This window comes from Miscanthus floridulus, chromosome 5 (genome assembly GCF_019320115.1).
Source record: "Miscanthus floridulus cultivar M001 chromosome 5, ASM1932011v1, whole genome shotgun sequence".
NCBI lineage: Eukaryota > Viridiplantae > Streptophyta > Magnoliopsida > Poales > Poaceae > Miscanthus > Miscanthus floridulus.
This window is the reverse complement of record NC_089584.1, coordinates 138655441-138726723: the sequence shown is the minus strand read 5'-3', so window position 1 is coordinate 138726723 and position 71283 is coordinate 138655441. Positions and strand designations below refer to the sequence as shown.

The 71283-nt window shown below is 50.1% G+C and overlaps 3 protein-coding genes and 1 pseudogene across 3 annotated transcripts; 2 read left to right on the top strand and 2 right to left on the bottom strand.

The window, feature by feature from the left end:
- Window positions 1–20195: 20195 nt before the first annotated feature.
- LOC136453825 (B3 domain-containing protein Os01g0905400-like) lies at window positions 20196–22914 on the top strand (annotated as a pseudogene).
- Window positions 22915–26013: 3099 nt separating this feature from the next.
- Window positions 26014–28558, bottom strand: LOC136453824 (exocyst complex component EXO70A1-like). The gene is made up of 2 exons (XM_066454381.1): window positions 27540–28558; window positions 26014–27425 (listed from the first exon to the last, which is right to left on the bottom strand). The coding sequence occupies exons 1-2, from the start codon at window positions 28190–28192 to the stop codon at window positions 26312–26314; spliced, it is 1767 nt and encodes a 588-aa protein (XP_066310478.1). The 5' UTR covers window positions 28193–28558; the 3' UTR covers window positions 26014–26311.
- A 20642-nt stretch (window positions 28559–49200) lies between these two features.
- On the top strand, window positions 49201–51216 carry LOC136450949 (probable receptor-like protein kinase At1g11050). Its single transcript, XM_066451644.1, has one exon. The coding sequence runs from the start codon at window positions 49208–49210 to the stop codon at window positions 51137–51139; it is 1932 nt and encodes a 643-aa protein (XP_066307741.1). The 5' UTR covers window positions 49201–49207; the 3' UTR covers window positions 51140–51216.
- Window positions 51217–51580: 364 nt separating this feature from the next.
- LOC136450950 (MADS-box transcription factor 2-like) lies at window positions 51581–54021 on the bottom strand. Its single transcript, XM_066451645.1, has 7 exons — window positions 53705–54021; window positions 53145–53211; window positions 52959–53020; window positions 52706–52805; window positions 52577–52606; window positions 52440–52484; window positions 51581–51854 (listed from the first exon to the last, which is right to left on the bottom strand). Exons 1-7 carry the CDS (start codon window positions 53890–53892, stop codon window positions 51711–51713), a joined length of 636 nt encoding a protein of 211 aa, XP_066307742.1. The 5' UTR covers window positions 53893–54021; the 3' UTR covers window positions 51581–51710.
- Between the last annotated feature and the right edge of the window lie 17262 nt (window positions 54022–71283).

Here is a 71283-nt window from a genome sequence, read left to right as displayed (position 1 = left end):
CCCGGCCCCTTCCTCCCTCTCCACCGGATCTAGGCTACCTCACGGCGTCCCTCTCTCCCACGGCTCCTCAACAGCGCGCGGCTCCACCTAGGAGGGCGAGATCCAGTGGAGGACGGAGCCATCAGCGCAGGAGCTACGGACCTTCAAGCTGCGGGGATGCCGGATCCGGTGGCAGTGAGTCCAAATCCGGTGGCGGGGAGACCGGATCCGGTGGTCGTAAGGCCTGATCTGGTGGCGGGGAGACCAGACCCGGCGGCGAGCGACTACAGCGGCGGTGCCCCGTGGATGGACTCGCTGGGAAATAGGTTTCTATATTCACTGTCTAGATTGGCACAATGTTCCCTAAATCTCATCCGAACTCTCAACGTTGAGACTTGATAGTACAATAGCTGTGTTTGGTTGGTGTGTTCTAGTTATGCTTGTCAGAAACTGCTTAGTCGTTGTATAACTCAAATATTTTGTGCCAATTTCTGAATCACTCCATCTGATTTGTCACTTTCGGTTCTTTCCGCAATTGTCATGTGCATTCACAACAAGGTCTGAGAATTGACCCATCTGATGGTGGTAGTGGCTTTTCACTCTGCCTGAAACAATTTGATCTATCTGAAGATTGCAGATACAAAGGAGTGAAATCAGAGAGGTTGATGCCATACAAGGACATCATGCAGCACCGTTGAGAGTTCACAAGTTTCACGGCGTATTCGAAAAACTATTCGAAAACCAAAACAAATTGCAATTGAAAATAGAAACAAAAAAAAAGAAAAAAAACCTTTAGTCCCGGTCGGTAATACACCAACCGGGACTAAAGGGGCGGCCCACGTGGCCAGGCCGGCAAGCCTCTTTAGCCCCAGTTGGTATTATCAACTGGGACTAAAGATGGACCTTTTGTCCCGGGCAAGAAACCGGGACTAAAGGAGGAGCCCTTTAGTCCCGAATTCGTGCTCCCAGTTGGAAAACCGAGACTGAAGGGGTTTCTCAGCTGGGAGTATAGCTTGTTTCTGTACTAGTGTATACTTACCATATATATATGAATTAAAGGATAAGTTTTTTTTTTTCTAGATATAGATTTCTCGAAACAAACAGTATGCGCTGATCCTATACTTACCCTGTACGCGTGTACCCTAGTAGAGTCTTACATATAGTCTATAGACATCAAAGGGTCGAGAGACATGCCTCTGAAGGCTATCTCTAATCAAACTAACCCTAGTCGACCCTAGCGATTAACGTCATTCGACGCAACTACGCCGCCACTGCCACCGCTACCGCCACCGTTCGGGAGCCGATAATATAAGCACAGATCGAGATGGCGATGTACAATGACATCCCGGACCAGCGCTATCGCTTCATCAACCTCGTAGGCGACGCCTTCTTGGTCGGCGCAGGTCGCGGCTCTGCCTTGCTCTTCATCAGGGGGTTCCGCAGTTCGTCGGACGCCTCGCTGCCGCCATCCGTGCTGCCTGCACGAACGCGCCTCGCGTGTCCATGGCCGTGCTCTGCGCCTTCGAGAGTGCCATATCCCTCTCGCGCCGGAGGCAGGGAGGATCACTGGAACTCCATCGTCGCCGGCACGGCTTCCTTTGGCCTACGGAGCCACATTTTTTGCGGGTCTTGCGGGCGCGGCACAGCCAGCTCCTTCTGTCCGGCCACGAGTTGCGAATGAAGGGCGGGTTGCCAGCGCTGGTGCCCATCATGCGTATCATCGCCCCATGCCGAGAGGTTCATGGGGATCCAGTCGCCAGCGGCTCCGTGGAGTAGAGGTAACAAATGTTTTTTCCCCTTCGTTTTGCTATTGTTCCTTGAATCAAAGCTTTATAGTTCTCTTATATGTTGAATTTGTATTTCGCTATTTATTATGAACAAAGATTTGAGTCGGTCCCTCCTTTCTTCTTTTGATTCACCATCCAACTTAAATGTGTACACACAAAGTGTTAAATGTTTCTACTTGGTTGAGTACATCTCTCTATCCAATATTTTTTTGGGTTTATTTAGGTGTCTTTTGGTGGCACACTGGCACTGTTCATGATAATTAAATTATGTGCATGCATTGGTTCAGATGCATCCAATCTGTGTTTAAAAGTACAATGTGCCAAGTTAGATCAACTATACTTGTGCATTTACGGACTTGCGAGCATATTCAGATGTGGCTTTGTGAGCACTGAGCAGGCCTCCAGGCGCAAAAAGATATATCAGCATCCCCCTCGCCCAACAAGAACTTTATAGAATCAATAGTGGCTTGCTTTTTGTCATAAATAACATATATTTTTTTGTATTACATGTTGATATTTGGTGCTCGTAAGTTTGCTTCAATGCTGATTTGTTGTTTTATGACAATGCTGATTCGTTACATTTACCTCAAGGATATATTCATCAACGCACTTAAATCATCATTCCAAAAAAATGCACATAATCATTTAGAACTTAAATAGTTGTGTACCAATGCATAAAAGGAGTTCCATTTATGCCAATTGAACATATTGCTAAAATTTTTCCTCCTAAATTCATATTTGAATTTTTAGTAACCCTTGATATTGAGAAATTTTACTATGGTTGAAGGAATTTGGACCATTAGTGAAGGACGTTTGGATGGCTGAAAAACAAAGGTACTAAGGGGGAAAGCACCGGGCACCAGGTGTGTACTAAATTGGTGGGACCAGCACACAAAAAATATTCTTATTATTTTTTAGATTTTTATGTAATTAAGGGTAAAATGGTAAATTTATATTAGAACGATAATATTTTGAGAAGTATAGTTCTGATGGATTATTAGAGTAATATAGTTAGATGGATATCTTCTTCTCGTCACCACACCAACCCTGGGCTCTCTGTTCTTCATTCCAGCTCTACCCCTCCCCGCTCATGGCGACAGCTACGGCCACACCCACCCCATATTTTTTGCCACTCATGGCAACAGCTTCGGCAAGCACGCAGCTACAGCGGCGTGCGAGGGTGAGGACAAGAGCGAGGGCGAGGGCGGCGGCAGTGGCGGTTGTAGCAGAGAAGGTGAAATTGTGTCATCGCCGGCTCCAGGTGAATGCTGCTTCCCATCTGCATTTGATCGGTGTGTCGCTATGTGTCGAATCGTGAGTGTTGTATAGGAGTTTCGAACTTTAGCTGGTGGGTGCGATTATAACACGAGGAGGCAAATTGAGTAGGAAGGTGAAACTATAATGCCATGAATGTGTCTGTCGGCAGGTGAATTTGACTAGGTGTAGCACACACTCAAAATATTGTCTAGAGCTTCAGGACCTACCTTTTTTTCTTCTAGGAATTTGTTGGAATACACACAAAACATTGAATGTGCCTCCTGCAGTGCAATGATAATGACCTGCTGATAGCAGTGAATGTAGTTCTTAGCCTGTTTGTTTACATATGAAGGTTTATCTACGCCCTGTTCACTTGAGCTTATTCAGAACTACTTTTCAGCCATGGAACTAGTCGATACTTCCTTAGGGTATTCCCTGGAAATAGAAATAGCTGCATTATGCACAATTTGAAATTCTCCGCCTAAGCAAGATAGCGGCAGAACCCTACTGGTAAAGAAGCAGGTACAACTAACAGGATCATGTAATGTTTAAGCTTCTGCAACATTTTAGCTATTGAGTGGTGCTAGATGCAACACATTTAGCGGGTATAACGAGGTAAACTCATCTATCTTAACACATGTTAAAACTGGTAATGTTTCCCCAGTGTACAACAACCAAAGATGGTATTGCTCAATGTCATGCACGGTGCACACAATTACAAATCTACAGCCCAGTTGGAAATAACGTTTCAGGAGCTAAGTCATCTTCTTCCTTTCCTCTCTGTTTGTTTTAGATCGGATCGGCAACGCAGCCATGGCGGCGAGCCATCCCATAAATCACAGTTTATAAGATTGATTAATAATAGGTGATATCACGAAAAACAGGGGCAGATATGTAAGAAAGGATTTGGGGATCTATACCCTAAGCAATACAAGAACAGGGGCAGATTTGAACCTCGGTATAGGGAGGGTCGGACGTGTACGAGTCCCTGCTCCCGGTGACAGAGCACGACCCGCCGGAGTTCCACGACCCACCTCGGGGGATGAGGCTATCCTTGCCTTGGTCGTCAGCGTCGGCGGAGCGCAGCGGAGACGAGTGCCGGGACAGGGACCGGCGATTTGAGGTGGAATCGGAAACGACATCAACGTTGTGGCCGGAGGTCGGGGCAGACGAGCGACTTTTGACCGCCATGACCGTCAAAACGTGGCGGACCTACCGTGAACGCGTGTCAAGAGGGGTGGTGGTGAGTAGCGGCTTAGCATGTATATTCACATTTTCCAGGGCGTAGCAATATGTGGCAGAACCGCCTAATCTAATGTCTCCCAGGAGTGCTTTTCTTCTATTAGACACTAAATACTCAGGGGAGAACACTAAATTACTCGGTTCCGTCAGGCACACCCCAGGGGAGAACCCGAAAATCCACATTTTTGTCATCAGGATCACAAATGAAAGAATAAAGCTTACATCATTCTTGACCATTTTTTACAGCACTTTTAATACAACATCAGAGTAATAGTTATTGTATAACAGCGGAATGTAATCATCTTATTAGAGTTATGGACAATTTAATTGAACAGCGGAATATAATCATGTGATCAGAATTACAGTGGAAATAATTATCTAATCATGACATGATGAAGCATTGATAAATGACTAGGACAACATATTATAAAACTTTCATTTATAAAAACATTTAGTAACAGTTATGAAGAAAAAACTATGATCGTAGCTTACAGGAAATCCTCTCTGAGCCCACCAGAAGGAATTCACACACAAAGGTCAACTTTAGCATCCACCTGTCAACTGCAATAGGGGGAATAAAACCCTTAGTACTTAATTATACTCAGCAAGACTTACCTGACAGGAGGAAAGAAAAGACTTCAAGGATATGCAAGGCTATCTGCCTTGTGGGTTTATTATATTTATAGGAAGCATTACTAAGTGTGTGTCCTTATATTCGATTTTTACTAATAGTCGCATTGGTTTATTAACTAATCATTCTTTGTAAGCACCTGTGCTACTTTCAAGTAGGTGGTAAGCAATCAGATTTTCTTTTTCCATCTTTCATCTTTCATCTTTTAGTTTTTACTACGATGCTAAACCGTAGACAAGTCATACCGGATTGCTGGCGATTCGCGAATCAATGTCCCCAGCTGGGTACCCCTAAAACACACGTCCCGCTTGTACCCCGGGCACAAGCAGGACCAACCCATCACCCTCCTATCCTGGGGTCCTAGGTCCTCATCCAAACTAGGACTCCAAGCCCCCACCCCTGAGTCCCGGACTCAGTGCGGTGCAAGGACCTCCTCCACAAAAAAGAAACCCTGACAATCGGTCCGGAAAGAGCCGGAACCCATGACAAGAGAGCAACAAGTCTTCCAAGCGCCCATACACAAGTATGTGCTCGGGATAATAAGTCTGTGACTTACCTAGAGTCTTATGCAATGGCCGGTCCTTAACCGACACAGACAGGGAAAGCAGTGTAACTAAGCTATGCCCCGCGTCCACGGCGACACAACACCCACCAATACCCAAACCATATCCCTACCCGGTCACTATTTTCCTTTCCACCATTTATATTTTTCAAGTGATAATAATTCCGTAATATATTTTCTATCTCTCGCGAGTGACAGACAATCACTTGACTTCTACCGGAGTCCTCTAGCATAGCAATCTACATGATCCTATCATACTAGTAAGACTCATAGGATAAAGATATATATGCAAGTGGGTTTCATTCAACTCCTTAAAACTTAATGCACAAATATAATTTAAGCTGCAGAAAAGTAGAGGTTATGCACTGGGGCTTGCCTGGGTAAGATATATATTAAAAAGTTAATATCTGCATCTTCAGATCATCCACCATCAACTGGATAGAAAGCCCATTGCATCATCTCCTAGAGAGAATAACATTATACCATCTTTGGATTCTCAATCATCATTCAATTGATCCGTTGACCCATCATCGTACCTATATGATATGTGTCGATAAAAGATGCTCGGCAGTCCACCGAGAGGTATCCCACAATGGTAGATTTGTCATAGAGGTGAGCGAGATTAGGAGCGAGATGGTAATACAAGCACCAAGACACAAGATTTAGACAGGTTCAGCCATCAGTATGACGTAATACCTACATCATGTGTTCTGATGTATTACATTGAGATGTATGGATCATTGTGTAGATGTATGTATCTTGTCCGCTAGGGGACCCCTGCCTCTCCTTATATACTCTGTAGGGGCAGGGTTACAAGGAAAGTAGCCTATTTGGTACTATACAATATCTTACGGTGCACGCCGAGCAGCGCCGTGCACGCCTTAATCTTGTGGGTTAGGCCACCTCTGATGGTGTGGCCCATGTCTTGTCTTGTGGATACCGGGGGCCATACCCCCACAGCTAGTCCCCGAGTCTAACAGTAGGTGACGTAGTCACATGGAGCCAGGGTCAGAAAGTAGAAGACCAGCTGAGTAGGCAGCCAGTCCTCAGGCGTAGCCACGAGATGAGAAAAAGCACATTCACCGCAAGGTGAAGTGTGCCCACTTAGTCCCGAGACTGCTGGAAGATGAAGAATGAATCTTGTAGCAGGATCAAAGGAAAAGAAGTCTGAAAGCTTGCCGATGTCGTCTGACATGCGCATATCAAGACCCCAGACGTGTTGCCTAAGATCAGCACCCTGATCTGAACAGCATAGAGTAGCTTGATAGCACATCGATGAGACGTAGCAAGATTCAACTAGCAAGGGAGTCCCCAGTGTTGTTGGCGCTGTCCGAGCACCGATGAGCGAGGAGTCCCCAGCATCGCTGGCGATGACCGAGCACCGAAGAGCGAGGAGTCCCCGGTGTCGCTGGTGATGTCCGAGCACCAAGGAGCGAGGAGTCCCTAGCATCGCTGGTGATGATCGAGCACCGAGGAACGAGGAGTCCCCGGCATCGCTGGCGATATCCAAGCATCGAGGAGCGAGGAGTCCCCGGTGTCACTGGCGATGTCCGAGCACCGAGGAGCGAGGAGTCCTCGGCGTTGGTGATGTCCGAGCACCGAGGAGCGAGGAGTCCCCGGCGTCGTTGGTGATGTTCAAGCACCGAGGAGCGAGGAGTCTCCGGCGTCGTTGGCGATGTTCAAGCACCGAGGAGCGAGGAGTCCCTGGCGTCACTGGTGATGACCGAGCACCGAGGAGTCCCCGGCGTTGCTGGCGATGACCGAGCACCAAGGAGTCCCCGACATCGCTGGCGATGACCAAGCGTCGAGGAGTGAGGAGTCCCTGGCGTCGCTGGTGATGACCAAGCACCGAGGAGCGAGGATTCCCCGATGTCGCTGGCGATGACCAAGCACTGAGGAGCGAGGAGTCCCCGACGTCGCTGGCGATGACCGAGCACCGAGGAGCGAGGAGTCCCCGACATCGCTGGCGATGTCCGAGCACCGAGGACTGCGGAGTCCCCGTCGTCGCTGGCGATGACCAAGCACCGAGGAGTGAGGAGTCCCCGACATCGCTGGCGATGTCCGAGCATCGAGGAGCGAGGAGTCCCCAAGTCGCTGGCGGCGTCCGAGCAACGAAGAGTCCCCGGCGTTGCTGGCGATGTCCGAGCACCGAGGAGTCCCTAGCGAAGCTAGCGATGTCCGAGCACCGAGGAGTCCCTGGCGAAGCTAGAGAGGTCCGAGCACCGAGGAGTCCCCAGTGTAGCTAGCGATATCCGAGCACCAAGGAGCGAGGAGTCCCCGACGTCGCTATCGACGACCGAGAACCGAGGAGCGAGGAGTCCCCAGCGTCGTTGGCAATGTCCGAGCACCAAGGAGTCCCCGACGTAGCTAACGATGTCCTGGCACCGAGGAGTCTCCGACATAGCTGGCGATGTCCATGCGGTAAAGTGTGCCCACTTAGTCCTCGAGCACAAAGAATCCGAGCACCGAGGAGTAACCGGCGTAGCCGACGATGAAGCACGAGTGATGAATAGTCTGGTCAACTGATCGGCGGCGAAGTGAGCATTGAGTAGAAGCGACCGACGAACAGTTCAATCAACTGATCGGCGACGAATTCCATGAACCGAGCGGTCCGACCAATTGATCGGTGGAGAAGCCCGAGCACCAGGTGATTCGATCACCTGAACGATGATCCTGCAATACAAACATGTAGAATAGGTAGTACATGATATAAAGATATATGAACTCTGGAGAAAAAATAGCGTATGTAGCTTGGCGATTAGTTGGAGTAAAGATGTATTTAATATAAATCGCCCGAACAGTTAATGTGTTGCTGAGTCTCTAGCCCTAGCTAGCCTGTTAACCATAACGCGGAGCGCGGAGCCCGTGCACGTGTAGGAGGAACAAGCGTCACTAAGGAGCCGTTGTCGACCACCCATAAGGCAAAGGGTAGACACTCATGCACGTATAGGGAGGAGCCAAAGACAGGGCCGTCTCTAGAGGCGTCCGAGCATCAATAGGACTGTTCGGGGGTTCAGAAAATCGTTTGGAGAGCAAACATGGAGAAAACAGTTCGGAGAAACATTGCGATGATATATGGAGACTGGAGAATATTTAGAAAAATATTAAAGCGTGACTTAGCTTTAGACATAAAGTCTGGTTGGCGACGTATGGCCCTATCTAGTCGGCGAGAGGATGGACGTCTTCAACCTGGTTGATGAATTTGCCCCTTAGGGCATCTTGGACGCTGGCGGCGACGTTGGCAAACCCGAAAGGTAGGGCCGTAACCCCTAGAGTTTCCTAAGCAGTCTCTAATAGATCTGATCGATGGATGCGATCATATCGTCATTGTTGATCTGCCTCCTCTGGTAGCGAGGAAGCGGGCGGCGAGTTGTTGATGAAGGCGGCCTCAGAGGTGGTTCTGAGGTTGGATCTGTTGTCGCAGGGGCTGGCGTAGCCAACAATGAATCGTCGTCGTAGACCGGCATGGATCTCCATGAGATTGATGACGAGAACACGCTGTTGATTTGAGGTCCATCTGGCTCACCATGGATCAAGCGCACACCCCTACCTAACGCGTCAACTATCGACAGAAGATGCTCGGTAGCGCACACCCCACGGCCGGCGATTCGGCGCGGCCCAGGTGACGGCAGTCTAGCAGCGTGGCCTGGCAAGGCGCGACAAAGGCGCGGGCGGCCTAGCAGGGCGCAGCAACGATGGCAAGCCGGCCCAGCAAGCCGCGCGTGGGCAACAGGCCGGCCCAAGAGGCGTGGCCCAGCCTCAGCGTGCCATTTTGCAGAAAAGACCCCACATTATTAACCAATCAACCTACGATCTAGTTCACTATTCAAACGAGTCACGTATTTCACACTGAGAACCCCGTACAAACTTTCCACTTGGATTCTTACCCTTCGCACCTTTTCTCCTTCCTCCCAAAATAGAGCACCACGCCGGCCAAGGGAGTAGCTCACCGGTGGCGTGCTGTCGCGAGGCGGCGCGCGGAAACACCAACGGCTCCGGCCGCACGCGGTCATCGACGACAAGAACCGAGGCGCGGTCGGGCGCGACCATGGCGTGCTGCAGCAGCAGCAGGTCACGGTGGTGGCTCAAGCAGGGACCATGGCATGGCAGTGGCCTCGCTGCACCGGAGGTGGCGCACGGCGGCCCACTACGCGCGACGCGACGTCCGCGAAGGAGGCGTGGGCGAATGGCTGGCAATGTGCGGCCTTGGCAGGTGCTGCGGGACGGCGGCACCAGAGCTGGAGCGGTGCACGACAGAGATGAGGCCATGACGGGGCGCTGCGGACGAGAGGCACGCGGACCGAGCGGAGCTCCACGGCAGCATCAGTAGGCGACCAGCGTGGACAATCAGCGGGGAGCGCCGGTGCAGAAGGGCGGCGGTGGCTGAGGAGCAGGCCAAGGCGACGGCGCTCCTGGGCTCGGTGGCACGGCTAGCTCCAAGATGGCGTGGGACACCGGCGGCTCCGACGTGGTACACGGCAGGGGCGCAACGTGGGACCCGAGCATAATAGGAGGAGCCACGGTGGGCTCGGGCGCGCTGCGTGTGTAGAGACAACGAGGGCACCGTAGTGACTCGCGCGCACACGAAGGAGGCGAGGCCGGCGATGGAGGCTCAGGCAGTAGCGGGCTGACCACGGCAGGGCGCTCCAGTGCTTCGGGCAGCGTGGTCAGCAGCAATGCTCATTGCACTTGTGTGTGCTATGGCCGGGCGGCATCGGTGCGAGACAAGCAGAGGAAGCGGGGAGCACTGATGGCATGCGGTCCAGCGCGGGACCAAGGAAGCTTTGCACACGCGAGAGAGCGAGGAAGGAAACAGAGCTTAGGCGTCGGTGCACACGCGAAGGCGCAGGGAGGGAAGAGGAGTGAGCACCAGTGCATGCGGTCGGTGGCAAAGAAAAAGCAGAGCGAGAGCAGCAACTCGCCATCCTCAAGAAGCAAGTTAGGCAGCAACAACGGCACGGAGTGGCCTGGTCTGCTCGGTATGGTCACATCGGTGAAATTGACACGAGTTGAGTTGGAAGTAGGACCATGTGCTTCTAACGCCTCTGCGCAGTGAAGGTGAAGCACCGCTTCAGCTGTTACTTCTATTCGCCCTGAGTGCATTGGAGCGATGTGCCAAGGTCTCCAGAAGCGGGAGAGCTAGTACTAGTGCCAAGAACCATGAGAAGATGTGATGGTTGTTGACGTTGCAAGCCAAAGCCGCAGCTTGCAAAATTTTACTACCAGGAATGACGAGCCAGGTGGATAGATGGGAGATGGGGTGATAATGACATGAGTGCAGTGCAGTTATATATCATATACGGACACGTACTACACTAGTGCAGGTACACCTAGTATGACAGTACGTCTCATGAGACCCAATCAAGTGAAGTCAAGAAAATTAAATGAATAATGTGCTTCTGTCTTATCACATTGTGTGTTTATGCGTCGTCCGATCCGATTAACTTCCACCAATAATTATTTCACGCAAAAGTTCATACTTCGCACTAACCCATAGAGATAAAATATTTAAGCGCTATTTAATTACTTTGCCCAATATAGTTTGTCAAAAATGGTATTTTAAACATAAGCTCAAATATTTTAAAGTTTAAAATCCGAGAGACTCATTTCGGAAATTTTTCTTAGGCCTAAATCTCAGTGCTAAACGAGCTCGTAACACCAGGGGTGTTACAAAATGGGCCAGGCATCCTTGCATCTACATGGGTCGGGCATCCTTTTTGGTCCAACGGACGGTTTCCTCCCCCCGGGACGATTTCTTGAACCATAGAAACGACTCGTCAAGAAGAGTTCAATAAATTGAAGAGACCAAGCTGCTGCAATGAAGGTAGGAGAACATGGCAAGCTATTGTACCAACAATGTGTAGAAAATGTTCTTTGAACTATCCGTATACTAAAACTGCAAGAATGTAGACACAAGGAAATTAAATTAAACTAGGCATGGCTTCTAAGGCTTCAATGGCTTGGCCTCCACCTTTTGGAGCTCCTCAATCTTCCCAGCCATGGCGACCACCTTCTTTCCGAGGTCCATGATCTGCTTAGCCATGGAGGCCGCCTTCTTTTCGAGCTCCTCGATACGTAGGTCCTGAAGGATTGGGGAATGTCCGAGCTGTGGAAGATAAAGTTCATTAATTAGATGTCCTCTATCGGGTGCAACGACATCGCGGTGATGTGCCGGTGATCTCGACCAGCATCTCGTGCGGGAGAACTAGTGGCTTCCACATCGCCTCCATGCTCCTTGTCAGCACCATGGCACTTGGTGCGCAGCAGAACGATGATGCTGCCGCCTACTCGATATTCGTCTTGTTATTTTTGGTGGCTAGGTTTGAAGAAGGCACCTGGCGATTTTAGATCTATAGCATCAATGGCAGAGCTTCGGAAGGAAAGAAATAATGTGGATGAAATCACGGCGGCAGCGGTTCATATGCAGTAGAAATCGTCCCGGGGAGGAAGGAAATTGTGCGTTGGACCAAAAAGGATGCTCGGCCCATGTAGACGTAAGGATGCCCGGCCCATGTCTACGCCCTGGAAAATGTGACTATATACGCTAAGCCTCTACTCACCACCACCCCTCTCAAGCGCGTTCACCGCAGGTCCGTCGTGTTTTGACGGTCAAGGCGGTCAACAGTCGCTCGTTCGCCCCGACCTCCGACGACAACATTGATGTCGTTTCTGATTCCACCTCGAATCGTCGATCCCTATTGAAAGCTTTAGTTTGGTTTTTGTGAATTGATGAAACCCTAAGTGCTAACCTAGTTTATCTAAGTGATTATGAGATAGGTAGCACACTCCAAGTGGTGAAGCAATGGTGAAGATCATAATGATGGTGTGACCATGGTGATGATCAAGTGCTTGGACTTGAAAAAGAACAAAGAGAAAAACAAAAAGCTCAAGGCAAAGGTGAAACTTGATAGAAGCTTTTTGATTTAGTGATCGAGACACTTAGCGAGTGTGATCGCATTTAGAATTGATAGCTGTATTAAGAGGGGTGAAACTCGTATCAAAATGCGGTTATCAAAGTGTCACTAGATGCTCTAACTTATTACATATGCATTTAGATTATAGTGAGTGCTAACACCCTTGAAAATGTTTGTGAAAATATGCTAACATATATGCACAAGATGATACACTTGGTGGTTGGCATATTTGAGCAAGGGTGAAGGAGTTGGAGTTGAAAATGAGTTAGTCACGCTGGTCATAGGGTGACCGGACGCGTCTGGAATTAGGACCAGATGCATCTGGTATTGTACCCTAGCTCGGGCAAGTGTTGTAGAGGTGACTAGAAACGTTCGGTATTGGGACCAAACGCGTCCGATATTTGACCCCGAGGTGAGTGACTAAGTCAGAGACGATCGGACTCTGACGTGCGTTCGATTAGTGGTGATCTGACGCGTCCGGTCATGCTCTGAACCTCTCGGTGCAGTTTTTTACCTCAACCAGACTCTGAGTGAAACATTTGACCTGACGTTGAGCGTCATGTCCGGTTAGAGGGAGTAGCACGCGAGGAGCTGAGCGACCTAATGCTGGGAGCGTCCGGTCGGTGCATAGCAGCTTTGGATGCTCCCTAGACTTGACCTGACGCAGCCTCACCTGCGTCCGTTTGATTTCTAATAGCGTGTCCGATCCTCTGTGTTAGCACGCGATAGAGAGAGTTGTTGGGCGCCAACGACTACTTCGTTTGAAGGGGACACGTGGCTCTCACGGGGCAACCAGACGCTGCGTTCGGTCGCCACACCGGATGTGTCCGGTCAGTGCGCAGACTGCCCAATAATTAAGCCAACGACTCTATTGTTTGAGGGTGTCTATATATATTGTTTGGCCAGTTAAAGCTCACTCTCTTGGCCATTTGTATTGATATAGCAACCTTATGAATTTAGTCAAAGCTCTTTCACTCATCTCCATCATTTATTCCTCATCTTTGCGAGATTGGGAGTGAATCCAAGTGCATTGCTTGAGTGATTGCATCTAGAGACACTTGGTGTTTATGTTTCGCTGTGGGGTTCGCTTATTACTCTTGGTGGTTGTAGCCACCTAGATGGCTTAGAGCAGCGAGGATCGTCGAGCGGAGGTTGGTGATTGTCTCCGGCTTCGATCGTGGTGATTGTGAGGGGTTCTTGACCTTTCCCCGGCGGAGAGTCAAAAGGTACTTTAGTGGATTGCTCGTGGCTTGTGTGATCCTCATCTTGTGTTGGTTGTGTGGCACCTGGTTGCGGGTTTGGCATGTGATGCCAATTAGCACGTGAACCTCCAAGAGAGTGAATCGCCACAACGAGGACTAGCTTGTCAGCAAGCAAGTGAACCTCGGTAAATAATCTTGTGTCATCATTCTCCCGATGTTTTCTTGGCATTCATTGTGATTGATTGGCTCCATCTTATGATTGGCTCATTTCTCTACACGTCGGTATAAACACCACTACCTTACTCTTGTATTTACATTCCTAGTGTGTAAGCTAAGCTTTTTAGTGTAATTAGTTTTGAGAGCTACCTTGCGTTAGGTCTAGTGGCTAGTGAGGCTCTTTAGTTAGTCTTTGAGAGCTCACTTAGTGGTAGTGACCTAGCTTTGTGTGGATGGAGACTATAGTGACTATAATTGTGGTAGGTGGCTTGTATTTTCGGTAGGCTAGCGCAACTCTCGCTTTGCCGTTTATTTGTCTAACATCTTTGATAAGTGTTGTTGTAGAAAATTTCAATAGGCTATTCACCTCCTCTAGCCATTAGGACCTTTCACCTGTCCCAGCACTCGTCTCCGTTGTGCTCCACCGACGCTAACGACCAAGGCAAGGACAACCTCGTCCCCCGAGGCAGGTCGCGCAACTCCGGCGGGCCACGCTCTGTCACCGGGAGTAGGGAATTGTACACGTCCGACCCTCCCTGCACGGAGGTTCAAATCTGCCCCTGTTCTCGTACTGCTTAGGGTATAGATCACCAAATCCTTTCTTACATATCAGCCCCTGTTTTTCGTGGTATCACCTATTATTAATCAATCTTATAAACTGTGATTTGTGGGATGGCTCGCCGCCATGGCTGCTTGCTGATCTGATCTAAAACAAACAGAGAGGAAAGAAAGAAGATGACTTAGCTCCTAAAACATTATTTCCAACTAGGCTATAGTTTTGTAATTGTGTGCACTGTGCCATGACATTGAGCAGTACGTCTTTGGAGTGGCAGTTTAAGGAGTAGTCAACTTTCTTTGCCGGTCCTCTTTTCCTTCCTTGGGATCCTCTCCTTCCTTTCGTGCTAGCCTGCAGGGTTGTTGGAGTTCCAGTTGGAGACGGTATTGTTTGCACATCGTTGTCCGTAGCCTTTTCGTGCTACAGTTGTTCCTCTAGATTGTTTGCAAAGTAATTTTCCTTCTGAGTATCATCAAGACAAATGTTATATAGACCTAGACTTTTACAATATGAAATAAGTTATTCCAATTAAAAGATGGCTAATATGCAGTTGTAGTACATACCGTCATAGGAATTTGGTATGAGTCTAAGCATTTGATGGTGCTGGCAGAAAGGAGCAGACTCGTGCATACTTTCCAACTGAACATGTTCATTTGTACCTATAAGTGAAAGTAGTGTGTCATATAGCAATTATGGTGTCCGTCGAGCAATTTGGAATTCACGAGAATTCTAGGACAATCTGAAATGCTAGCCTATTTGTTCTCTATCCCATGCCAGCATATATTTGAGTACATACACCCCAGATGAATGACTATAACAAAACATAAAACTAAGTAATTAGAGTAGAACATTAATATAGAACGGAAAAGAGTACCCATCTTTTTAACTATTTTCTAGTCATATAAGTTCATTGTTTTTTTCAATTATAACCAAGCCATCCTCAACGAAAGAGTCTAGGCATGATTGTATGCCTTCAGCCTAGTGGATGGCGAGATACATATTAAGTTTCCTTGAACTATAGATGAATAAGTGGCACGTGTTACGCAGAGGATTTGTACTTAGCAAGGTATTTTCTTGGCCTTTGTCTCACATTGCTGGGTCGGAGGCTAAAGAATTAATGATATGAACCTTTGTGTTTTTGAAATTCAGCACTAGGAGAGTCCAATGGTTGTTTTTAATATTCATTGACACAAAAACCTAGAACAAATAAGTAGATGCATTTAGTTTGATCTCTGAGTAGCTAGGAATTGTAACCATTATAGTATAATATTATGTACCAAATGTCTTCGTATACATTTGTCAGCAATTAGCTTCTTGAATATCATGCGTTGGTTATGCTAAGGACCTACAATTATTCATAGCCTGCTTCTGGGCTTGGAAAGTTGTTATGAATGATGCTAAATCAGTCTCCACATTACTGAAATCAGCATATGCATTTATGGCCTACATAGGTTTGAGTTAGTACATAGTAGGCGTTTGTATGTTTGTATTATCAACACGGATCTAAAATGATATTTACCTCATCTAATATAATTTTTTCTTGGGCAATAGGGCATAGATGTTTTGCTTTAAGAAAATTGTCACCTATTTCTACCACCTTAGCATCGTCGTAACTCATTCATACAAAGGTTGCAGCGTCTCTGTCGAGTTGACTTAATTTGTAATCGGTGTGAATAATAGGCTTCCTTGGTGTGATATTTGTAGAGGGTTGTCTTGCTGCTTAGAGGGGTCTTCTTGATGCTGCGTGTACTTCTCCATCTTACTTTCTGTTGTAGTGGGTGCTGCAACATTTATTTTTTTGTTGTACAAGGGAGAAATGTACTGGGTTGTCTATTGCTGACTTATGGACCACTATGTGTGATGGTTCCTGCAATTTATATTTTTTAATTCCAAAATATCAATTTCAACATCAGAAAAATGAATTGAAGCCACATATGCTGATGCATAAGCGTTGTAATACCTGAACATGTGAAAGATGTAGGCATAGATGGCTAAACATGTGAAGATGTAGGCATGGATGGCTGAAAATGTGAAGATTTAAGCATAGATGGTACATTAAGCTGGAGTAGTTGTTGCATTTCTTGTTTTTTGAGAAATTTTGTTACAGAATAAAGCATGCATGAGGAGCTAAAATGAGTCTTATCACATTGGTTACCTTGATATCCATTTTTATTTTTGTAGTATCATCTTATATCTTACTCACCCTAGCTTCCATACTTTCGTCCCTTCTAATCTTAGACTCACCCTAGAAGGGACGAAAGTATGGAAGCTAGGGTGAGTAAGATAGAAGATGATAATACAGAAATGAAAATGGATATCAAAGTAACCAATATGATAAGACTCATTTTATCTACTCATCCATGCTTCGTTCGGTAACAAAAATTCAAATAAAAAAAGAAAATGCGACAACTGCTCCAGCTTATTGTACCGTCATGCTTAAATCTTCACATGTTCAGGTATACAACGCTTAAACTATGCATCTAAGAATGTGGCTTCAATTCATTTTTCTGATGCTGAAATTGATAATTTGGAATTAAAAAAATACCAATCATAAGAACCATCACACATAGTGGTCCAGAAGTCGGCAGTAGGTGGCCCTGTACATTTCTCCCATGTATGACCAAAAATAAATAATGCAGCACCGTACTCACTACAATAGAATGTAAGATGAAGAAGAACACACAACAGTAATACGACCCCTCTGTAGCAACAAGATGACCCCTCTACACATATCACACCCAGAAGCCTATTATGGACACCGATTACAAATTGAGTCAACTCGACGGAGATGCTGCAACCTTAGTACAAATGAGTTACAACGATGCTAAGTTGGTAGAAATAGGTGAAAATGTTCTTACAGCAAAACAGTTGCTCCCAAATGCCAAAGAGAAATTTATATTAGATGAGGTAATATTATTTCAGATCAATATCGACAATACAAACATGCAAACGCCTACTATGTACTAACTCAAACCTATGCATGTCATAAATGCCTATGCTGTTTTTAATAATGTGGAAACTGATTCAATGTCATTCATAACAACTTTCTAAGCCCCGAAGTAGGCTCTGAATATTTTTGGGTCCTTAGTGTAACTAATGCATGACATTCAAGAATCTAATTGCCCACAAATGTATACGAAGAAATTTGGTACATAATATTATGGTTACAATTCCTAGCTACTCAATATCAAAATAAATGCAGCTACTTATTTGTTCCAGGTTTTTGTGCCAATGAATATTAACAACAATTGAGCTCTCCTAGTGCTGAATTTCAAAAACACAAAGATTCGGATGCTTAATTCTTAGCCTCCGATCCAACAATGTGAGACGAAGGCCAACAAAAGACCTTGATAAGTACAAACCATCTCTGTAACATGTGCCACTTATTCATCTATAGTTCAAGCAAACTTAACATGTATCTCGCCGTCCACTAGGTGGAAGGCATAACATCATGCATAGACTCTTTGGCAAGGATGCCTTTGCGCATCTGGAAAACAGTTCCCTATCTTAAAATACCGGAACAAAAAGATGGGTAATCTTTTTCCATTCTATATTAATGTTCTACTCCAATTGCTTAGTGTGGACTAGATAAACCTTCAAAGCCGAAGCCGGACGCACCGACGAACCGGTTGATGCGGAACTAGTCTCCGACGAACACCGCCCTAGACGAACCTACAACAGTGGCGAATAGAGCTGGACCCCACCTAATCTCTGTGGAATCTTTGTGACGCTGGGCCGATGGCAGGCATGGCCAACGCCGCGTGGGGCCACCTTGCTCACTATCGGCACCTACGGCTTGGTGAAGTCTAGCTTCAGGGCCTTGTATTAGAGTAAGCATAGGTTGATGGATACTTGTTGAGGGTTGGTGAGGAGGGGCCGGACCCTGATATCGCCTCCTCCACCGCCTTTGTCGGATCGATGCAGTCTCGCCGTTCATCGGGACTAGTGAGAGGGGTCTAGGTGCCCTCGCCGCCGCCACCGCCCTTGCCCTCGCCCTCGCACGCTGCTGTAGCCACAGGCTCATCGGAGCTATCGCCATGAGCGGTGAAAACTCCGAGGTGTGGGTGTGGATGGAGTTGTCGCCATGAGCGGGGAAGGGTGGAGCTGGAATGAAGAACGGAGGGACCGGGGTTGGTGTGGTTGGAGGAAGATATCCATCTACCTATACTACTATAATATAATGCATCGGAACTATACCACTCAAAAGATTATTCTTTTAATCTAAAATTGCCATTTTGCCCTAATTAAATAAAAACTATAAAAATAAAAGAATATTTTTTATGCCGGTCCCACCAATTTAGTATGCATCGGGTGCCTAATAGTGCTTTCCCCTTGGTACCTCTTCTTTTCCAGCCATCGTAACGCTCCTCACCAACGAATCTATAAAATAATAAGAATATTTTTATTGTGCCGGTCCCACTAATTTGGTATACACCGGGTGACTATACCTCTTCTTTTCTAGCCATCTGATCGCTCCTTACCAACGGTCCAAATTTCTTCAACCATAGTAAAATTTCTCATAAGGGGAAATTTTATTTTTTCCTTTATATGTAGGTCAAAAGATCACGGGACAGCCGATCTTTGTCCCAATAATATTTGAAGTATTTGTCAAATGACATTGTGTCTGTGCAACGCACGGGTATATATCTAGTTTATAACCCAAAAAAAAACTAATAATACTTATAAAACTAAATAGGTACCATTAGATTTGTCACGGAACATACTTTTATAATATAATTTCTAACGTCGTATTAATAAACTAAACTATATATTTAGTCCCTCAAAGACACTATGATCCAAAATACGTACATTCTTTTTTTCACGGGGAGCAACCTCAGAGTTACCGAGACGAGTAACAGGAAATAGGACAGACACACTAGAGGCAACAAGCAAGAGCCAGGTAGTGGCCGTCAGTCAGGCACTGACTACGAGGCAGACAGAGAGGAGAGGAGGAGGCCTTGTTGAGATCGCAAATTTTTGCAATTTGGACACTGTAGCACGTTTCGTTTGTATTTGACAAACTTTGTCTGATTATAGACTAACTAGGCTCAAAAAATTCGTCTCATGATTTACAACCAAACTGTGCAATTAATTATTTTTTACCTACATTTAATGTTCCATACACACATCTAAAAATTGATGTGGTGAAAAAAAAATAAAAAAACTTAGAATTTAGACAATCTAAACAAGGCCTTAGTGTTTTTCTCTTACAACCGAACAACGTACGTCGGTTTATAAGCCACGTAAACGATCGAGCCGAGCCAACAGGTGACAACGTCGGCACGCGGGCCGCTCCGCGGATCACCGATCACCGATCACCGATCACCGGAGAAGCGACCAATCAGTTTCGTGCCTCGCATTCCCCGCCACGCGGGCCCGCCGTCCGTCAGTTACTGGCGCCAAGTGTGAATCAAGGGAGCACTGGAGCATCGATGTGCTCTCCTCCCACACAGTGGAAAGCGTAGCCTCTGTGGATATTAAGGGGTGTTTGGTTCTATGGACTAAATTTTAGTCCATATCATATCGGATGTTCGGATGTTATTTAGGAGAACTAAATATGAGTTAATTATAAAACTAATTACATAGATGAAGACTAATTTACGAGACGAATTTATTAAGCCTAATTAATCCACCATTAGCATATATTTACTGTAGCACCACATTGTCAAATCATGAACTAATTAGGCTTAAAAAATTTGTCTCGCAAATTAGCCACAATCTGTGCAATTAGTTATTTTTTTTATCTATATTTAATACTTCATACATGTGTCCAAATATTCAATGAGACAGGGACTAAAATTTTCCTGCAGTAACCAAACATGGCCTAAAAATCATTCCTAATGTTCTTTCTATAATACGGGAACGAGAACAGAGAAAGAGCACATGCAGCAAGCCTCACCGCAGCCCGAAGGCATTATTGGTGTCTTCTTCTCCACCCTGCCGTTCCGCGAGGAACATCTGCACCACCACTTGCCTTGCTCTCTGTGAAATGTTCGCGCGCATGTGTTGACATGCAACCTGCAACGGACGCGGAGGTGGTAGGGGGAGCTGTGAAGCAAGAGCCAGAGGAGATCGTGGTCGCAGTAGACGGTGACGAGGAGGTGGAAGCTGAGAAGGTGGTCAAGAGGAGGAGGAAGAAGAAGACGGCCTGCGATCCGCACAAGAAGCGGGCATGCGTGGATTGCACCAAGAGGTGTGCCCGGATCCATGGCCGGCCCGCTTCGGCGTCCGCATTGCCGTCTTCCAGCAATGCGCGGCCGGTCCCAGCAGTGCCGTCCTTCTTCAAGGTCATGATGGGCTACTTCTCCGAGGACATGGTACGTTTTTTCCCCCCTTTGTTGGATTACTTGCATTGATCTCACTGCATGTCTGCATTGTTTTATAAAGGCATAGATTCTGTGCATGTTTGCACAGAGTATGTATGGCAGGAGATACCTGAGGATTTCATTTGAGTGATACCAGAACTCATCTGAACCATGTACATTTCGCACACGCAGGATATACCACCCCCGTTTGCCCGGACAATCTGGGACCTGGCAGGCTCCAACATTTTTCTCGAGGACGCATTTGGGCTCCGGTGGCGCGTGCGGCTCTGCTTGCGCGACGGCGTACTGTCATTTGGGCATGGATGGAAGAACTTTGTGCTGGACCATGCCGTCAGCTGTGGCGAGTTCGTGGTGTTCAGGCAGATTGCCAGGTCGGTCTTCACCGTGCAGATGTTTGCCCCATCTGCTGTTGAGAGGATGTATCTCTGTGAGAAGAACAAAAGGCAGAGCCGGAAGAGGAAGCCCAGGCAGAAAACAAGCTCTCCCAGCATCCAGACAGCGAAGAAGGTAACCAAGAACAGCGTGAAAAACTGTAAGAAGAGACAACGTACTGATGATCACCAAAATGGTATGCGCCCGAGAGGCCGTAAGATCAAGATGGCAGCTGAGGTCTGCATCGACGACTCTGACGTTCCAGATTCTGTATCTGAGCTGAAATGTTCAGACGCATCAGAGAGAGTACCGGAGGCTGGAGCCGCAGAACCACAAGAAATTTCTGAGGCCCCTGCGGGACATGAGTGTGAAGCTCAGGAGGTGTTAGATGGAGAGGCAGAAATAGCCGATGACAGCACAATGCTTGAAGAGAATGAAAGCAATTACAATGCTATTTCTGCAAGTATTGTGCAAGTCTCTGCTGCTAATGAAATAGAGCATGGCGAGGGCTTGAATCTGCCGACAGATTTTGATGCTAGTGTACCTCTTGCTATGATGGATCTTAATGAAGTGAGTATAGACGATATATTTCTGTCGGCTGATATATATGAATTTGAAGCGATATGTGTAACCCAGAATCATTTTCTGTTGATCTGAATATGGAAGGGCCTATTACTACTGGACAAAACTCAGGATTCAGTTGCCTTGAGGATACCCCGCAGAATCACCTTTCTTCTATGGGAGACGGTCATCGTTCTCTGATTCCAGAAGCAGTACTTTGTATCGAAAATAAAGAGATGACTGATGCACTAGGAACAGGAACATCATATTTTGTTGACTCCTCAGTGCATGATATAGACATCAACGCGCTGCCCGCTAATGAGCCGCCATCATTTGGAGAGCATAACTCTTCTCCTCAAGCTGATGCTGAAATGCATTCTAATGAATGTGGATTAAGCAGCTGTAATAAGGATAAACGCAATAGTTTGCTCCCTCTCGTAAACAAGCAAGCTGCACATAAAGAATGTTAGTACTATTTTCCAACCTTTAGTTCTGAATTTACACGTACAATTTTTTTACCTTTGTGTTTGCATGTTTTTTTAGTCACCACAAAGATTCAGTACTTGTTGCAGCAGATTCTTCCATGACCACGAAGCAGGATGCACCACAAAGTGGCCAATGTAACATGCAAGATGGTATAGGACGACAGCATGCTACTGAAATCATGTCGAGAAGCGCGAAGCCTCATGAACTTCCTGATCTCAGGCAGAATCCTCTGCAAACTGGTATTACAGTGTTCATCACGATTTATGACTCCTCATGCTCTCCCAGAATTTAGCACCATGAACTGGATGGATGTTAATTTCACATATGTACCACACAACATTTAATTCATGCGTTTCAGTACAACCTGCAGGAAACGGCTCTGAATCCATCCACAGCGTCAAGTTTTGCATCGATGTGCCTGCACCAGGGCAAACATGGCTTGTGAGTAACCCTGACTATTCTATTTCTTTCTGATCTGAGCTCACCATTCTGCACCATTGTTCTGAAAGATCTTTGTACATACAGGAGCTTCCCGGTCGACTGCCGGTTCTTCCAAGAACGAAGAAACATGGGAGGAAGGTTGTAATACTCAAGGACCCATGCATGAGACTCTGGCCTGTGCTCTACCAATGCACCCCTAGGTTCAACGGCTTCATCACCGGCTGGGTTGACATCTGCAGGGAGAACAGCCTGCAGGAAGGTGACACCTGCGAGTTCGAACTCAGCGGTAACTCTGAACTCTCATTCAAACTCCAAGTGCGCGTGCCCAATACGCAGTAGCCATTGCTGCCCAGAATGATGATCTTATCTATCGTGTCTTAAGCTTGTTCTTGTGATCTGTGTCCCATCTGTTCCTTAATCCCAAAAGAAGAAACTATGTAGACTTCTGTCCACATGTTGCTGCTTTCTGGCACATTTTACATGTCCAAATTGTTCCCTTTTCTTTTATTACAATGGAATATTCAGATTATCAGTGCATGCTAAGAAACAAGTGTGCTACCACTGGCTGCTATATATAGCATCCATGAAGAAAGGGAACTTTGCAGCAGTACTAGGTAGCGTGCTCGTACGTTGCTACAGAATAACTAACAATTTATACTAAAAACACACGGATCGCAATACTGTAAAAATTAAATACCAACGTTAAAGTGACATTTAATCCAAAAAAGTAAAGTTTATGAATTTAACACAGTCACGGAGTGCGCGGCGTCGCAGACTCACAAACTCTACTTTATAGACCTTTCCGTGATGCGGCTAAGATAATGTTTTATATTGGCAGAAAGAAATCTCTGATATCCATTTCTTTCATTGTAATCTATTTATCTGGACAATATTTGAGGTGAGGGCATGGTTACAGTTTTTAATAACTTTGCGATATTGTTCGAAACAATGAGATGATTGATGTCTTGCAATGATCCTTTTCATTAATTTAGTTTTTCTATCTATGTTTAATTATTTATTCAGTCTATTTTATAGGCACGTCGGTAGATAATGGATGACAAAATTCAAGCATCCATAATTTATCTCTTTGACTTTGAGCATGAGTTTTGTTTTTATTTTTTAATTAATATATTATCCTTATATTTTTACCGTAGCGTTAGCACGGGCATGCATGAAAAACGAAGATGTCTTTACACTGCAGAAATCTTTCAAAAAGATCATACATATATTATTCTTGTCTTGAATATTATATATATATACAATCACCTAAATATTCTAATTAAACTATAAAATTTTGAATTAGAATACGAGGTAAGACATACAAACAAATATTTTAAAACTATCTGTAGAGTCCAAAGAACTTAATAAATAAATCTTTCTGGAGACAATGTAAATTTTCTCTAATCTTTCATTTGGTGTAGTTAGTGTTATCATAGTACCCGCATGTATTCATGGGAAATAAATCATGGACAAAACGTGGATATTTTTTAGTGCGACATTCCAATATGGGTCCATCGTTCTGCCAATATCCTTAGGCAGATCATATAAAGGATGAGAGTCCCTCTATGAGATTGCTCACGAGAGACTCAAACTTATATCTGATCATGGTAATGTTGAATTGCTTTGCATCAAAAGCATCGGCAATGATAAATGAGGACATAGGTTTTAGTATACATAGTGAAGGAAAACTCAACCTTAGTCTTCTCAGTAGCTTTTCTAAGCATTTGCAGTGCTAATTTGTCCTTACTCAGATAGTAAGGTTAAGGTTTTGTTTGAATTAACTCAGTTCGTGAACTAATAGTAATAACTAAATATGGCATATATCGAATTTTTTTAGCCACTACTTGTGTGCAGAAGCGAAAAACATCCCAACCACGCTTGCCCTAATATGAGTATTCGAAGTAATAAACCTTTGAAGAACATCAACGTACCTCCCTTCTAGAGATTGGGTCGAATCCAACCTAGAGCCTTAGAACCCTGCATCTTTTTCTGGATGGGCTTCACTTCGGATGCATCGGTAGCAATATCAACGATCTCCAATCGATGAACCAAGTCGTATGGATCCCTATACAATGGCTCAGACATGTAGATTTTGTTCTCCTTATACTTGGATACACTTGTTCCACTGAAGTTTTCATTGAAATGTTTAAACACGAACAGTGTCTGATCATCGATGTCCCTCACCCTGGACCACTTCGGCGTATGGTCGTGGAGGTTGCACTTATAGATCGCACTGCTGTAGGTGAAGCTCTGTGTCTCGTGGAACGTCCTCACCATGGCACCCACAATACGCAGCTCACCATTTGATTCCAGGTAGCTGCGGTGGTAGAGCCTCACAGGTGGCGACAGTGATGGCAGCAGCGTCACGGTTGGAGTAGCGCGAGCGGCGTTGCTGCTGTAGACGAAGATTTCTCTAGTGCAGTCGATCGCCAAGAACTTATCTTGGCAGTGGACGATGGACCCCACAGAGAACTCCAGTTTGGTGTCGAGCAGCGTCCATGCGCTGTCGACTCCAACCCAGCAGAACGCGACCCCCGTGGAGCACCCAAGCATGGACATGGTCACGCACTCGCGGCCGGCGGCGTCAGGCGACACCGAGAGCACGATCTCACGGAAGAACACGCCCCTCATGTCTTCTAGCTTGATGGCTCTACCTGCGGCGTCTTCGTAGCCATTGGTGGGATGGAGGATCCATCGGCCATGGACCCTAGACACGCTTTTCGATGAGGACACCGCCGCGACGTGTTCGCCTACTGGCGGGAGCTTAACGCGGGGGGCACGGGCACCGACGAATGGATTTAGCAGCGTCACGGACGTCGCCTCGTCCATGAGCACCAGCCACCCACATGAGGAGCCGCACGCCACCTTGGCGCGCACGTCGGACAGCGTCTTGGATAAGACCTTCTTCTCTGAGACGCAGTAGAAGCCGACGCGGTCCGAGTCAGGGTCGAACGGGGGTAGCAGGAGCGGCCCGAAGGTCGCTAACGGGACGGGGGCGCCATGGGAAGCAAGCGGATCGAAAGGACGTCGTGTCGTGGCCTGACGTGAGACGCAGCCCGATGGACTCGAGGAGATCCTCTGACAGGCCGGATCTTTAGTCAAAGAGAGGTCGGGACCTTCTCTTGGGATTGGGAGGCTGAGCCATGTAAGACAGATGACATCAACTATGATTTACGTAAAAAATTATGTCCGGTGTCTACTGTCGCGATAGACCATGGATTGGGGAACGGGGATATGGGAAAAGGATTCAAAATGAACAGATCCAAGGACAATTTCAGCAAGAAACAGCAAGCAAGGGTGATGGAACACGTGGGCGTGAAACCAAATGAAAGGAGAAAAAAGTTGTACATTTTGCAGATGCAAAGAGGGGAAGTAATTAAATATAGACAGATTTGATAAGGTTCTCATAAATGCAAAGATGTTTCTTTTGTCTTAATTCTCTTTCCTTCTGTGTTAATTCCCTTTTCTTTTGCTCGTTGCCATGTATGCTGGTGCATACAAACATGCAATGTGTATATGGATAGCACAATAATTTTCTACTTTTTATTTTGCCGTGATTTATCTATTACATGACAGTCAATATTCAATCAAGGAGAATGACACGATCAATCAGCATGCGGGAGATGTCGTGGAATCGCAGACGTGGACAGACGGACGAACAAAACAAATGTCGCATCAAAAAATAGTCACACTTTATTCTTTTTAGTTGTATGATATTAAAGAGGGTCAAGCGTTGTCAGTTTGGCACAACTTGAAAATGTTGTACATTCACAGAAGCACTAGATTTTTCTGCCATCCGTGGCTTCCCCTTCGAACAGCTCCGACAGAGAGTCGGCCAGATCATCAGCTGTGTACCTGACAGATTTTCCAAGCTTGGGTTGCTTCTGCAGAAACGCGCAGTAAGCAGGAACCACCATGTCCGACACGGCGTTCCGCAGCACCGCTCGGAGCACGGGATCGGGGACCTCCCGGCACACCTCGCTGTCGCGCATTCTGGTAAACGCCGCGTTGAACTCCGCCAGAATTTTCGCCGGCTTGCCTCTGCCACACACGGGCATGTCCAGGAGAGCGACGACGGGGCCCCACGACGACGCGGAGTAGCTCGCTACGTGCTGCTCGATCCGGATCCGGCGCCGCGCGGCCCACGCGCCCCCGAGCAGGGACGCCACGCCTTCGGTGTCCGCGACGCGGCTCAGCACGAAGCTGATGTTGTTCGCCAGGAAGAGGTGCCGCGAGCCCCCTGCGTCGGCGAAGGCGACAGCGAGTCTCCCCTGGAGGTTGCGTTCCAGGCCCGCGATCAGGTCCGAGACGACGCCGGCGAGGGAGCCGCGTTCGTCGTCGGCGCCCGCGTCCGCGAGGATCAAATCGAGCGTGGTGCGGTGCCTCGCCAGCAGCTCGACGCAGGTCATGGCGTCGCGCGCCAGCTGGTGGACGCCGCCAGCTGCCGCGCTCGGCGTGTGCGGGGATAGACAGTCGCCTTGGATCTTGGCCATGACGCCGCTGACCATGACCCTCATCGCGCCGGCCAGTTTCGTGAGGATACCTTGCGTCCGCTCCGAGATGAACTCCTTGCGCGCGCCGCTGAACAGGAGCAGGAGGCTGGGAGCGGCGTCGGTGAGAGCCTCGTACATGCCGAGCATGTACACGAGCTTCTCGTGCGACGTGATGCTGGTGAACCCGTTGGCGAAGTCGAGCAGGATCAGGATGCGGTTCTCCGCGATGGCCAGCAAGTATTCATCCCTGAAACCGTCGAACGCGCCTGGGTTCTGCGCGTACAGCTGCCTCCGCATGGCGACTATGGCCTTCCCTATGATCTTCGTCACCGTTGTCCACCGCTGGATCACGGCCTCCGTCGTCCGCTGCGAGCATTCAACCCAAAGAATCGACAAGAAGCTGCACCGTCACCCGTCACCGTCATGTTCGTCGTCAGTCACAGCCGAGCATGCAAATCCATTCACCTTTCACTGGCAGGAAGCCAGACAGAGAAACCAGAAGCGTTGATGTTACCTGTCCAGCACATCGCAGGGAGCGTTGGCGAACTCCCGGAAGAGTTCCTCGGTGTGTCCAGCACGAACGATCCGAAGCGCGATCTCGTGAAGGACGGACACGCCTGGGGAGCAGATGAGATCGAGGTCGTCCCAGACCTCGGCGTCCAAGAGGGCCGCGACCTCGTCAGGCACGCTCGAGCTCGCCCTCGACCGGCTCCCGTCGGACACGTCGACGTCCCCGCCAGTGCCCGCCGAGGCGGAGCTGGCCCTCTCACCGGCGCTTGGGAAGACCAGCAGTGACAGGCCAGTGGAGGCAAGCGAGAGCCTGTCGATGGCGCCGCGCAGCCGGGAGCCGTTCCAGACCCTGACACGCAGGAACTCCTCCACCATGCGCGACGCGGCGGCGCCGACGGCGCTGTCCAGGCGGCGGCGCGCGGAGGCGGCCGCGGGGAGCGGGAAAGGGCCCTCCGCCGCCAGGAGGAGCACCTCGTCGACCGCCGCCAGGAGGCCTCTGTTCGTGTAGCTCGCGTCGGCGTCCCAGATGCCCGAGTCGGCGCCGGGGCAGCGAGTCCACTGGAGCAGGGCGTGCTCCGCGAGGGCGAGCCGCTCCTCCGCCTGCGTCTTCGGCGCGACGGCGACACCGAACGCTGGCTTCCCAACGGCGGCTCCCATGATGCGAGGGGGCCGACCGGCCGAGTGGCGCTGAGTCCGGCGCGCGTTGCCGTGTGTTGTTGAAGCGGGGAGGCGATGCCCCTATCCGAAAAGGAGATTACTGGAGGGCATCACTAGCATTACTGAGTTTTGAGGTCCAGTAGTGCACGCGGAGATGGTCAAGTAGTAGTAATCTAACTTGACTCCCCGTCCACGGCTCTCCGGTAAACTTGGCCAAATGGGCCAAGCCCGCTGGGCCAGCACTAGCACGACACGAAAAAGCACGGCCCAAGCATGACCCGGCACGAGGCCCATCGTGCCCATGTCTGGCACGGCCCAGTGGTAGTGTCATGCCTGAGCCGCGATTTTGGCCCACGGTGCTGGCACGGACACGGCACGAAAATTGGGTCGGCACGATGTGGCCCGGTCATTCTCTACCGTTGGATTACCTGAGATGCATTACAACCGTTCGATGCAGCATATAAACAAAAATCCTAAACCTAGCTCCTGTATCCAAGTCGCTCAGGCCTCACTCAGCCGCCTCTCCCTCTCAATTGCGCTTCTGTACATCTTCAAGTCTCACGCCCGGCCTCTCCTCGCGTCGTCGAGCGGACATGCAGCCTCGCCTTCGTGTCCGGCTCCGGACTCTTCCACCTCGCGGAGCCCCTCGTGCGGCCTCTTTCTTGCGCAAGCGGAGGCGGCGCGGCCCTGCCTCAAGAGGCACGGCGACGGCGGCGGGGCACACAGCGGCGGCGCGGGTGCTCCAGCCTCGAGCAGGCGCGTGCGACGGCGGCACTGGCGCGGCCTCACGTGGGCGCACGCGATAACGGTGGTGCGGCATCATGTGAGCGCCCACGACGGCAGCAGCACGACATCACGCACGGCGGCTCGGCGTGGCCCCAATCGGGCATGAGCGACGTGACTCCACCAGCCTCCATGAGCGGCACAGCGACGACGAAGCGTTGGCGCGTTCTCGGGCCGACACGGGCACGATGGGCTGCCGTGCCTGTAGGCATGGCATGGCACGGCTAACTGGCAATAGTGTTGTGCCTCGGCCGAGGTGCCGGCACGGTGGCACTACGAGGCACGACACGGCTAATCCACCGTGCCTTGCCGGGCCTAGTCGTGCCGTGCTCAGCCGTGCCTGCGTCGTGCGGCCCGGTTGGCCAACTATGGTCCCGTTCGCTTCGCTGAAAAAATAAGCTGAAACACTGTTCCGGCGGAAAAAAAAAATAAACTAAAAAAATAAGCTGAAAAGTATGAATTATAAGAGAAGCGAACAGAGCCATATATTGCAAGGAGATTGGCAAAGCTTAGGATGGGAGGGGGGGACTGTAGAAGATGTTATATATCGATAGGTGATGGAGTTGATGGTGTGTGTTATTAGTTGCATCGGCTGGGTTTTATTTATAGCTGCTGCATGCTGCCTTCAGGCTCCGTGCATTATGCAGGGAGACGCAGGACGAACGGCAGGGAGTCTCAGGACCCCACGGCCACGCCATTCCGAGCTCCCGTCCATTCTTTGGTTGTGTGCGTGCATTTATGCATCGAATAGGTTCGGTATACGTTTTGGTTCAATCCAAGCTCATTCATCAACCGCACGGGAGAATCAGAACCTGCAGCTGAGCTTTGAACCTAATAATGTTTCTAAGTATACAACCAGCCTTCATGCATGCATGTGCCTGGCTAAGTCTCAAATATGATATGCATCGTCCATCGTCGTACATGTTTTTCTTTTTCCTTTTTTATTTGAATGGCATTGGTTGGTGAATTATTTTTTAAAAACATATAGGAAAAATGCATCAAAAAGTTTTCAAAGAACATGTGCTAACCGTGGTCCTTGACTGTGGTAAAGATCTCCATTGTTATGGACTTCAAAGTGTTACTCGCCAAGTGAACAAGATCTGCGTGTATATTTGGCACCCAAAACCTTGTGCAATATGTTCTCTTAATAAGAACGAAACATGTGTTGTTTATCAAAAAGCAATATATTTGTAGCTCGATTGTGGGGGTATTAACCCCTATACCCTTACGGCTAAGCTTGGGCTGGCCCGGATCGATGGGTTCAGTCCACCCGAAAGACGACGTGCGGCCCAGTTAACCTGATCGGAGTCCCGCACAAAGAGTCAAGACGGATTTGGCGACCAAGCAGGATCCTGGTCGGTTAGAATAGGAATCCTTATCCGGCCACATATGGCAATTGTAACTGACTAGGATTAGTTTTCAGATCTGTAACCCTGCCCCCCGGACTATATAAGGCGGGCAGGGGACCCCTCTAAAAAACATCTCTCATTGACATACAGCAATACAAATAAGACGCAGGACGTAGGTATTACGCCTTCTTGGCGGCCGAACCTGGATAAAACCCCGTGTCTGTCTTGCGTCACCGTCTTGTTTGGGGCTTGCGCATCTGTCTGCCGATAATCTACTACCTTGGGCATACCCCTAGGTAGACTGCCGACCATATTTCGTCGACAGTGGCGCGCCAGGTAGGGGGTGTACGTACTGCTCTCTAAGCAAACAAGATGGTCATCATCTCCGGCTCCATGGCTACGCCCAACTGCCTCACGTTCACCGTCGGCCAGATCACTTGGACCACCGGCCCTGACGTCTCCATCGCCATGACCGCGGAGGAGGCGTGGATTCAACCCGCGCCGACGACTACTTCACCTACATCGGCTACGGCTCCGACCACGGTGAACACGGCTCCGACCACGGTGAACACGGCTCCGACCACGACGAACACGGCTCCGACCACGATGGATCTGGCTCCGACCACGGTACATCTGGCTCCGACCACGCCTACAGCCACGCCGACAACCCGTCATCCGCTTCCCCGCTACAGAGGAAAGCAGATCGACGACACCGACCTGCTCGATTCCATCGATCGGGTCGGCATCAAACTCGCTGAAACCCTGGCTCTGGTAAGTACGATTCAAAGCCAAACTAACGAGCAGGTAACAGCTCCCCACAACAGATCTATCCGACCAGTTCGGACCAGTCGCCCTGCGCGACTTGGAACAGATCTTGTGGTCGTATCAACTCCTGAGGGGCGTTTCGCTCGTCGCCGGCCAGCCGTCGCGACGGGTCTCCGACTCTGCGAGTACGAAGTCCCGACAGAGAACCACCAGGTCCAGCCCTACGGCCTGCAAAACGCTGCCTCCTGCTACGCGAACAACCTGCGACGCCGCTCGGATCTGTGTCCTATACACCGATCTCGGCCGAAGCCATGCAACATCGTCAACATGGTCCGGATTGAAGATTATCAAGAAGGATCCGTCCACACAGTCCGAGAGGGTGACTCCAGCTCCTCATCCGGCATCACATCCAACGCATCTGTCCACACCGAGCTTCAGCGTCACGAAGATGAAGGCGTCAAATACGATCTGGATCTACCAGACCACGCCCCGGGTTTCCCCCAATTTCCGTCTTTCCCGCCAAGACGAGGGGATTTGATCCATGTTGTTAGCAACGACGAGCCGCCAGCAGTTGGCGAAACAGAACAAGAAAAGACTGCACGCGAAGCACGCAATATTGACCGGTTTAATCGCCGGCAAATCAAAGCTGAAGCAGACCAGGAGGCACGACGCATAAGGGTCCAACCACGTGACCTCAACAATGCTTTCGACAGGGTGGGGGACAAACAAGTCTTCAAGACCCCAAGCGCCAACGTAGCCGTCGCCATGGCGACAATACAGCGGCTGCCCAACACTCCTGAGACCCAAGCGATCCGTGATGACATACAAGCTTATTTGATAGCTGCCATGGCCCAGACCGCAGAGATGAATCAAGCCCGGGCTCCATCCGTTTCTGTCGAATCAAGCCATAGCCGCCAATACTCAAGTCGCTCACAGCCACTCAACCAACGTGGCTCGCGCAATAACGACCCATCGGACAACCGTCAAGGCGGAAACGGTGGTCATGATGGTGGTCGGGACGACAACCGCCGCCGGGAGGATAACCACCACAACGTTCGAGGCGACAACCGCCGAGATAACCGCGACAATCGCCGTGATAACCACGGTCGCAGGGCTAATCCAGATGGCAATCGAGATCGCCGCGATGGCAATAACGATCTCCGCCATTACCTCGTCGGACGTGATCTGCGTGCTCGCATCAACCAGAGGGCCAACGATCGTGCATCCCATGAAAGCTATCGCCGTATGGAATATGACACTGCCCATGGCCCGCCGGGTTTGAAGCAGTTCACTCCACACCTTCGCCAAGTCATATGGCCCAAGAATTTCAAACTCGAGAAACTTCAGAAGTACGATGGCAAGGAAAACCCCGAATTATGGGTCATGCTCTACGAAACTACGTGCCGCTCAGCCATGGCTGACGAGCACGTCATGTCTAACTACTTCCCAGTCGCTGTTGGTCATGCAGGTCACCAATGGCTGGTTAGCTTGCTAGTGAACTATTTTGACTCTTGGCAAGAGCTCAGGCAGGCCTTCATCGACAATTTCATCGCTACTTGTGAACAACCCGGCAACAAGTACGACCTGCAACGGATCCGAGATCGGAAGGATGAACCACTGCGCGAGTACGTTCGGCGTTTCTCGGAGATGCGCATCAAGGTTCCATCAATCTCCGACAACGAAGCAATCGAGGCTTTCGTCACCGGCCTCCGGTTCCACGACGCCCTAAGAGACAAGCTTCTCCGAAAGAGACCCGAATCAGTAACAGCGCTTTTGGCCACCGCTAAGAAATACGTGGACGCTGACGACGCTAAAAAGATAATCGTTGAAGAAGCAGCAAGGGTTCCACGCTCCGACCACCCTCCACACCACGACGATTACCGCGGCAATCGTGGTCGGAACGACAATTTTGACCGCCGCAACCAGCGCAACGACTCCCGCGACCATCGTGATCAACGTAATCAGCGGCGCAACCACCGTGACGATTACAGGAGCAAGCGCGCTCGGGAAGACGACGGCGAGGTCAATACCGTGAAAAAGGGCAGCGGACGTCGTAACTACGAGGATGACTACGCCAAAGCATTGAAGGGGCCCTGCCAGCTCCATCCTAAGTCGAACCACACCATGGAGAATTGCCGCGTCCTCAAGACTATCTACACGCGTCAACAGGCTCCGGATACGTCCGACAAGCCTAACGACGCGGGGGAACAGCGCAATGAGGACAACGACGACGACGATGCAGACCCTCGTCATAAATATGTCAAGCCGACTGATCGCGTGCACACCATCATCGGCGGCAAGGTGTCCATTGAGACCAAACGAGAACACAAGCTGCTCGCCCGCGCTTGCTTGAACGTGGCAAACACCGACAACCTTCTCACTGATCCGTGGTTTCCTCCGTGGTCTCACCGTGAAATCTACTTCAGCAGGAAGGACCAATGGGCCGCCATACCCGAGCCAGGGTGTTTTCCCCTGGTCCTCGATCCTTGTATCAACAAGGTTCAATTCGACAGGGTACTGATAGACGGCGGCAGCTCCATTGATATACTGTTCAAGAACAGCCTGCCCACTCTGAAAATAGCCCAGGCGGACCTGAAGCCGTATGAGGCACAGTTCTGGGGCGTTCTCCCCGGACAGAGCTCCACACCTCTCGGGCAGATCATGCTACCTATGCAATTTGGGACTCCGGACCACTTTCGCACCGACTACGTCAACTTCGTGGTCGCTGATTTCGACGGCACCTACCATGCTATTCTTGGTCGACCGGCGTTCACCAAGTTCATGGCCATACCTCATTACAGGTATCTGGTGCTCAAGATGCCTACTGAGAAAGGAGTTTTAACCCTCAGGGGCAACGTATACGCAGCTTATACCTACGAGGACGACAACTTCAAAATAGCAGAGGCCCACGACCTCTCTATTCGCATGGCCGAGACCATGCTCGACACTAAGAAGACCTCGGCCGATCACCTGGAGATCCCAGAGCTCGAGGCTCCGCGCAAGAACATTAGGTCCAAGGAGCACAAGACGATCTAGCTGGTCGAGGGCGATCCCAGCAAAACGACCCTCATCGGGGCCGACCTGGATCCCAAATAGGAAGACGCGCTCGTCAGGTTCTTGAGGGGCAACGTGGATGTGTTTGCATGGAAACCTTCCGACATGCCCGGTGTACCTCGGAACTTGATTGAGCACTCCTTAAATGTCAACAGCAAGGCCAAACCAATCAAGCAGAAGCTACGACGGTTCGCTCGCGACAAAAAGGAGGCGATTAGGGTAGAAGTTACACGGCTTTTGGCAGCCAGATTTATCAAAGAAGTGTATCATCCGGAATGGTTAGCCAACCCGATTCTTGTACGCAAAAAGAATAATGAATGGAGAATGTGCGTTGATTACACTGATCTCAACAAACACTGCCCTAAGGACCCCTTTGGCTTACCTCGCATAGACGAGGTCATAGATTCAACCGCCGGTTGCGAGCTGCTTTCCTTTCTCGATTGCTACTCTGGTTATCACCAGATCGCTCTCAAAAAGGATGACCAGATCAAGACATCTTTCATCACGCCTTTCGACGCCTACTGCTACACGACTATGTCGTTTGGGCTCAAAAACGCCAGTGCTACCTACCAACGCGCTATACAGGCCTGCCTCAACGACGAGATAAAAGACAGCCTCGTCGAGGCTTACGTCGACGATGTAGTTGTCAAAACCAAGGAAGCACATACCCTTGTTGACAATCTGGAACGCACCTTCGCAGCCCTTAATGCGTTCCAATGGAAATTAAACCCAAAGAAGTGCATCTTTGGTGTCCCTTCTGGCATATTGCTCGGCAACGTCGTCAGTTACGACGGCATATGCCCTAACTCGGCATCTTAGACATGAAGCCCCCAAAAAAGGTGAAGAATGTCCAGAAGCTTACCGGCTGCATGGCTGCTCTAAGCCGTTTCATATCAAGATTAGGAGAAAAAGGACTACCGTTTTTCAAACTGCTCAAAGCGTCCGAGAAGTTTGAATGGTCGGAGGAAGCAGACGCTGCCTTCACGCAGCTAAAACAATACCTCACGTCACCTCCGGTACTTACTGCTCCCAGAGAAGACGAAACTCTCCTACTTTACATTGCGGCAACCGATCGGGTGGTTTCCACTACAATGGTGGTCGAGCGCGACGAGCCAGGCCACGCCTACAAGGTACAGCGGCCAATTTATTTCATTAGTGAGGTACTCAACGAATCCAAGACCAGGTACCCACAGATTCAGAAACTGCTCTACGCCATACTGATAACATCCCGAAAGTTGAGACATTACTTCGATGGATATCGTGTGGTGGTCATGACCGAGTATCCTTTGGGGGACATCATTCGCAATAAGGATGCGAACGGGCGCATCGTCAAATGGGCAATGGAGCTATGCCCCTTTTCCTTGGAATTTGCAAGCCGTACTACAATCAAGTCCTAGGCACTCGTCGATTTCATCGTCGAGTGGACAGACTTAAGCACGCCTGCCTCTCCGGGATCCGACGAATATTGGACGATGTACTTCGACGGTTCTCTCAACATTGACGGTGCGGGAGCAGGAGTTCTTTTCGTGTCACCATCCAAGGAGCAGCTCCGGTACGTCCTCAGGATTTATTTCCCAGCATCCAATAATGCCGCCGAGTATGAAGCATGCCTGCATGGTCTACGCATTGCGGTTGAGCTTGGAGTTAAACGTCTCTATGTCTACGGAGATTCGGCTCTGGTCATCAACCAACTCAACAAGGACTGGGACACGACCAGTGAAAAGATGGACGCATATTGCAAATCAATAAGAAAGCTAGAAGGCAGGTTCTATGGCATCGAGTACATACACGTGGTCCGGGACAAGAACTAGGCAGCGGATGCATTGTCAAAGTTAGGATCATCCCGAGCCAAAATCCCACATGGCGTATTCGTCCAAGACCTGCTCACGCCCTCCATTGAAGATGAAGATTCAACGACCGACAAAGTTTCAGACCAGCAATTAGTGGCTACAGTTCTGGCGCCGAGCACAACCGAGCCGCTTCTGACCACTCATGAGAAGGACTGGAGAACACCTTTCATCAAGTACTTAACAGATGGTAGCGGTTATATCGATCGAACAGAAAATGAGCGCCTGATGCGTCGTAGTAAGCAGTATCTGCTCGTCGATGGCAAGTTATGGCGCAAAAACGCTAAGGAGGAAATCCTGATGAAGTGTATAACCCAGGAGGTAGGCGAGCATCTCCTAGACAAAATCCACTCTGGCTCCTGTGGCAACCACGCGGCCTCAAGAACACCGGTCGGTAAGGCTTTCCGAGCAGGGTTCTATTGGCCGTCAGCAGTGGCCGACGCAGAGAAGCTAGTCCACCGCTGTGAGGGTTGTCAGTTCTTCTCCAAGAGAATCCATGTACTAGCACATGAGATCCAGACGATTCCAGCCTCTTGGCCCTTCGCATGCTAGGGACTGGACATGATCGGGCCTTTCAAACCAGCTCCTGGGAAATTTACATGCGTCTTCGTGCTAATTGATAAGTTTTCTAAGTGGATAGAATACATGCCTCTGGTACAGGCATCCTCAGAGAAAGCTGTCACATTCCTCGACCAGGTCATCCACCGTTTCGGCGTGCCCAACAGCATCATTACTGATCTGGGTACTCAGTTCACCGGGAACGCTTTTTGGGACTTCTGCGATGAAAGGAGCATAGTTGTAAAATACGTCTCGGTGGCGCATCCTAGAGCTAATGGACAAGTCGAGCGGGCAAATGGCATGATCTTGGACGCATTGAAGAAGAGGATGTACAGAGAAAACGATAAAGCTCCTGGAAGATGGCTCAAGGAGTTACCAGCCGTGGTCTGGGGCCCCTAAACTCAGCCCAGTCGTAACACCGGCGTCTCACCATATTTTATGGCTTACGGCGCTGAGGCAGTCCTCCCACCAGATATAGCTTTCAGATCAGCACGGGTAGAGAACTTCGACGAAGGCAAGGTCAATGAAGTACGGGAGCTAGAAGTCAACAGCGCAGAAGAGAAAAGGCTTGACTCTTGCGTACGCACGGCCAAATACCTTGCTATTTTGCGCAGGTACTACAACAAGAACGTTAAAGAGCATTTCTTTGTGGTCGGGGACTTAGTCCTGAAGTGGAAGACGAACCAGGCTGGTGTCCACAAACTTGCAACCCCATGGGAGGGACCCTTCATGATCAAGGAAGTCACACGTCCAACGTCTTACAGGTTAGCTCATCTGGACGGCACGGACATACCGAACTCATGGCACATCGACAAGCTTAGACGTTTCTATGCTTAACTACTGAGATATGTACTCTACTTGTATTTTCGATTTACTTTACTAAAGCAACTATGATTTCTCCGACCACTCTAATGTGTCACTCCGAATTTTATGGTTATTCTAACTTAAGCCAGTACAAGCCGACCACCACTCCTTCTACGATTTTTGGAGCAGGCCCTGTCTCCGGTTCCTCCCAACACGTGCACGGGATCCGCTCTCTACGTTGCGGGTGATCGGCAGGTCCCCCCTAGTTTGACTTGTCTGCGTCCACGTGTGCACAGGTCATAGTACCTCACACTCCGACCACATGCCAGACTAGGGCCGCACAAACTTTTCAGGATGACGTGTCGAGCAAAACGGTACAACTAAACAGAACATTAACACGTTCCCACTTAGTTACACCAACAAAAAATTTCAAGCTTAAAGTACGTTTTGTATAAAACAAACAAGCTTATAATGATATACAGTTACGTTATTACAAGCTTGCCTGAAAAGGCTCAAGTTTACAATAACACAACTATGTCCTCCTTCTACAGCTCTAAGCCTATTACATTGGCTGGTCGGGGCGCATGGCATTTACTGCTCGCCGCTTCTAATACCCTACTCGAGTCTCGGGGACTCTTGAGCTAGTCAAGCTGAAGGGGATGGCCCCACCGGTGCCTGGCTGGTCGAGACCGCAGGCTTCATTGGTTGGCTTGCAGTTGATGGCATTTCCAGCTGGCTTGTCGATGGCATACCCTGCACAGGTGCTGTCCCACCTCCGCACAGGTTAATATCGCCAATTATCTTTGACGACAAATCCAGCTGGGCCGTCCGAAGCTCTTCGGCCTTGTCTGGGTCTATCTCCTTCGGGTACCCAGCCTCCAAGCGTTTGAGATCGATCAGGGGGTAGTGAGCACGCACCATGCTTAGCACATGGGCACCCGTGTACTCACCCGCCTCCTTTACGAAGTCTTGGAACCATCCCCATGCTTGCTTGCATCTCTCGACCAGTCCGAGCTGGGGCGTCCTTAGCTCTTCCTCTGTGAGCGCCGGGTCGATAAGGTCGAGGACGGGCATAATGCCAGTTGCCATTTCTTGGCACCGCTTGTTCCACGTGTCCCGCTCCTCGGTTGCCTTAAGGCATTGTGTTTTCCAGTCGTCACGCTCCTTGATCACGGCCTCCAGGTGCCTCTTGGCATTGACTTTCAAAACTGAAAGCAGTACAAGACATCAAACGTGATGACACGACAAGGCAAGGTGGGCAATAGAATGAGAAAGGTGGTCTGGAGTGCTTACTTTTTAGGTCATCCTTCATTCTATTAGTGTGGTCTTGGAGTTCCGACTGGCTGCGTGCCAGTTTCTCGTTGTCCTCCTTCAGGCGACCACATTCTGCAAGCACACGGCTGTTCTCCCCCTGGAGGCGGGTCACTTCAGCTTCTAAACCTGCATTACAGCTATTACTGCCAAGAACACAATAACACAAGTCCCGCACTTGCTATGATACGGTGAAAACTTACCTGTTCTCTCCCGCTCTTTGTTTTTGAGCTGGCCGACCAGGTTTTGATTCTGTGCTTCTCGGTCTGTCCTCTCCTGGTCGGCGGCTTCAAGTTGGTGCCGTAGGCGTTCCACTTCAGCCGTCAGCTCCTTATTGGTCGTCGTGATTCCTTCTATCTGGTCGAAGCACCTTTTTCGATATCTTGCAGTTTTCATCAAGTCCTGCATTCAGACAAGCTACGTCAGACGGTTCGACTACACAACAGGGTCAAAGAACTCAAGCCAAATATACCTGGACTTTCATCACCAGATGCTTGGCCGCCCGTTCGACTCTTAAGGTCTCTTCGACCTATGGGATTTCCTCGTGCATGACCCATTCGTCGTTCCGATAGCGCGACACATATACATGTTGTCGCCTATCTTGGGGACGACCCAGGACTTCTTCCACTTCTTCCTCTTCAGCCTCCTGTTCGGGAGGCGGCACTGGTCTGGAGTTCGCAGACTCCACGACCACTAGGGCTTTCCCACAAGCCGTCGCGTCGGCAACCATGTTCTGGGCAACTTCTGGCTGCTGTCCCTCGGCTAGATCCAGCTCCCTTGGCGCCGTGGTATCCGCCTCAGCAGGGTTCGTGCTTGGAGCACTTGTATTCTGCTCGGTTGTCTTCTTGACCAGTTGCTCAGGGACTGGCGTCTGGTCGTCCGCCTGCTGAGGCCCAGGCGGAGTCCCTGCCATGGGCTCCTCCACGGCTGGGTGCTGGGTAGTTTGTCCCGCCGTTGTTGGTGAGGACGTTCTGCGCCCAGCTAGCTGGTCGGGGCTTTTGGTGGATGCCGATCTAATGCATTCAGAGACAAATTCAGAAGATAATAGCATCCAATGCAAAATGCAAGCTTACATAAAAAATATAGATACTTACAGTTTCGACTTGCGGAAGGATGTGGCGAAGGAACGTCTCCTCGACCGCCCCTGCTCCGCTCCCTCGGTAGTTTCCACCGGGACTTTTTCAACCTCTGGTACGGGCGTCGGAGTATGATGTGGCATGTTTCCTTCACCTGTCCTCTGTGTCGCAGTGGTCGGTGCTGTGACAACTGCTGGCCCAGAGGAGCCACCCTGCTCCGTCGGTCCCACCTGCCTTCTCCTCTTTCGGGGGACGAGCCGGAAGATGTCCGTATCCTCTGCTTCGTCATCCGACAGGGGGAAGATGGCTTGACGTCGTTTGCTGGCAGCCGGACGCTTGCCAGCGGCTCTGGTCGAGGCGTCCTCTACGGTCTCGAGAACCGCCCAGTGAACGTCGTCGGTCCTGGTGCTGGTCTGGGTGGCTGGGCCGGTAGCTTGCGGCCATTCTACACCGGGGGGAGGTGACACGAACACTTCTGCCCGGTCACGGCCATTACACTGAGACACAAAATGAAGGAAAAGACAGTTATTTTCTCGATACAACATGACTCTATAGTTAAAAGGAGGCATCATTTACCTTTGGGGGAGGTCGAGCCAGCTTGAAGGCGTGCTCGATGGCGTTCAGTGCAACATAATTGGGATCGGCCAGGTTGAACAGCTCTCCAATCCTGGCCTTGATCTCCATCTTGTCGAGCGGCTCCTTCCTGGTCCTCGTTGGATCAGCGCCTCCTTGGTACTCGAAGCCAGGATGAATCCTTTTCTGGCAGGGCTGAATTCTTCGGCTGATGAAGTTGCCGACCACGCTCGGGCCATCAAGCCTTCCCCACGGGATCATCCCGAGCAGTTCGGCGATCTGCTCCAAGTTCTCGGGCTTCTCCGACCAGCTACTCTTCTTCTCTGGAATCAGCCCCACATCGCACAGAGTGATGGTGTTCGGCTCTTCACGGATGTAGAACCACTTCTTGTACCACTCGTCCAATGAGGTGTTCCAGGGGCAGTGCAGGTATTGAGCCTTCATGCCGTCACGCAGGTTCAGGTAGACACCTCCGGCGATCTTCGAGCCACCGCTCCCTTTCTTCCAAAGACAGAACAGGTGGCGAAAGAGGTCGAAATGGGGCTGGAAGCCACCATAAGCCTCGCAGAGATAGATGAAGGTGGAGACAAGAAGAATCAAGTTGGGATGCAGATTGCAAATCCCAATCTCGTAGTACAAGCAGAGACCCTGAAGGAAAGGGTGCACTGGAATCCCAAAACCCTGTTTGAAGAAATCTTCAAAGACCACAATCTCACCTGGTTGAGGATCGGGGAAGCTTTCTCCTTCCGGCGCACGCCATCCCGTAAGTGCCTTGTTGTGGAGCACTCCCATGGCGACGAGGTCCTCGATGGTCTGCTCATTGCTCCGAGACTTCCACCATTCCTTCGCCATGACCCCGCCTTTCTTCTAGGCATCTCTCTTCGCCATTAGTTCGTCCTTACTAAGTGGGTGGATGCGGGAGACCGAGGGGATTGGCGATGATTTTTGGGGGAATAGGGTTTCGGCAGGAAGAAGAAGAAGGTTGTGGCGGCGGATGACAATGGGGAACGGTGTGAGTAACTTACCAGATCTACATTATATAAAACAAAGAGCACCGTCGTTTCGTTTGCCCGAGAATATTGGGAGTCGTGCGCACACGCCGCAGACGGTTGTTCACACCACCTCGAGATTTGCGCCAATAAACGCGCTCCTTCGTTAACAGTGTACGCGCCTCTTCGTTGATGGTATAAGAGGGCCCACACTGACACACCTCAATACAGGTGTCAACCGACTGTTTGCCAAAAAAAAAGGGGGGGAAGACAGAATGAGGTACTATACCTATTTGCTTTTTTGACCAGGCGTGTCAGATTGGACTTGGCAGAGAATAGAGAAAAATAAGTATACCAAATAATAGTACAAGCAGCGCAAGTGATCGTGGATTTGCCCTGACCACTACTGTGCTCAGGAACTGCCCAGACCACTACTGTGCTCGGGGATTGCCCAGGCCACTACTGTGCTTGGACACTGCCCAGACCACTTTTGTGCTCGGGGACTGCTCCGACCACGGCCGTGCCCGGAGACTGCTCCGACCATTACCATATTCAGGAACTACTATGACCACCGCCGTGCTCGGGGACTCTCCCGACCACTTCTTATAGTTTTGCTCTCCTCGGCTACATGTGATTTGTACTCACATACAGTTGAGAGACATTTATTTAGACCTTGCTACAAGGCTCATACTTCACCTTCTAGCAAGCTCGGGGACTACGTCGGTGCGATGCACCTGCCGGTGTGTCTTGTTTTGCCTGTACGGCAATTGGATTCTTAACTTTAGCGGAATTTCTTTTTTAAACCCTGGCACCACGTGCCTATGTTACCTACTACCAGGCTCGGGGACTAAGTGGGCACACTTCACCTTGCGGTGAATGTGTTTGTTTAAATTGACCCCTGTGCTCTGAATGATTATAAGGATTATTAATATGCTCGGGGACTGCCCCGACCACTGCTTGAATAATGGTTCTCCTTGGCTACATGTGAATTGTACTCACATACAGTTAAGAGACATTTCTTTAGATCTTACTACAAGGCTCATACTTGGCCTTCCAGCAAGCTCGGGGACTACGTCGGTACGATGCACCTGCCGGTGCATCATGTTTTGCCTGTACGGCAATTCGGTTTTCAACTAAACTATGAATTCTTTTTAGACCCTGGCACCACGTGCCTACGTCACCTACTACCAGACTCGGGGACTAAGTGGGCACACTTCACCTTACGGTGAATGTGTTTGTTTTTCGACCCATACGCTTCTGATGATCAAGGACGTCATGCTTCAAGACTACTTATATTTCTTTTCAGAAATATAAGTGGGCACACTTCTCAGGACAGAAATCTTTTTCTTTTTTCTTAAGAGCACAATACATTCTTCGGACAACCTACTTCTCCGGTAATGACGGTGGTCGGAGGCGTCAAGGATTCAAGCCTCGCTTGTCGGAGAAGGTTAAAATGGCGTGTCGCAGCATAATACATGATGCTCGGGGACTAGCTGTGGGGGTATTAACCCCTATACCCTTACGGCTAAGCTTGGGCTGGCCCGGATCGATGGGTTCAGTCCACCCGAAAGATGACGTGCGGCCCAGTTAACCTGATCGGAGTCCCGCACAAAGAGTCAAGACGGATTTGGCGACCAAGCAGGATCCTGGTCGGTTAGAATAGAAATCCTTATCCGGCCACATATGACAATTCTAACTGACTAGGATTAGTTTCCAGATCTGTAACCCTGCCCCCCGGACTATATAAGGCGGGCAGGGGACCCCTCTAAAAAACATCTCTCATTGACATACAGCAATACAAATAAGACGCAGGACGTAGGTATTACGCCTTCTTGGCGGCCGAACCTGGATAAAACCCCATGTCTGTCTTGCGTCACCGTCTTGTTTGGGGCTTGCGCATCTGTCTGCCGATAATCTACTACCTTGGGCATACCCATAGGTAGACTGCCGACCATATTTCGTCGACATCGATGTATATATATTATTAGGAATAAACAAAACGACTAGTGCGTGCATTACATATTATATTAGATGATTCTTTCCGCTTGAGCTTGATTATGGAATCGGTTAGTGACGAATCTTGGTATCTTATATTCCGTTTGACTGGTCCTACACCATAGAAAAAACTAAAGGTACACGATGAGAAAAAGAAGAGGTCAAGGACGTACATATAGGAGTACGTGATGGAGGGCCGTTCTTTTTCCCAAGCTTTGTTGTGATCATTATGGAGATGCACACCAATATATTTATAGTCATGTCCTGTAAACAAGAAGCAAAACATGCGAGATTATAAAGACTAAAACTTAGTATACAAACAAGCGCATGCATGCATGACATTAGTGACCCAGCTAGGAATCATATGCTGAGAGCATCTCCTGCACTTCTCTAATACCTCCTCATATCCCCGTATAATTGTCATATTAGAAATAACTATGCTTTTTTTTTGCTCCAGCAGTTCCTCAATACCTCTTTTCTTTTTTGGTGGCCACCAATATTTCCTCATCTCCCCTCAAAGAAAGGGGGAGATACAACTCCCCTAATACCATGGGGACCATCCCAACTACCACTTTTCAGTCACATTTTCTCTTACACTCTTGTGGGACCCATCTTTCATATGAGTATTGGGGAAGATATATTGGGGCACTACTGCAACATCTCCCCCAACAAATCTAGAAAGTGATGTTGGGCTACTCCAATACCATTCTATTGGGGGGGGTTGTATTGGGGGACTGCTGGAGATGTTCGGATAGCCTAACAACTGAACAAACTCTGTTGCTATTTTTTTTCTTAAGAAAACTCTCTTGTTGTTGCTTACTTCGTTGATTCCTTGAGACGCTACAATGATGATAGGCACCGGGCATATATGTGAAAGTAAGCTCTGAAGTGATCATAACGTCACAGAAAAAGGTCGGGGGGGGGGGGGGGCTCTGGTGTTTAGGCAAAGCGCACGATGGCATGAAGCCGTCTGCTATGGACACGGTCTTTTGGAGCAGAAGAGGAGCTCTGGAGAAGGCGATAAATGGTTTCAGAGTTGATTCTATAGGGGATTGAACAGGGAGTATAGTCATTTTGATACAGATTGAGTAGGAAGCAGTGGGGAGTGAGATTTTTTCAGCTCCACGCTCTTTATGAGAATCTAGTTGTTTTTTGAAGAAGATTATATTAAAACTTGACACAATACACCCTCTAACTACACAGGTCCGGTCCTGTCAGTTCAGAGACCTGGAGCGAAGCTAGGAAGGTGGGCCCTTTAATACAACTCCAAAAATTTATTCGCTGCCCTAGTTAATATCATATCCTGACTCCGTAAGGATTCATAAATCCCCGTATTCTAATGAAAAAGATTGAGGTGAAAAGTAAATTAAATCTTGATTAAATATATATACTTGGCATACATCAATCAAAGAGGAGCAATTATTGGGCACCTACGTACAAAACTTTGGATGTCTTGTCTACGACTGCCCTAGTGCCTGAACAGAGAGTGGGTTGGGCGCGCGCCGGCCAGCAGCCGCACGCTGGTTGCTCCACGACGTAGGGGCGCACGACCGATTGACGATGGCACAAGCACAACGCGCAGTCGCTGGTCGCAGCGGAGCGGCCACGCGGCAGAAGGGCGAAACTCGATGCACCGACGCGGAAGCCAAAACGATGAACGTGTTTCACTTTCACGTACGTGCCTCTCTGTGTCCTGGGCTCCTGGCTTTCCTATGGGCTATTGGACTCCTATACCTACAGCTTACATATATGGGGTTGGGGCCCCTTGAACTCGAGGGCCCTGTGCCACCGCACTGCTCGAACACCCCCCAGGGCCGGGGCTATAACTACACATAAAATAAAATAATCTAAAATACAAAAACATAATATTCTAGCCATATTCTTCCATCATCTTCTGCTATATGCTGGGCAATTTGGAAGGCCCAGAATAGAGCATGTTTTGAGGGAAAAATCATCAAAAACCCAATTGAGATTCTTTGTCATGCTGGAGCGCTAATGCAATATTGGACAGGTTTATATGCAGAGATTGACAAGGTGATGCTCATCAATGGCGTGAACACCATGCTGGTGGTGGCGACAGAGTTGCTCCTCTCGCAGAGGTCGGCTGAAGACAAGCACAAGCGCCTGAAGCTTGATGATGGTAAGGATGGTGAAGACCAGAATGCCTGAGAGGCATGTCGAGTGATGGAAATCTGGAACTGATGATCAGTCTTTTTTTTTGCCCTTTCTATATTCTACTCTTGGTCACCTGTATGGCCCTGTTCGCTTCTCTTATAATCCATCTTTTTTAGCTTGTTTTTCAGTCGGATTGGTGTTTTTCTCTCACAACAAATTAGCCGGAACAGTGTTTCGGCTTGTTTTTTCAACAAAACGAACGGGGCCTATGTGGTGCTTCTATATTTTGCTAGCTGGTCTATAACAACTGAAGTTTAAACAGTTGGGTCGTTAGGTGGGGCGAAGGAAGGCTCATAGGCTTTCTTAGATCTCCAAGCAATTGAGCCAGACTTTAGAATTGCCTGGTCTCATCTTCTATTCTTTTGGTTGTATCCTGTCTTAAAATTTTGTTGTGTTTCTGTTTTCTTTAAATGGAAATGGGGTTTGACCTCACATTGAAAAAAAAATCTTCTTTTGCCTAATGGTTTTCTCGATGCAGAACAGATCCTTGTTGAAAACCTAAGTTAAAGTGTTGTCCTTATACTTAATCCAATGATAACCCCAAACATTGGACATACTGCAAGATTCAACGTTCTGAAACCAGTCCAAAACGCATCTAGAACAAATGAAACAACATTGACAGTTATATCGTTGAGTACAACATAGGCTATCTGTTCATCACCTCCAACCATTGATTAATCATGTATGCCTAATTTTCTCTCTGCGATCATCGATGTTGAGTTCAATGACCTAGAGTTACCGTCCTGGTGGGGAGTGTAGGTCTCTAATGACTGGCAACACGCTATAGGGTTACCCGGAATGAGAATTGGTGGGCTTCGACGAGTGCTGAACTCGATGGTGAACGGAAATACAATGGTTTATACTAGTTCATGCCGCTAGAATTGCGTAATACCCTATGTCCAATTAGGTGTGTTGCCTTGCGTTGGATTATTGTGTATGTTATGGTACAAGGGGATGCTCATGCCTCACTTTATATAGTCTAGAGAGCAGATGCATATGTTGAATCCTAGTAGGCTACAACAGAAGAGTTCTAATTCTCTATTACATAAGCTAATTTTTCTAGAGTCCGACTAGATCGGTCCTTGATATCTTGGAGTACATGCCACCTTGTCTCGTGTCCTCAAACAGACCGTGGGCTAGCCTAAGTCCATGGCTGGTAATCGGCTCGATGGGGAACCCACGAGTTGCTGTCCCCATGGGGAGTGCCTAGGAGCACCCCCCCCCTCCTCTTATAGATAATGGCAACAAATAATTGGTGTCTTGCTGATGATATCAACGTCTACAATGGTGACCTCATCATGGCAATCACCAAAGTCACCGTAGGTAACAAGATCCTGACCGAAAATTATCTGATTTCATCGGTAGATTTATTTAAGTTAAACCCTAAGAAAACTAGATTGAAATATTGTTATAAAAGAGAGATGGGTCACCTCTCCTTTTTGCGAGAAAGGAGTGGAGCCCTAGATGGTGACGGGGAGCAAAAGGGACGGCAATAGTGTCTCCTAGACGACGGCCGAAGATAATATAGGGCTAAGCTATATGAAAAATGTCACCTTCTAGTCCTATTTTAACCGTCTGTTATGGATCCACGAAATCAGCTCGAAGAAGCTAGTAGGAGAGCTCTACCAAACAAACCTGAGTAGTGGCTAGTGCCTGGTGGAAGCTTGGAACAGTGTCGTCTCTCTGACATGTTTAGGTTGGCCTCTGTATGAAGCTTAACTTGTGTCATTGAGCTTTACTGAAGTTATAGTACACTCAAGGACCTTGCATGTCCTTTTATGCATCCCTTTCACCGTTGAGCACAAGAACAAGATATGGACGTAGGTCCTATGATAGATCATCACTTTGTCAAAGTGTCTGTCTTGCACAATGCGGTGTGTTAAAAGTTTTGTGTATAGTTGGATGGAAAGCTCAATGAGGATGTAGTGCAAGTCTACACAGAACGCATAAAAGAATTGTTGTCGCCTGATCTCCTCGAGCCACTAATGGGGTTAAAAGCTCGTGCCTTCTAGGACATGGTGATAAAGGTTTCTTTGTCCTTTCTTTAGGTGTCTGTCTTCAATGTGGGTTGTTGGTTCGCTCAAGTTGCAAGTGGGTTGTTGTTGTTGGTAGAGTTATGTTAAATAGTTGTTTGTTTTGTCCCTACTGTCTTTGTTTCCTTGTTGATGGTGTTGTTATAGTCGTTGTAGTTGTTACGACTGTTGTTGTTTTCCTTTATCATACCTAGTCTAGTCTAATTATTAATATAATCGACAGCTCTCATGCTTGATTCGAATGGCTAGCCTAGTTATTAGCCTAAACATGATAAGCAGGCTACTAGGATAGCGTTAGTCTGGTTATCACAATCGACTATTCGATATCAAGAATTTCATCGTCCTTTTGACGATGTAGAAATGCCGTTTGACGATAGAACTTTTTGTTTCCTTATAAAAAGTGTAACAAAAATAGGAAATGCTCGCTAATGGGCTTGACTCAATGTGTACGGCTGGCTCTATGGACGAAGCCCATGTCCACCGCATTGCCAAATGGCCCAATACAACGAGACATCTGAACGGTCGGCCCAGATCTTAAAGTTTCACAATCTCATGTCGAATGTCGGCCTACCATTTAGGGCCCAAGATGACAACCGCATGATGTGGTGTAGTTTCTCCCTCCTATAGAACGTGCCAAATCTATGCTGGGCGCCTGGGCCCTTGGATTAGCGTTTCAAAGCGGCTAGGACGACCAGATTCATGTCTGTGCTTGTGCATCCAAAGGATAGGACATGTAAACACATGCAAACAGGGTGGCATGTAAACACATGCAGTCTGCAATGCAACGCCATGTGCTTGTCGAGCACAGAGACATGGTTGGTACAGTGACTTTTTTCAATAAAAAGGAGAGAGACATGGTTAGGTTTTTCGGGGAAAAAATAGATGTGTTCAGACAGAGCCACATGTGACGTGATTCTTTCTCCGACTGCGCTCTGTTCTGTCGCTCATAATTCCTAGAGCCCTTTTCCTGGACATACGGCCAGCAGCAATGATATAGCCTGCACACAAAGGCCGGATTTGCCTTGTTACCGACGTTAATTAGAGGTTTCAAACTGTTAATTATAATGGTATCGATTAAAAAACGATCTAAGAGTACACATACCATACCAACCAGTTGGCTGTGTGCGGTCGCCGAGGCTAGATTTTTTTTTTCATTTTATAAAAAAACATACCAACCAGTTCTTTGCTCGATCCAAGATCATTATGTACGTCAAGTTGGTGTGGTGCAGATCAAAAGGTAGGCAGCCAGCTGCCCCGTGACGGAGCGAGGAAAAAAGCAAGTCTTTCTGGCCACATGGAACCAACTTTCTCATGTTTCTTGCCTCTTTGAGCTTCAGAAGGCGCACAAGTTTAGCCTGATAGGATCAACGGACATTGCAAAAGGATTGACCCCTTTCTCCTGATCACGAAACACAGGTGGTCGTGAGTGAAGCACGGCACTGGTCAACGTGTTGCTGCTCGACGTCAGTGTCTCTGCCATCACAGCCACACATCACACATTCACACTCGCACAGATCAGGTTCCGACCTCCGAGGCTCCGATCCGATGCCAAAACCCAGCCAGGCAGCCACTCGCTCGATCCGACTGACAAAGTGGTCCCACGAGCGATCCACTCCACCCGCGCTTTAAAATACACCTTGGCATGGCCTCACTTGAGCGCCCCTTTCGCTTTGCATCGGGTTCTCTTCTGCTCGGCCACCGGGATGGCGGCGGTGTGGAAGTGGAAGCATCCCGTCCTCCTCCTCCTCGTCCACCTCGTCATGATGCGACTGCCGGCGGCCGAGGCCGGTGGCGCCAACGCCACGGCGGCGTGCCCGCTCGACCTGGGCTACGTGGCCACGCTCCCGTGGGACCGCGCGCCGTGCGAGCCGCCCGTGACCAACGGCACAGCCTGCTGCATGACGCTCCTCTCGGTGCTCGGCGTGGGCCTCGCGTCGCGGCTCCGCGCCACGGGCCGCTTCCGCCTCCCGTCCGCGCGGGCCTCGGCGGCCTGCCTCCGCGCCTTCTCCGCCGCGCTCGCCGCGCCGCCGCTCTCGCTGCCGGCCTCCCTCGTGCCGGGCTGCTTCCCGGTCCAGTCCCAGTTCGCCATCTCCCCGGACTACTGCGCCGGGGTCACCACCGCCGCGGAGTACGTCGCGGTCGCCGGCAACGCCTCCGTCGCCGGCCTCAACGCCTCCTGCGGCGCCGACGTCACCTCCATGTCGCTCTGCAACCGCTGCCTCGCCGCCGGGATCGACGCCTCGGCGCGCCTCACCGCCGCAGCAGGCAAAGGATCCAAGTCCCAGAACTGCTTCTACCTCACCGTGCTCTACGCAGCCGGGATCTCCAGCTCCGCCGGTCCTGACTCCCCCGTCACTGCGGCGTGTGCCCTCGGCCTCGCTCTCTCCACGCCTTCCCCCTCCACCTCGTCGCCGACCTCTAGCTCCGACAGCCACACCAACATCGCAGTCGCCGCCACCATCCCGATCGCCTCGCTCCTGCTCGTCTCCCTCGTCGCTCTCCTCGTCTGGAGGAACAGACAGGAGCACGCCAAGGACAGGAGCATCCAAATCTCGGAGGAGCGGCGTTCGCGCCCGCGGCCAAACACCGGCTCCGTCATGTTCGACATCTGCGAGCTGGCGAAGGCGACCGGCGGTTTCGCCGAGCGCAACCTCATCGGCCGCGGCGGGTTCGGAGTTGTGTACCGCGGCGTACTCGTGGACGGCACCGTCGTCGCCGTCAAGAAGATGCTCGAGCCCGACGTGGAGGGCGGCGACGAGGAGTTCACCAACGAGGTGGAGATCATCAGCCTCCTCCGGCACCGGAACCTGGTGCCGCTGCGCGGGTGCTGCATTGCCGACGCCGACGCCGACGAAGGCAAGCAGATGTTCCTCGTGTACGACTACATGCCCAAGGGCTCGCTGGACCAGTACATCTTTGAGGACGGCCAAGGCAGGCGGCGGCCGGCGTTGTCGTGGGCGCAGCGCAGGACCATCCTCCTGGACGTGGCCAGGGGGCTCGAGTACCTGCACTACGGCGTCAAGCCGGGGATCTACCACCGGGACATCAAGGCGACCAACATCCTCCTGGGCGCGGACATGCGCGCGCGCGTGGCGGACTTCGGCCTCGCCCGGCGGAGCCGCGAGGGCCAGTCGCATCTCACCACGCGCGTCGCTGGCACGCACGGCTACCTCTCGCCGGAGTACGCGCTCTACGGGCAGCTCACCGAGAAGAGCGACGTGTACAGCTTCGGCGTGCTGGTGCTCGAGGTGATGAGCGGCCGCCGCGCCCTCGACCTGTCCGACCCATCCGGGGTCGTGCTGATCACCGACTGGGCGTGGACGCACGCGAAGGCTGGCCGGCCGGGGGATGTCCTCGCCCAGGCGCTGCGGAAGGAGGCGAGCACCAGCGTGGCGGCCATGGAGAGGTACGTGCTTGTCGGGATCCTGTGTGCCCACGTCACGGTGGCGTTCCGCCCGAGCATGCCGGAGGCACTGAGGATGCTGGAGGGGGATATGGACGTGCCCGACCTGCCGGACCGGCCGCAGCCGTTCGGCCAGAGGATTGCGTTCGACGAAGGCGAAACCAATTTCAGCGCTTCATCGATTCTGAGCGGCGGCGGCCCACTCGTGGACTTTGGAGACATGCTCCGGTGATGCACGACGGCGCAGCGGCGATGATGGATGGGTGCAGGTTGCAAGGTGACCGACGTGTCAGGTCGAGATCACACGTACTCTTATTATAAGATGCGTAATATCCACAGTTCCACATGCTATTCTATAATCTACACTGCTGCAAGTGTTGGTTAACTGGATTTCAGAGTGATGTATAGCCTTTCAGCTAATGAAAATGGATTATATGTAACATATAGTGAAAAGCCAAATACGTGTCATTGACAGATCGACTCAAATATTACATCATTGCTTGACCCACTTTTAGTAGCGCATAGAAACTATTCACTGTCCGGCAGATGCAGTGACTACACAATCATACGGTACCAAGTTACTCACGTTGCAGCTCTGCTGCTGGCGCCATCCTAAACGAGGATAGACCAGCTGAGAACGTGTGCCACAGATCGATGACATCGCCACATCATGTGACTAACACACATTATACATTCATCCAAACATACTGGAAAGAAAAGATACAGTTGGCAACACATGGGGACATACAAGCCAGTGGTGGTGGGTGAAATCTTCAGATGAAACGGCAAGTGGAATGGGGTATTCAGCCGTAATTGTTGTCCTGCAAGTTGGGATGATTGGGCTGCACGCGGAAGGTGATTGGCATCTGGGCCGCCAGGTCCCGGTCAGGATGGTAACCCAGCTCAAGATCTTTCATGCTGCCGCTCAGTGCAATATCCTGCTGGTGCTGCAGATAATGAAGAAAAACAGTTGCTTAGGCAAAGCTTTCTAGTTTCAGATTCAGAATTATTTCAATAAATGACTAGTAGTAAGTACTAACTACTATTGCGTTCAAAAAGTAGTAACTACTAATGCATAGAATTGTGTATCAAAATTTCAGCACATCTAAAACCACGGAGGCTAATATGTCATTTTTTTATGTCCCACCAACTCGATATAGGAAGCCCGACATTTACTTATCCAGTTTGATTAGACTAAGCAAACATAATTTAATAGACGGAGGAAAATATGATAGAAACACACTTCATGACATTCTAGTTGGTCGATAGGAGGTCTTAAAGTATGATGCATGATTTTCACTATAAGTTATTTGCATGAATTCTTTGTGATTTCAACCCCCCAAAAAATCCCCAATCAATAACTGTTTTTTTATGAAATAGTTGATTAACTTGATCTCTGAAAACATTAGGCCGCACACAAGTAGGTACAAGATTAGCCTTAAATTTCAAATTATTTTTTTCGAGTAAAAGAGTGATCAGCCTTTTCAAGTCTGAATTCAGCTAATGAAATGCAACCCCGCAAAGACACTTACCAGTTTAAAGGCCAGCAATTTGTTCTCATCTTCCATCATCTTATTCTACAAATCAACCAATAAAATAGTGGATGAGGGAAAGCATTAAAAACAACCATATGCTTAAAAAATCATCAGTAGTCAAATTAAGCTCATACGTTTGTCACACGCCTTTCCCAGTGCTCCATCTGCATCAACAAAACAACCAATATCAGAATTTATTAAACAGATGACAGTACCTGCAACATCAACCACATTGAGATGGACTGACTGAGTAGATTTGTTACCAGTTTCTCATTCAGGTTTGTCAGTCCATTATCAAGTGCCTCCTCAATCATGATTAGGTCTTTGGGCTGCAGTGAGTTTAGATCTTCACCTTTCAGGTGCCTGTGCCGTCACACAGGAGATCACATTCTTCATAAATATCAACATGAAACTGAAGAGGTAAATTCCCAAAAAGGAAAGACAACCTATTCTAGCTTAAAAGATTACTATGAGACCACACTCTCTTTAAATAAAAAAACTTGATTAAGCATTTACCTGAGCTCAATCTGCATAGTGTCATTCTCTTTCTTTATACGATCAATCTCTGCACTAAGGCTCTGAAATGGTTCATGTGCGCATCAAATAGTCAATCCATATCTTCAACTAATTCTAGGAGGCTAGCAAAATGATAGTTAAGCTCTAAAAAGGGGGTTTCCGTTCTGTCCGGAAATCAAATATTACCTTGTGCTTCTCATCCCACAGTATCTTTCCAGAGTTGGTCTGGTACTTCTCCAAGATTTTTGATAGCCTACGGCATACCAAAAGGATATCACATATACATGCATGAATATTGCTAGTGTGTCGGTTCAACAGAAACCAAGCGAATCAAAATAACGCGCGTCATGACGATTTTAGTAAAGAGAAGTATAGGTGGTTTACCTATACAAATAGAAAATATACTTTAAACGGGTAAGAAACCATTCAGGCAAAAATCTTAAGACTTTACAAGCTCGTTTATGACAAATAGATAAGAAAAGTAGCAGCACCGGCAAAAATCTTATCCTTTATCTAATTGCGCTGTCTCTTCCCGAATCCAAAACAACTTAAAATTGCATAGTTGCTATAGTAATGGAAAGTATAACAATATCCAAATCCAACTAAAATAGAACAGTATATATATAAAAAAATTTCATAGTAGAAGACTAAAAAATAGAACTTTTCTCCAGTCCGGCAAAAACTAGAACAATATGCTAAGGCACAGTAGTCGTAAAGCTAAACAGGGAGTAGGTAACGGCACGCACGATGTCTTGGGGGAGCAGTAGTCGTAAAGCTTGCCGGCGCTGGAGAAGATGACGACGCCGACCTCGGCGTCGCAGAGCACGCTGATCTCCTGCGCCTTCTTGAGGATCCCGTTGCGGCGCTTGGAGAAGGTCACCTGGCGGTTGGTGGAGTTCTCGATCCGCTTGATCTCGATCTTGCCGCGCCCCATCCTTCTTCCCCTTCCCTCCTCCAGCAACTTGCCAAGAAGGCTTGCCTCTTCTCCCCTTCCTGAGCAAGAGCCTGGAGCCGCTCGTTTGGTGGTGGTGCCGGTGTGGTGTAGTTGGGAGCGGTGGTGGTGGTGGGAGGGAGGGAGGGAGGGGAGGAGTAAAGGGGGATCGCCATGGCAGGAAGAGGAATGGTGATGAGGGGGCTTTCGGGTTGGTTCAGAGGCGCGCGCCGGAAACGGCAAATGACCTGTATGCTTTGCGTCCGCGGGGAAACTTGACTTCACCTCGCTGTCCGATTGCGGTTGATGGCAAAGCCGAAAGCAGGGGGAGAGGTACTGTACTCGGTGCGGTAATGGCGTTGTGTACTTCCATGAGGAATTTTTTTTAAATAATATTTTTTAATGATTAAAGATAAACATAGCCTACCCAACTTGTATGTGACTTAAAGGTTTTGTTGTGGTTGTTGTTGTGATTAAAGGTAAACGTAGCATTTGATTAAAAAGAATTGCAAATCTAGTAGCCCTGTCGGCTATTGGATATCCGACTGAGTCCTATCAGCTTCTCGGGCGTCGATAGATTTCTCTCGGCCATTTGGAAGCCAACAAGGCTCTGGAGGGGGCTGTCGACAAGGTGGGACATATCGGGCCGATAGGCCTATCGGCCGCGCAGAGGCCGATAAGGCCCTGTCGGCTCTCCGCTGGCCAATACGTTCTGAAATATTTACTCGACACCTTCCTCCTTCCCTCTCGCTCGCGCTCGCTCTATCTCTCTCACCGCGTCGCTGTCGGCCGCCGCTGCTCGCCCACCCCGCCGTGCGGGCGGCCTCCCTATGCCGGCCGGCACCAAATCCGGCGGAGGGCGTGCCGCCACCGCCCCCACCCTGCCCGCATGCCGCCTGCTTGCCCGGCGCTGTGCAGGTAAGGTTTTTTTTGTAAATTTAGATTTCAGTTTTTAGTTAGTTTATTTAGATTTTATTAGTTTAGTTTGTTTAGTTAGATATGGTTAGGGTTAGATTAATTAGCATATTTAGTTTGTAGTCGTATATTAGGGTTAGATTATTTAGTTTTTTAGGGTTAGATTAATTAGTATATTTAGTTTGCAGTCGTACATTAGGTTAGATTAATTAGTTTTTTAGGGTTAGATTAATTATTATATTTAGTTTTTAGGATTAGGGTTTGTGTTTTAGGGTTTATTTTTTAGGGTTCGTTTGAGTTGTAGATTAGTTTTTTTAGGGTTCGTTTTTAGGGTTAGTTTTAGCCATTGTTAGTTATTTTTAATTAGGTTGTAGGGTTCGATTTACTTAGGGTTAGTTTGGTTTTAGTTTATTTTGTTTAATTCGCATGGTACTTCGTATAACTGAAAGCTCTAGTTTGGTTTTGGTAAATTGATAAAACCCTAAGTGCTAACCTAGTTTATCAAGTGATCATGAGATATGTAGCACATTTCAAGTGGTGAAGCAAATGAAGATCATGACATGATGATGGTGATGCCATGGTGATGAAAGTGCTTGGACTTGAAAAGAAGAAAGAGAAAAACGAAAGGCTCAAGGCAAATGTATAAATGGTAGGAGCTATTTTGTTTTGGTGATCAAGACACTTAAAGAGTGTGATCACATTTAGGTTTGATAGCCGTACTATTAAGAGGGGTGAAACTCGTATCGAAATCCGGTTATCAAAGTGTCACTAAATGCTCTAACTCATTGCATATGCATTTAGGATCTAGTGGAGTGCTAACACCCTTGAAAACGTTTGTGAAAATATGCTAACACATGTGCACAAGGTGATACACTTGGTGGTTGGCACATTTGAGCAAGGGTTAGAAATTTCACCGGTGGAGTGTCCTCCCGTAGAGTGCGAACAGTCTGATGGTGCCATCGGCGCCCTAAACAGAAAAGATGGAGGTTACTGTAAGTGACCGGACGCTAGTCTCTGAAGGACCGGCGCGTCCGGTTAGTAGCAGCAGAAAAAGCGCAGCGTCGGTCATCGACCGGACGCTGGTGCAGAAACGACCGGACACTGGCTGACTGCGTCCGGTCACACTGACATGGTCACGCACAGAGGAGTCGCTGAGTGACCGGACGCTGGGTGTGTCCGGTCGAGCATGACTGGACGCGTCTGGTCATGAAAAGTCATCTTTGGATGCTTACTGGAAACGATCGGACGCTGGGGTTCAGCGTCCGGTCACTTTGAGCTGCTGCGTCTGGCCATCACTTGACCTTTGAGATCAGGCGATCAACATTTGAAGAAAGGGGACATGTGGCACACATCGCGTGACCGGACGCTGAGGTCCAGCGTCCGATCGATATGACCGGAGCGTCCGGTCACCCTGTGTTGTGCCTAGTGAAGGGATACAACGGCTCTATTTCGTGGGGGCTTCTATTTAAGCCCCATGGCCGGCTCAAGCTTACTCTCTTGGTCATTTGTATTGACATAGCAACTTTGTGAGCTTAGCCAAAGCCCTCCCACCTATCTTCATCATTGATTCATCATCTTTGTGAGATTGGGAGAGAATCCAAGTGATGTAGACTAGGCCTGATCTTCCGATAGGTATGATAGCGTCGATTGGTGGAGACTCGACATTCATGATCTAGGCTTCGAACCAAGACTGATTCAGACCCCCGTAACCATTACACCACTGCTCCATTGGTTATCAACCACGCGAACGTGATTGACCTCGCCGAAAAGGCTTTTCTGCAAGCGAATCAAGAACACAAGCAAGAACGAGATAAATGCAATCTAAAATTGCAAATAAATATGAGGCTTATGATAACAAGAAGGAGTTCAAGTCTTTATTCGAAAGGACTAATCGCCACAGGCGAACAAGATCAAGAACTAGGGCCCTGGTTCACAGCAAGCGGCCTTGGCGGCGACAGTTGCAGCAAAACGATGTCTGTTTCACGAGAAAATCAAGAACTAAACAAAACCCAAACCCTAAGGAGAGCGACGGCTGGTATTTATAGAGTCTTGGGCGTCACCCCCCTGGACGTGCCCCCTAATGGGCCCAAACATGATACATGGTCCAACGGACCAAAAGACGGTGTCGCAGCACCCTGACAGATTCTAGACGCTGACTTGTTTCGACGATTCCTGTTGATTCCGAAGGGCTTTTAACGTGAAACCAATTGGGTTGACTGCCTTATCCAATTAGCTTTCCATCCATATGTGGATCATCGAAAATGGAGTCTGGATGCGTCCTGGCTGACTAGTTTAAGGCGGACTAGTCCTGGAGGCCGAGGCAGACTCGAACTTGAGTTGCTTTGGGCCTCCACCTCGAGGACTTGAAACGAATTAGCCTCGGACCTCCTTCTTGACTTGGACACCCTTGTTGGCCTCCTACCCCTCCATACCATGTGCCAAACATGGTCATATGCATGGGTGTCATGTCCTCATCATCCTCTCTTTCTTGACGAAAAGCCATCCTCGGCGTCGATTGTGCTTGAAACTGATCCTGCACAACATAAAGGAGAACGGGGTTGCAAAAACAAAGGGGACTGAAATAATTGTGAGAAGGAACGTGACCATGTTTCCAAGTTTGTAGTATTTCATCTTGCATAAAAATTTCAGCAAGCATGTAGACTCCATGATCCGAATGCACACGATGTATGTCAACACTATCCTGCAAAAGATTATAACTAACCAAAGACAATGCAGGAATAGACGATCTAGGAGACATAGGTAGCAACCAACAATGCTCCCTTTCTTGGAAGTGAACTTGTTTCTTTGAGGAACATTCTTTGAGGAACATGAGAAAATGTTTGTATTATTATGGCTGCCCTCTAAACGATCATAATCTTGTACAACAAAAAGAGAATTCATATTACTACGAATATATACTCGATGTATCATATATTGTCTCTTGTTGTTATATTTGCCAATAACATGATATGTATGTTTAGAAAACCAAGGCAAATCAACATATGCATAAAGTTTCTCCTCTAAAGAACTAAGATTACATGGAACTTCAAATTCAATGTAACCCAAAGTATTTAAAGAAGACAACAATTTCAGCTTGTCAACTTCACTAACATTATGAATAATAAGTCTATTTTTAGCACAAGTGCTCGATTTCAGCACACATATAGCATGATCATTCTTCAATGATTGTATGGGTATAACATAAATATCATCATGCAAGTTATCTTCATCACAAAAAACATCAAGCAAATCATCTTGTGACAAAGGTAAATCAAGCGAAGGCTCTACTAAAATTTGCTCTATTATAACATGATTGGTGGAAAAATTCAGCACATCAAGAGAACTCTCACCTTCCGTGAGTTTAGCTTCGTGGGCTTTACCTTTGCTCTCATGTTCAGCAGGAGTAATAGTTGATGGTCCTAAATTGTCACATGAGACTGTGAGCATCTCATTTTCTATCACGTCATCCTCGCTCTTTTGTACATTGTCCTGCAAAAAGTTAGGCATAGCAGAAGGAATAACAAGAGATTGATTTAGTTGATGCACCTCATCATTTGAATTAATTACAAGAGATGGATTAACAAAATTTTCTCTCATAAGATCTTTCATATCATTCCAAGTTTGAGGTTTATCAGAAGGATCTAAAGACTCCCACCAAGATAAAGCAGAATGTCACAAAATACTAGATGCATTTTTTACCTTCCTCCTTGGACACATAAAGCGAGTAGCAAATATGTTATCTATGGCAATTTCCCACTCTATGTACTCATCAGCACCTATACCATCATAAGTCGGTGGATACGAACAACCTGTCATTGTTAGAAGACAGCAAAAGACAACACAAAAGTATTATCCCTATCAACTACTTAGGTTGTGGACAAGGAAAAACAAGGCACTCAACTCTCAAGCGTCTTACCTCAGTCTTACAAGTGTTCTTACCAAAGCAACAGGCGGTGCAATCGGTCCGTTGTAGCTTAAGTGTAACAGTTGCAAGGCGAACCTGTACTTGTTTAGAAGAAAGTGTAGCTTGGACAGGCACAATATAGTAGCAAGGAATAGCAATAATTTAATTCAGAAATTGCAAGATTGAAAAGTAGTCCCAAGCTAGTCTATGTCTGTCGGTGTTTTGGATGGGGGGGGGTCCTTAACACACTAGTGAATTTGTTTTGCATTTTCCCGATTCCGGATGGTGATGCAAAGAGACACAAGGTTTATACTGGTTCGGGCAATTCGAGCCCTATGTCTAGTCTAGGAGATTGATCTTGTATTCCTTGCACCGAAGTGCTTGTAGTAAGGGGTTACAAGCTAGGTGAGAGAGGGAGCTAGTCCTAGGTCTCGATGGGGAGTGATGTGGGCCGCTTGAGACATTGCTCTCAAGCGGCAGAGAAGTGTGCGTGTTACAGGGTGTTGTTCTTCGTGAGAACCTATCTCCCTCCCTAGATGGCCCAAGTTCTTTCCTTTTATAGTTGAAGGGAGGACAAGGACAGTACACGTGCTAACTATACGACGTCGTGCAAACAAAGGCGGCGTGTTCGAGCCCTGTAGCCTGTTCCTATGGTGGTGTGGTCGTTGGAGCGGTCCATCCTTGGAGCGCTGGGGCGACATGTTGGTCACATCAGATCCTGCGCGTCATGGGAGCTCCAAGGCTGCCTTGGAATGGGTGCGGTGGTCAGTGTGCAGGTCGCCGTGGATCGACTGTGCATGAGGCTGAGGCTCGGTTGGTGCCGAGGTTGAACCATGGTGGGGGGTCTCGGTGGACGCGAATCCTAAGATAGCCGAGACCCTGGCGTAGAGTGCCGAGGCCTGGGGGGAGCGGTCGATCTGGTACACTAATTCAGAGGCGATGATGACCCGAGCCAGACTTCCCATGCTGCGTTGTCTTCGGGGCAGGAATTGTGGGGCACAGTGCGGTGCGAGCGCTGATCATGGGCACAGCACTAGGATACAGTGGTCGGTAATCCCCGTCGTGCCCCGTCTTAGCTGGCATGGCGCTGATGCGACTTCTTATCCCGTCAGCCACTCCGTAGTGTTGGGCCGTCGTCCAGTTGAGATTGCGGGAGTGGTTGACGCATTAATAGGACATGACATGCTGTCGGGAAGACTGGTCGAGGCTGGAGCAACGTGTTGTTGACAAGCCAACCTCGAGCGATATGGAGAATAGCTGTCTTATTCGAGGCTATTCGCATGGGGCCTCGGGCGAGACGGAGATTGGGCTCCTTGCCGAGACCCCTTTCGAGAGGCCTCGCGCGAGGCGGAGATTACGTCAGGGCGCCGAGGCCTCCCGTGCGAGGCCTAAGGTGAGGTGGAGAGCCTGGTGCGCTCGGACGTGGCCGATGATGAGCACATGGCTTACCCTCTAGCTTTGTTGTTGATGGGATTTAAGTGACCCTTTTGGTGTACACTCGGGGTACCCCATTCTATGGTACCCGACAGTAGCCCCTGAGCCTCAGGGGAGTGTGTGCACTCTCCCTGAGGGTTTATTGAGTCTTGGCTTGTAGCCGCTCCCATAGGGATTGTGTTTTGCTTCTTGAGGTTTCGGTGGGTGCGTGCGAGCGCACCCGCCAGGTGTAGCCCCCGAGGCCTTGGAGGAGTGGAATCACTCCTCCAGGGGCTTTTTTCGTTTTTTGAGTGAGGAGTTTTTATCGTATTTGCTGAGCCCACAAGTGCGAGTTCGGGTCGTGGGGTCTCGGCAAGGTTGTAGGAAGAGCCCCCTAGCCTCTGCATGGAGCAAGAGGTCCGTCAGGGGTTCCCCTGGCTTTTTGCACGACCCTCACGCTTCCTTTTCGCTCGAAAGGAGGGGTGAAATGTGCCAGGCTACCCTCGGTGGGCACGAGTATTGGCACTTCCGGTGAGCTGTTATTAGGTAAGTCCAAGTGGAGGCCCATGCCCCGTTCGCTAGGGGACAGCTAGCAGTCTAGAGACGCACTCCAAGAGTACTAGAGGGTTTCTCTAGTGGGTGCCGAGGCCGTTTGCTAGGCCTCGGTGGCTCGGTGCCTCCTTACGGTGGGATCCCATTCGGAGACCTCCCTGTCGGTCTCAAACACGACTTAGGATGCCCCGAGCGGTCGTTTGCTTGGGCCTCGGCCATTTGTGGGCTCACCCCTAGTCGTCCCTAACCCTGTTGCCCTAGGGTGGCTGTCGAAACCTTAGGGGGCCTAGCCTTCGAACCCCTAGACTATAACGGGCTCAGTGCCCTTTATCGTATTTGTAACGAAACTTCTAGCGTAGGTTTAGGTCGTTTGTCTTTGTCTTAGGTGTAGGAGGAGCCCTCGAGCCTCCGCCTAGAGCAAGAGGGTGGTCAGGGGTCCCCTGACTTTTTTGTTCGACCCTCACATATCCTTTTCATTCGGACGGAGGGTTTGTTTGTCGAGCCCATTCGAGTGCGAGCCAAAGCCGCTGGGTCTCGGCAAGGTTGCAGGAAGAGCCCCCTAGCCTCTGCACGGAGCGAGAGGGCTGTCGAGAGCTCCTCTGGCTTTTTATACGCCCCTCGCATGTGAGGGTTTGTTTGCCGAGGCCCCTTTGGGCACAAGCCTTGGTCGCAGGGTCTCAGCGAGGTTGCAGGAAGGGTTCCCTAGCCTCTGCACGGAGCGAGAGGGCTGTCAGGAGCTCCCCTACCTTTTTGTATGACCCTCGCACTTCCTTTTCGCTCGGAAGGAGGGGTTGTTTTGCTGAGCACCCTCGAGTGCGAACCAGGGTCGCTAGGTCTTAGCAAAGTTATAGGAAGAGCCCCCTAGCCTCTGCACGGGGCAAGAGGTCCATCGGGGGTTCCCCTGGCTTTTTTGCATGACCCTCACGCTTCCTTTTTGCTTGGAAGGAGGGGTGGAATGTGCCAGGATACCCTCGGTGGGCATGAGCGTTGGCACTTCCGGTGAGCTGTTATTGGGTAAGTCCGAGTGGAGGCCCATGCCCTGTTTGCTAGGGGATGGCTAGCGGTCTAGAGATGCACTCCAAAAGTACCAGAGGGTTTCTCTAGTGGGTACCGAGGCCGTTCGCTGGGCCTCGGTGGCTTGATGCCTCCTTATGGTGGGAGCCCATTTGGAGACCTCCCCACCGGTCTTGGACACGACTTAGGGCATCCTAAGCATTTCGCTTGCTTGGGCCTTAGCCCCGTATAGGCTTGCCCGTGGTCGTCCCTGACTTTGTTGTCCTGGGGCGGCTATCAAAACCCCTAGGGGCCCAGCCTTCGAACCCCTAGACCGTAATAGGCTCAGAGCCCGGTTCCTTCATCTAAAAGGAATAGGGCGAGGGGAATATCTTCCCCATCGGCTCGACAATGGGTGGCGCGCCTTTTGGGGCAGTTCCCTAGGGAGGTGAAACGACGCCTGCTGCCGCAATGGCCGAGCGCGATGTGGTGGATGGGACGTAATTGTTCCCGCAATTAATGAGAAAGAAGTGGGCGCGTGGGCGGTAAAATTGGATCATGGTTAACCGCGCCGGATCAAGGGGAAACTTCCTCGATTTCATCGTCCGTCTGTTTCGCCCTCACCCTGCATAAATACTCAAAGAGTCTCGCCCCTCCTCACCTTACCTTGCCTATGTTAGCTCTGCCTCCATCGAGCCATCGCTAGAGCAGCGGGTGTCAAGAAGAAGAAGGGAGAAGAGCGAGCCAGGGAGAAAGCGAGAAAGAACGAGAGAGCGAGAGAGAGAGAGAGACTCACCACTGCATTCGATCCCTCCACCACATCCATGGCTAGCGACATCGTTGTCATCGAGGCGGACCCCTAGGATCCATCGGACATCAACGAGGAGATGCTTCAGTCACTCTTCGACGGCGGACTCCTTCGTCCGGTGACGGACCCCAATAGGCTGGAGTGGATTGCTCTGTCGGGCGAGTCAGAGCCGAGGCCTCACGACAGTTATGTCGTGAGCTTCGTCTCTTTTCATGAGCGTGGCCTTGGCGTCCTGGCAGATCAGTTCATGCGGGCACTCCCGCACTACTATGGCATGAAGCTCCACAACTTCAACCGCAACTCCATCGCACAGGCGGCCATCTTCATTGCCATCTGCGAGGGGTACTTGGGGATTGCTCCCCATTAGGAGTTGTGGCTCCATCTCTTCTGGGCGGGGCACACCACTAAGCCGACGAGCACGTTGGGCATAAGGAAAGCGACGAGGGCCGGCGGCTGCACTCTCCAAGTGCGCCAGGACCGCCAGCACCTCTACATCCCGGCCCAGCTCACGTCATCCAATCACCGATGGTACACGAGCTAGTTCTACCTTTGCAACAACGACGGAGGACTTCCCCCCCTACACTAGGTGGATTGTGGGGAGCTGCCCGGAGAGGTGGAAGTACGGCATCCCGAGGGAGGATCAACCCAAGCTACAACCACTTCTGGAGGGGCTAGAGAGGCTACGGGGCCATGGCCTTACCACGGCTGTGGTCATGGCTGCCTTCCACCACTGGAGGGTGCTGCCACTGATGGCTCGACAACGGCGTCTGTTCGAGATGAGGCCGGGTGAGCCCAATGAGGGCATCCGGATGTCCTCCTCCACCCTTTCCGATGAGGAAATTCTTCGTTGGGTGGGGGAGACGGTAGAGGCGAAGCTGAGGGGTGGCAACTTGACCCCCATCACGATGCGACCATCGCGGGGGTTCCTCTCGCTGGTAAGTCGTGCGCCGCTATTGCCCCCGAGCCTCATCCGTTTCTCCTTATCTATTATTCCCTTATGTGCGTTCGTCGTTCCTATAGGGGATGAGGGACATGCGCTCCTCTCCGCCACCATTCCCAAGGACACGAGGCAGCGGGCAATCAACCAGGCGCACGTCGATGCGTAGAAAAAATAGAAAGATGCCAAGGTGGCGAAGCGCACGAAGAAGATCCTTACGCGTGAGGGGCTAGACAAGTACCACCGTCAACAAAGGAAGGATGGTCTCCCATTGGAGGAATCCCCATCACCGTCGCTATCGACGGAGGCCTCGGACAGGGATGACGAGGGCAAGGTGGGGCGAGGACCCCTGGACCATCTCCCTGACATAGTGGAGGTGGTTCCTGGGGCGTTGGCAAGCAGCCCGGCACTCTCGGGAGGAGGAGGAGGTGCGGACCTGGGGTCAGCAATTGCCCACTCCGGGGCTGAGGCCGACACGCCCGAGGCATGGGCGTTGGGCAAATGCACCGTTAGCCCAGTTGGCTCAGCGGCGGCGGTGGAACAAGTGGTGGTGGAGGCGATGCAACTGGCCCCGCAGAGGACCGAGGGGGCACCAGGGTCCGTTGAGGACCAACCGGCGCCGATGGACACGAAGGCGATGCCTCTACCACCGCCACCGCCTTTGCGGACGAGGGTCGCCGTGGCGAAGCGGTTGCCGCCCTGCTCAAGGTAGGTGTATTTTTGGTGGGGTCGCAGTGCCTTCTGTTCATTCTTTTGTCTTGTACTGACCCTATGATCGTCTTGTCCTTAGCCGGAAGTGGCCTGCAGAGGTGCCTACCTTGGCGCCCCTTAAAGCGCTCAAGGTTAACTCTGGCTCCACCGCCCACTGGGTGGCGGAGGCACAAGCTGCCCTACATCATGGCGCGGCATCGGTGAGGGCTAACCCGAAGGGGTCAGCCACTCAAGGAGGGGCTACCGAGGCGGCCCTGACATAGGAAGGGGAGGTAGTGCCTCCGCCCTACGATAGCGAGGCCCATGGGTCGAATGCGGCTGAGGTTCCCTTGGCCATCTAGACCACTGGGACCGAGGTCCCCGGGGTTTCACAGGCCGGGGCAACCGAGGCTGTGGCGCCCAGGACCATCGAGGTCGCTGCGGCGGGCACTGGAGCCCTTGTGACTGCCGAGGCCACGATGGCGGAGGCCGGAGCCCCCTAGACCACTGAGGCCACGATGGCGGAGGCTGGAGCCCTCGGGTCCACCGAGGCCACGATGGCAGAGGCCAAAGCCCCCAGGACCACCGACGCTGACGTGATCGTGGCGGGGCTGTTGGCCTAGGAAGTGGAGATAAAGGCGGCGGAGGCCTTGGCGGCACCCTTGGTTGAAGGCCCGCCGCCGTTGCGGGAGAGCGCCCGGGAGGTGGAAGTTCTTCTGATCTCCTCCGATGATACTTCTCGGGCGTAGGAGATGGTCGGCGCCAAGGTGGCCGATGTCATGGACCAGCCGGCTCTAACCCTTGGCGAGGGAAGCTCGGCCCTTGTGTAGGTGCGACCTGAGCCCCGTGGGTGGAACCACCCGCGTGTCCTGTGGCAAAGCTGGGATGATCCTGAGGTAGAGCCTCTGTTTGCTCTCGAGGACGCGGCCGAGGGCGGTCACTGGGACACGTTCGAGCAGTACCGCCAGTTGGCGGAGCGATCTCTACGGACGGCACTGTCCGTGGTGGCCAACAATTTGCCCAGAGTTGCCTAGGTCCGTGCTTTCTTTTCCCATGCAGTGGTCTTTTTCCGAGTTTTCTTTGTGGGGATTGACCCCTGTTCTGTTTCCCTTAGGAGCTCGAGACCCGATCTCTTGGAAAGTCGGTCTTCCTTCATTGGGAGAGAGATGTCTAGGACCAACTTCAGCGGCAGAAGGGCCTTCTTGCCAGCACCAATGAGCTCCTATCGGCGTGGAGCGCAGAGGTGGAGGACCTCCGCCTTTGTTGTGCCGATGCGAAGGTCGAGGCAGCCACGGCCTAGGAGCAGCTCGCCCCTCTAGCGGCACGGGTCAAGGAGTTGGAGGAGGAGCTCACCCGCGCGGCCAGTGATCGGGATGCCTTCAGGGCTCAAGCCGTTGAAGCTACGGCCTCGGCCACGGCTCTTGTGGGGCAGCTAGGGGCGGAACAGAATGCGCACCAGCTGACGAAGGGTGCTTTGGACGAGGCCCTTGCAGCGGCTGAGGCCTCACGAATCGAGGATGTGGTTTGGAGGCGAAAGGCCAAGGGTGAGTCCTATTCCCTTCGTTTTATTTGCTTTTTCTTACGTTCGTTCCCTAACTTCCTCGTGTGACACAGAGCTAGGGAGTGAAGCTTCCAGGGCACCTGAAGGAGAAAGCTGAGGCTTCCCGGGCCAAGGCCCTGCGCTGGAAGGAGAAAGCCAAGGCTTGTCAGGTCGAGACCCGACGCTAGGAGCAGAAGTCCAAGGGTGAGTTCCATAGGCTTCCGCCCCTAATTCAGGTTGTTTTTCCCCTCGCTCAATCCCGTTCTGTTTTCTGTGGTGCAGAGTTGGAGGCGGAGGTTACCTGGGCAGCCGAGGCTTCCAGCGTGGTGCAGACGGTGCTCGAGACCGAGATCGGGGAGCACGAGGTGCTGAAGAGTGCCGCCTGTGCCACCCGCGAGGCCCTGGTGGTTGAGGGGGTTTAGTCAGGCAACTCCCTTGGGAGCTGTCTAATTGCGCTGAGCGGTCAAGTGCGTGAGCGGCTCCGAGGAGTGCTGCATATGGGCGTCAAGCGCGCACTGGCCGTCATCGCCTCGCACTATGTTGGTGTCGACCTTCAAGCCATCAGCGATGGCTATGTCTTGCCAGATGATGATGACGAGGCCAACGAGGTGGTGACAAAGCTGTTGGAGGCGGCGGAGGGCCCTAGCACCGCGCTGGCAACATTGTTTGAAGAGGAGGTGGTCCCTCCCCCACCGTCTACCGATGCCAGAGGTGCTGAGCCTTGACTTGGGCCCAAGCGGCCATGTAAATAGGGTAGGAATTAGATTTGTATCGTAATGCTTGTGGCCATCGAGGTCTTTCTTTTTAAAGTGCTTGTGTTTCTTTAATCATTTGTCTTATATTTCCGAGCCTCTGCCCTCTTGTTGTCTCTGATCCGATTTCTTTGCAAAAAACCTCTTTGGAGCCTAAGCCTTCCCCTAGGTGAAAGGTGGTGAGGGAGCGCCGTAGCCCGAAGGCTTAGGCTGTCTCATGACTCAACTGGCCTTCTGGCCCTGAGTTAGGCTTTTGGTCCTTAGGTTTTCCACAACCGATATGTCAGAGCGTGCTAGAGGGTTTGGCGTAGGAATTTTTTCGAAAAACAACTAAAAAATGGCGCGTGGGACTTTAGGGGGAATCCCCCCTCTAGCCCTCGAGGGAGATTTTGTTCTGCGGAGGCAGAGCCGAGTCTCCCTTACAGTGTCATCGTATTGTCGAGACCAACGATAGGCTCGAGGAACTTCTCGAGAAATTAGAACAACTAAAAAACAGGTTTCAATTGTATTCCGAGAAACAATATATACAATGCTTGGAATCTTAAGGATAAAAGCGACGTAGCTGTTCTATGTTCCTAGCGTTGGTGAAGATTTCACCCTTTTCATTGGCTAGCATGTAGGTCCCGAGCTTCAGCACTTGGGCGATGATGTACGGTCCTTCCCATGGTGGGGTCAGCTTGTGGCGGCCCTTGTTGCTCTGTGCTAGCCTCAACACCAGGTCACCTACCTTCAAGTCTCGGCCTCGGACGCGTCGAGCCTGATAGTGCCGTAGGGTCAGCTGGTATTTAGTCGAGTGCAGTAGTGCGATGTCTCGGGCTTCCTCCAGTTGATCGAGGGCGTCCTCTCGGGTGGTGCGGTCGCGTCGTTCGTTATAGGCCTGTAGCCTTGGGGAACCATATTCTAAGTCAGTGGGGAGGATGGCCTCGGCCCCATAGACTAGGAAGAAAGGCGTGAACCCCGTGGCTCAGCTTGGAGTGTTCCTCAGGCTCTAGATGACCGATGGGAGTTCGGCGAGCCATTTCTTGCCAAACTTCTTCAGCCGGTTATAAATTCTTGGCTTGAGGCCTTGTAGGATCATGCCGTTGGCACGTTCTACTTGGCCATTGGTCCTTGGGTGTCCTATGGCTGACCAAGCCACACGGATGTGGTGGTCGTCGCAAAACATCAAGAATTTTTTGCCGGTGAACTGTGTCTCATTGTCGGTGATGATGGTGTTAGGAACCCCGAACCTATGGATAATGTCAGTGAAGAACAGCACTGCCTGCTCGGATTTGATTCGACTGATTGGACGAGCCTCGATCCATTTGGAGAACTTATCAATTGATACCAGTAGATGGGTGTAGCCCCGGGGGCCTTTTGTAGGTGCCTGACCATGTCGAGCCCTCATACGGCGAACGGCCATGTGATGGGGATGGTTTGAAGAGCCATGGCCGGGAGATGTGTCTGCCGAGCATAGTACTAGCATCCTTCGTAGGAGCATACTAGCTTGGTGGCGTCGGCGACCGCCGTCGGCCAATAGAACCCTTGATGAAAAGCGTTTCCCACGAGCATCCAAGGCGCCGCATGGTGCCCGTAGGCCCCTACGTGCAAGTCCTAAAGTAGGGCTCGGCCTGCCTCGGCGGTGATGCATCGTTGGAGGACACCGGAGGGGCTTTGCCTGTACAATTCGTCATTACAGAGGACATAAGTCTTAGCTCAGTGCGCAAGCCATCGGGCTTCGGTCATGTCAATAGGAAGCTCCCCCTGATCAAGCCAATTAAGGAATGGGATTCACCAATCCGCATCTTGGTCGGTCTGGGAGGCTCGGTGCTGACTTCCATGACTTCGAGCTTGGTCAAGAGAGTCTCAGCGGCAAAGGGGGCGTCGAGCCCCGTTGTGGGTTCAACAGGTGGGCCCTCCTCTACTACCAAGGTGTAGTCAATGGAAGGTTTGTAGAGGTCCCTGGCAAAGACGTTTGGGGGGACCGGAGCCCATGCCGAGGCCATCTTTGCCAGTTCGTCGGCGGCCTTGTTGTACTTTCACGTGATGTGGTTTAGTTTGAGACCATCGAACTTGTCTTCTAGGCAACGTACCAACTTGTAGTAAGCCTCCATTTTGGGGTCGAGGCAGTTTGACTCCTTCATGACTTGATCAACAATGAGGTGCGAGTTGCCCCAGACATCGAGACGCCGTACCCCAAGCTCGATGGCGACCTGCAAGCCATTGACGAGGGCCTCATACTCGGTCGCATTGTTGGAGGCGGCGAAGTGGAGCCTCACCATGTAGCACATGTGTACTCCGAGGGGTGAGATGAAGAGGAGACCTGTGCCTGCCCCGGTCTTCATTAGAGACCCATCGAAGTACATGGTCCAGCATTCTGTCTGGACTTGAGCAGGTGGTAATTGGGTGTCAGTCCACTCGGCCACAAAATCGGCCAAGACCTGAGACTTAATCGCTTTTTGAGGCACAAAAGTCGAGGCTTCCCCCATAAGCTCGATGGCCCACTTGGCTATCCTGCCTAAGGCTTCCTAGTTATGGACTATCTCTCCTAAGGGGAAAGACGATACCACGGTCACTGGGTGGGACTCGAAGTAGTGACGCAGCTTGCGCCAGGCCAAGACTATGGCATAGACCAGCTTCTGGATGTGGGGGTAGCGTGTTTTGGTCTCAGAGAGCACTTCGCTGATGAAGTAAACAGGTCGTTGGGTGGGTAGAGCATGCCCCTCTTCCTGCCTTTCGACTACTACGGCAGCGCTGACCACTTGGGTCATTGCGGCGACATAGAGTAAGAGGGCCTCATCCCTGGCCGGGGGTACTAGTACGGGAGGATTAGTGAGCTGTGCTTTAAGCTTGGCGAGGGCTTCTTCGGCCTCGGGGGTCTAGAAAAAGCGCTCAGATTTTCTCAAGAGGCGATATAGAGGCAAGCCTTTTTCGCCGAGGCGCGAGATAAAGCGGCTTAGGGCCACAAGGCATCCCATGACCCTCTGTACTCCCTTGAGGTCTCTGATTGGTCCCATGCTGGTTATGGCTGAGACCTTCTCTAGGTTGGCTTTGATGCCGTGCTCTGAGACTATGAATCCCAAGAGCATGCCTCGGGGGACCCCGAACACACACTTCTCGGGATTGAGCTTGATGCCCTTCTCTCTAAGGCATTTGAAGGCTATCTTCAAGTCGTTGATGAGATCTTCGGCCTTTCTAGACTTGACCATGATGTCGTCCACATAGAACTCAATGGTTCGCCCAATGTGGTTGCCAAAGACCTAGGTCATGCACCGCTGGTACATGGCCCCCGTGTTTCTAAGGCCGAAAGGCATAGTCACGTAGCAGTACATGCCAAATGGGGTGATGAAGGAAGTCGTAAGCTGGTCGGACTCTTTCATCTTAATTTGATGGTAACCGGAATACACATCAAGGAAGGATAGGGTCTCGCACCCCACAGTGGAGTCAACGATCTGATCGATTTAGGGTAATAGGAAGGGAACTTTTGGACAGGCTTTATTCAAACTGGTGTAGTCCACACACATCCTCCATTTCCCATTTTTCTTCCTAACTAACACGGGGTTAGCCAACCCTTCGGGTGGGACACTTCCTTGATGAACCCGGCCACCAAGAGTTTCTACACCTCCTCGCCAATGGCCCTACACTTTTCCTTGTCGAATCAGCGCAGGCGCTGCTTCATCGGTCTAGAGCCGGCTCGGATGTCTAAGGCGTGCTCGGCGACCTCCCTTGGTATGCCCGGCATGTCCGAGGGACTCCATGTGAACATGTCGGCTTTTGCACGGAGGAAGTCGACAAGCATGGCCTCCTATTTGATGTCGAGGGTGGCGCTGATCCTCAGCGCCCGGTCATCGGGGTAGGCGGGGTCGACCAGGACAAGCTTGATGGCCTCCGCAGGCTCGAACGCCCCTGCATGACGCTTGGAGTCAGGCGCCTCACCACGGAGTTGGTCAAGATTGATGATGAGGGTCTCGGCCTCCGCAAGAGCCTTGGCATACTCGATGCACCTGATGTCGCAGTCGTATGCATGTTCGTACGTGGACTCAATCGTGATGATACCGCTGGGGCCTGGCATCTTGAGCTTGAGGTAGGTATAGTTAGGGACTGCCATGAACTTGGCATAGCATGGCTACCCTAGGATGGCATGGTAGGTTCCCCTGAACCCGACCACCTCGAAGGTAAGGACCTCCTTGCGGTAGTTGGAGGGGGTGCCGAAGCAGACGGGAAGGTCGATGCGCCTGAGGGGTCGCGTGCATTTCCCTGGCACGATGCCATGGAAAGGTGCGGCGTCACCTCAGAGCCTCGACCGATTGATCTCCAAGAGCTCTAGGGTGTTGGCATAGAGAATATTGAGGCCGCTGCCTCCATCCATCAATACCTTGGTGAGTCGGGTGTTGTCAATGATTGGGTCGACAATAAGTGGGTACTGCCCGAGATTTGGAACATGGTCGGGGTGGTCATCTTGATCAAAGGTGATCGCCTCCCGAGACCAGTCGAGGTACCAGGGAGTGGCCACCTTGACCGAGAAGACCTCTCGGCGTTCCCTTTTTTGCTGCCGCGCCGTAAGGCATGCCAAGGGTCCGCCAAAGATCATGAAGGCATTGTGTACCTTGGGGAACCCGTCATCCTTGTCATCATCCCGGTCGCTGGCGCCCTTTTGCTTGGCGTCATCATCGGGGAGCCCAAGCCTGGCATAGTAACGCCGTAGCATGGAGCAATCCTCGAGGGCATGCTTTACCGGGCGTTGGTGGTAAGGGCAGGGTTTCTTAAGCATGTCGTCGAAAGGCCTGGGGCCCCTGGGGCCTCGGGGATTCTTGCATTCTACGGCCACGACCATATCGGCCTCGAGGATGGCCCGCTTCCCCTGGCGATCCTTCTTCTTTCTTTTGTTGGGGCGGGGAACCAAGGCCTCAG

Bases quoted from the DNA above. Each gene is read 5' to 3' on its own strand.
- LOC136453824 (XM_066454381.1), bottom strand. From the start codon at position 28,192: ATGGGAGCCGCCGTTGGGAAGCCAGCGTTCGGTGTCGCCGTCGCGCCG. The intron at 27,426-27,539 runs GTAACATCAACG...GTGACGGTGCAG, and splicing joins CCCTGCGATGTGCTGGACAG to CTTCTTGTCGATTCTTTGGG.
- LOC136450949 (XM_066451644.1), top strand. From the start codon at position 49,208: ATGGCGGCGGTGTGGAAGTGGAAGCATCCCGTCCTCCTCCTCCTCGTC.
- LOC136450950 (XM_066451645.1), bottom strand. From the start codon at position 53,892: ATGGGGCGCGGCAAGATCGAGATCAAGCGGATCGAGAACTCCACCAAC. The intron at 53,212-53,704 runs GTGCGTGCCGTT...GGTATGCCGTAG, and splicing joins TACTGCTCCCCCAAGACATC to GCTATCAAAAATCTTGGAGA. The intron at 52,607-52,705 runs GTAACAAATCTA...TTGTTGATGCAG, and splicing joins CAAACCTGAATGAGAAACTG to ATGGAGCACTGGGAAAGGCG.